Source organism: Mesocricetus auratus, unplaced genomic scaffold (genome assembly GCF_017639785.1).
Source record: "Mesocricetus auratus isolate SY011 unplaced genomic scaffold, BCM_Maur_2.0 Super-Scaffold_100006, whole genome shotgun sequence".
In the NCBI taxonomy this organism is placed as follows: Eukaryota; Metazoa; Chordata; class Mammalia; order Rodentia; family Cricetidae; genus Mesocricetus; species Mesocricetus auratus.
Genome location: NW_024429190.1, coordinates 70,198,659 through 70,270,253, shown reverse-complemented (window position 1 = coordinate 70,270,253; position 71,595 = coordinate 70,198,659). Strand labels below are relative to the sequence as shown.

Here is a 71,595-nt window from a genome sequence, read left to right as displayed (position 1 = left end):
TTAGTTTGTTGAAATGAAAAAATCACCAGGAGTTGGTGACACATGCCTTTAATCCCTGAACTCGGGAGGCAGAGGTAGGCAGATCTATGTGAGTTCGAGGACAGCCTAGTCTACAGAGTGAGTTCCAGGACAGCCTCGAAAACAATACAGAGAAACCCTGTCTCAAAAAACAAAGAAACAAAATAAAAAAAACAACATATGAACAAATTCAAATGTATCCATGTTGTCCTTCTTTCTCTATAAGGGCTTAAAACAGTTTCTGACTGGCTGTATTAATATTGTTTTCTATACATTTGGCGTCAGCCACAGCAACAGCTCTGAAGGCTGTGACCTTCCTAGGTTTTGGCCTTGGCCTTCCTTGTCTTTGCCGTCTGGGCCTGGGCTGGCCTGTTGCCGGTCATCTGTGGCTGCTTTCCTCTCCTGCATGTTGGGCAGGAACTTGGTCCCCTATTTTCTCCTCTGTTAGGACATTGTCTTACCATGTGCTCTTTCTGACCACATCCAAAATAACCTCTAGAAGACTCTGTGCCTCTCTTCTTCCCTATGTCTTGCTTTTTCTGTGGGGATAACATACCCTTAACTGAAGTTCTTGCTGACTCTACATCTGAATAATCTTAATAAACTCATCTGTGTCACTTTCCTTTCTATAAGGTCTTAGTGCAGCCTGACATGCTGCATTAACATTCTCATAAGCTAGTTGTTTCACAATACAAAGGTCAACCTCTGTATCTCCCGTTATTTTGGAAGATGGCTGCGTTAGCCTAGAGACAAAATTCTGAAATAACTCCTCAGGTCCTTGCCTGCCCTTTATAAGCCTTTAGCCTGTGTCCCAGCAGCTGGAAGCTTGTTCCAAGTTCTCTTGGCAGCTGTACCAATCTGCTCATACACTGCTATCTCAAAACTTAACTGCTGATCTATGTCTTTGTATTGCCCTTCCTTGGCAAGCATCTCATAAGAAATGGGAAGGTTTTGAGCTCTATTCTTCCCAGTTGTGTTCTGACACTGCTCTGTCAATTCTGCTTTCCATAACAAATAGTTCCCTTCTGGTAGGCAGGCCTTGGCTCCCAGCTTCCAATCTCCTGGGGGTTAAGGCTCCTACAGTAACTTTCTCTATTAACCTCTGGGTAAAAACTGCTGTTGGTCTATATTGAATACGATCCATCCTAAGTCCCTTGAGCTGATTAAATGGTACCTGTGTAAACACTCTGCCTATGATTCCCTGGGCATCACTATGCTCTATCATAGGAGATGTCTGAAATCCATGTACATCTTCTCCTTTACCCAATGCTTCTCTAACACTAGGTTGCACTGGAGAAACAAGACCCACTGCTGCCATGACTTGAAGGGTGTCTGTATCTTAGGCTGATCTATGTATGCTTGATATTGTCGTAGACGAAGGAACATTTCTCTGATCTGAGGAAACCTGCAAAGTTCTTATCTCCTGTGAGAGATTAGCTTCTGCTGAATTCTACCACTAGGTTCCTGCCTCTCTGTATTTCAAGTTAAAAATGAGGGAGGTGAAGAGTCTCCATCCTGATATTTAGTAACTCTGTCTTCATACTCTATATGCATTTTTACTCTCAAGGTTAACTCACTTCTCTTTATCATCTGGCTAATATTCCTCTATTTCACATCTATAATTTTCTGCATTTTTTACTCCAGAGGCTAATTAACGAATTTATCATTTGACTGACATTTTTCTGTCTCATATCTACACTCTTAGTGTTAACTAACCCACTTCACTTCTTTGTCAACTAATAACTTCCTGTTTCATATCTACAATTGTCTGTTTCCTATTTCTACAATTACAAACAGTTTTACTCCTGACTTAATGCTGTTCACTCACCACACCTGACTTCTTTCCTTTGTCGGCTAGTGCTACTTCTCAGACTGGTACAGCAGCTTAACCTTTGCCTTGGTCTTCACAGGGAATGCCTCCAAGTGTAGGGGGAGGGACAGAAAGAGTAGAGTAGGGTAGAGGGTAAAGAAACGTTTTAAACCAACAGAGGGACCCATCCACCTGTCCCTGCCAGGTCACAGTTTAGCGGATCTGTTCCGTGTGTCCTGCACGGTGTCTGAAAATGATTTCTTCAAGCCTAGAAATAAGATCCATGTGAGATGATCCTCCTGATGACCATGCTATATCAAAGGCAGACCAGTCAGAGGAACAAACAGTAACCCATTTGTCCATCTTTACATTAACACTGTCGTTATGGGTGTCACTTTAACATCTTTCCAATGTGCTAGGTGTAAGTAAAGAGGTAAAGATGGGGTGGCACCCATTTTTGGTGAAGTTGTCAACAGACAAACAAATATGCAAGACACAAACGAGACAAACACAAAAGTCACACAGAGGTGCCCCAAGATGAAAAACAGATTTCCGCAGAAATCTAAGGATCGGTTCTGGCTGTCTGATTGCCCTGGTTCAATTAGGCCAACAATTGTCCGAATGGGACCGATTGCCCATTAGGTGTTCTTCCTGGTCTCCAGACATTACAAAGTACAAATTAGATTCAAAAGAACCGACAGCAGGGCAGCTCCCAGCTGCCTGGTCCACTGAGAAGAGGGACTTCTCCCGAGCTGAGCTCTTCTCCAGGTCTATCTAATAGCAGCTCATCTTCCTAGATGGATCACCTGTAGAAGCCTCAAACCAAATGCTGGCTAAGACAAAGTGACACAACAAACAAAGACAACTGAGAAGACTGAGGATCCCACTCACCCAGCTGGTTGAAAGGAACCTCTGGTAGTCTGGTTCCAGTCCCTGGCTGTCCTAGTATTCACTGTGTACACCAGGCTGGCCTTGAACTAACAGAGATCTCACTACCTCTGCCTTCTCAGTGCTGGAATTCAAGGTGTGAGCCACCACATCCAGCCGAGGTTCCCTCTTGGGCAAAGACTCTAAAAACTACCCAGCCATATGCACGCCCTGTCTTTACTTTTCTCTCTGAAATGACATGTCCCTAAACAGACTGGGCAGGTTGAGCTTGAGTCCCCTTGCTTAGGCATCCATAGTAGCTGGAGTTAGGACTCAGTGCACCAGGTCCAGACCAAACCATCTTCTTATTTCCTTGGCACAAATCTGTAATATTTATGGTTTTTTTAGGACAGTGTCCCACTGTGTGTTCCAGTTTGGCCTGAACTTACTAAGTAGCCCGAGCTGGACTTAAATTGCTAGTAATGATAATCATCAAATATTGATATTCTTGCCTTCAGCACCAAGAGCTGGGATTCTCCATGTGTGCCACTGAAAGGGTTAAAATTCAAAAGTTCAAGCAGGCCTCAGCAGTCTTGGCAAAACCAGACACACCAAAGGCGAACCTGTCCCCCTGTCCTGGAACTTGCTCTGTAGACCAGGGTTAGTCTCGAACTCACAGAGATCCACCTGCCTCTGCCTCCCGAGTGCTGTGATTAAAGGCATGCAACATCAACGCCTGACCCCCTTAACCTCCCAGGCACTGCAAATTCAAGAAAATAAGCCACCTCCGGGAAAGATAGATAGGGTCATAGAAACTCACAATAACCATATATGTCCATGAGAAGCTATGCAATATTCCTTTTCTGAGCCAACAAATGCAAATAGCAAACTATATTGCTGAAAATTCGAGACCCTTAGCCCTGACTAAAAGTCAACCAATCAGAAATGAACCTGAATTTTACCCCACCTGCTGCCTAGGTTTTGTGGTTAATTTGTTTGTTTCTTTAAAAAGCTTAGCTAAATGCTGTGGGACACTTCTGGTAGCTGCTCCATCAGTTTTCCAGTTAAGGTCTCTGTCTTGGCTTGTAATAAAAAGGAACTTTGCTTATTGCAGTTGGAGATAGTCTTTTGTCTGGAAGGCTATGGGGTTCTCATGACCTGGGCATAACATTTGGTGTCTCGTTCATCTGGGAACCTGGAGGGCCTCCTGGACCCAGACCACCGGAGGTTCCTTTCAACCAGCTGGGTGAGTGGGATCCGCAGTCTTCTCAGTTGTCTTTGTTTGTTGTGTCACTTTGTCTTAGCCGGCATTTGGTTTGAGGATTGTACAGGTAATCCATCGAGGCAGATGAACTGCTATTAGATAGACCTGGAGGAAGAGTTCAGCTCGGGAGAAGTCCCTCTTCCTCAGTGGACCAGGCAGCTGGGGGCTGCCCTACTGTCGGTTCTTTTGAATCTAATTTGTACTTTGTAATGTCTGGAGACCAGGAAGAACACCTAATGGGCATCGGTCCCTTTTGGACAATTGTTGGCCTAATTGAACCAGGGCAATCAGACAGCCAGAAATGATCCTTAGAGTTCTGCGGAAATCTGTTTTTCGTCTTGGGGCACCACTGTGTGACTTCTGTGTTTTTCTCATTTGTGTCTTGCATATTTGTTTTTCTGTTGACAACTTCACCAAAAATGGGTGCCACCCCATCTTTACTTCTTTACTTACCTCTAGCACATGGAAATATGTTAAAGTGACACCCAGAACAACAGTGTTAATGTAAACATGGACAAATGGGTTACTGTTTGTTCCTCTGACTGGTCTGCCTTTGATATTGCATGGTCATCAGGAGGATCCTCTCACTTGGATCTTATTTCTAGGCTTGAAGAAATCATTTCCAGACACCATGCAAGACACACAGAACAAATCCCCTAAACTGTCACCTGGCAGGAACAGGTGGATGGGCTCTTCCCTTGGGTTACAACGTTTCTTTACCCTCTACCCTACTCTGCTCCTTCTGCCCCTACCCCCACTCTTGGAGGCATTCCCTGTGAAGACCAAAGAAAAGGTTAAGCCTATTCTCCAAGGTGGGGCAGAGGAGACTGATATCTTCCCCTCCCTACTCTCCTTCCCTTCCACATCCTGAGCCTCCCCAGGGTCCAGTGCCCCCTCCAGCAGACAATCCACTTCCAAGTCTTTGGAACAACCTGACTCCAAGTTGCCTTGTCCCCCTGAGACACAACAAGGCCTGGCTCAAGCCACCAGGGCCATGGCCAGGTGCAACCCTAACCTGCAACCTGAAGCAGCTGCTTTTCACTGCAGCCCCCCCATGAAGCAGGGAATCAGCCCTTTCACTACTGGCCATTCACCACTAGTGACCTTTACAACTAGGGTTCACAGAATGCCCCTTTTCAGAAAAATCCTAGAGACTGTATTAATCTATTAGAAACTGTCATTTTTGGTTGTGGCAGGCTTGCCTGCTGTGCTGTGAGTGCTGTTCTAGGGAGCTGAGTTGGGAGGAGCTGGAAATCCACCCCATGGATAGAGTAACCTGTCAAGATTTGCATATTGGCCTGGGGACTGCCTACTGACTGCCACAGAGCCTCCCATCCCAGTGGGAGCCAAACACCCCAGATCCCAGGTCTTCTCTTCCACCAACGGGACCAAGGTACCAGGTGGAGGACTATGCACTCCAGATTCCTGGGCTTCTTCTCCACCCATGGGACCAGAACTAGGACAAGGAATAAAAGAACTACCAGAGTATTGAACTTGCTTGCACCCACCGAAAGGGAACTCTGGTCCCCTCACCACCAGACCAGTAAGGGGCTCTTTCTGAATCCACTAGAAGAGATGGGAAAGAGACAATACAAAAACACACTCAGCAACAGAAAAACAAATATGACACAGCCAGATTCTAGAGACTCCACACCAGCAAGACTCCAACATTCCAATGCAAATGAAACAGAAGAGAATGACCTTAAAAACAACTTCATAAAACTGATGGAGGCTCTAAAAGAGGATATAGAAAAATCCCTCAAAGAAATGGAAGAAAAAACAAACCAAAAAATGCAAGAAATGGAAGAAAAAACAAACCAAAAATGCAAGAAATGAAAGAAAAAACAAACCAAAAAAGTAGAAGAAAAGACAAACCAAAAAGCCGGGCGTTGGTGGCGCACACCTTTAATCCCAGCACTCGGGAGGCAGAGGCAGGCGGATCACTGTGAGTTCGAGACCAGCCTGGTCTACCGAGTGAGTTCCAGGACAGGCTCCAAAGCACAGGGAAACCCTGTCTCGAAAAACCAAAAAAAAAACAAAACAAAACAAAACAAAAAATGCAAGAAATGGAAGAAAAAAACCCAAAAAATTTAACAAATGGATGAAAAGACAAAGCAAAAATTGCAAGAAACAATTCAAACAGTGCAAGGGTTGAAAACTGAAATAGAGACCAAAAAAAAAAAAAAAACCACAATCTGAAGGAAGGCTGGAAATAGAAAAGCAGGTACTATAGATACAAGCATAACCAACAGAATACAAGAGATGGAAGAGAGAATCTCAGGCATTGAAGATACACTAGGAGAAATTGATTCATCAACCAAAGAAAAATTTAAGTCCAACAAATCCCTAACACAAAACATCCAAGAAATATGGGACACCATGAAAAGATCAAACCTAAGAATAATAGGTATAGAAGAAGGTGAAGAAAACCACCTCAAAGGGTCAGAAAACATATCCAACAAAATCATAGAAGAAAACTTTCCCAACCTAAAGAAAGACATGCCAGTTAAGGTACAAGAAGCTTATAGAGCACCAAATAGAGTGGACCACAAAAAAATTCCCTCGCCACATAATAATCAAGACCCCAAATATACAGAATAAAGAAAGACTATTAAGAGCAGCTAAGGAAAAAGGCCAAGTAACATATAAAGGCAAACCTATCAGAATTACACCTGACTTCTCCATGGAAACTCTGAATGCCTGGATAGATATCCTACCAACACTAAGAGATTATGGATGCCAGCCAAGACTACTATACCCAGCAAAGCTCTCAGTCACAATATGCCACCACTCAACAACAAATGCAATAAGACATCACAGTCTATGCCCAAGTGGCAGCAGTGGCCCAAGGTGCTTGGAAAGCATTACCTTCCAAGGAAGGAGGGGATCACCTGTACAAAGTAATTCAAGGACCCTCTGAACCTTTGAAAGACTTTGTAGACCTCCTCAGTCAAGTATGGAAAGTATATTTGGGGGCATTAGGCCTGCAATGCCAGTCATCAAGTAGATGGCTTTTGAAAATGCAAATAAGTAGTGTAAGGAAGCCCTTCGCCCCATCACAACAAAAGTCTAAATGACTACATCCGGATCTGTAGGGACATTGATGGGAACTTCATCCAGGGCCAAGTGTTAGCTGCTGCTATTTGACCCCAAGTGGGGAAAGTAAGACCTAATCAGGGAGGGAAAAAAACATGTTTCAGCTGCAGCAGTGAGGGACACTTCCGTAGAGAGTGCCCTCAAAACAGTACTACCAGTCTCAAGAGACCTGGTTTCTGTCCCCGTTGTCGAAGGGGATATCATTGGGCCAATGACTGCCACTCTAAAACTGACCTGGAGGGCAATTTCCTTCCTGCTAATAATAATCAGGGAAACTGGAAGAGGGCCCCTCCCCATGGCCCCAAAACTAATGTGTATGGGGCAATGACCCCTGCTGTGGGCAGTGGCAGGATTTGTTTTCTCCCCCAGAGCAACTCCTTCATCTCTCAGACCTCCTTAGAGCCACTTCAGGGAGTGCAGGATTGGACGTCTGCCCAGACAATCCCAATACCTGAAATGGGGATCCAGGCCCTCCCTACTGGGGTGCTTGGACCATTGCCCCCAGGCAAGGTCGGATTACTCTTGAGACAGTCCAGTGCTATCCAGATACACCCTGGTGTTACAGACCAGGATAGCAAGGGAGAGATTAAAATAATGACATCAGTGGTCCTTGGGGTTGTTGCCATTCTAACATGAGAGCAGATTGCTCAGTTGCTCCTCCAACCTACAGCTCCTTGTGAGGCTCAAAAAATTAAAGAGAAAAGGGGCAACCAAGGTTTTGGAAGTACCGGCCCAACAGTATTTGGGTAGCCACCATGGAGCACTTGCAAAATAAAGACACTTCATAGTACAAACAACTAGACATCTTGTCTTTCTTTTCCTGATACCTTGGAGTTGCTTGTGGCATGGGCACCACAGATTACATCAGTAGGTACAGGTGGTTACTGATTGGTTGACATTTGGGGAACAATCAAGAAAATTTTCAAAGTCATGTTTTTGGCGTGTGTAATACCTGTGTACCCATTATTCTCACAGGTCAGGCTGAGAGTGAATATTCTGTGGTTTCTATGGCACTGTCTTATTACTTGCAGGTGGCCTGTTGCACATAGATACCAATAGTTTTCAGAATTATATCCTGGAGATTACAGGGGAGTTTTTGGTTCCCCCATGAAGTTTCTTTTGTGGCCAAACAGTTCTCGGGAACCAAGTATCTAGGAGGCTGGGAGTGGGGGGGGGGGGAGAGGAGTCTGGAGTTTCTTTGTGTTCAGTCTTGGCCTTAGGCTCTGGGAGGTCAGTGGATCTGGAGTTTCCTTGTATCAGAGGCCTATGTGTCTTTTCTGTGGCCTGTCATGGCTGCTAAATCAGGGGCTGAATGAGGGTCTGGCCCCTTTATTTCTAAATTATTAGAGTTTAGTTTTAACCCTTTCAAATCCCACAGGTTAAATACCAAAAAATCCCCAAAAGGAAACAAACAAAAAATATGATGAAAAAAGACAAATCCCTAGAGGTTGTGGTTTATTTTATTTTCTTGATACTGGGGATGGAATTCAGTACCATAGGTAGAAAAGGTAGAGACAAAAGGAAAGAAACAAAAGTATGTTGTTGGAAACATTAATGTTTCTCTGCCATAGGTCCCTGGTGGCATCAGGGCTAATTCTGAGACTTTCATTGATGGAAGTTGGGTGCTGTTAAGTTCATCTATTCCAAAAGTTGTATTCCTTAGTCTCTTATAATGCTAGGTGTGACTGTATCTGTCAGTGACAGGATGTCATTAACACAGAGGTGACCTCTTACCATTGAGATGAAATGATGAATTAAAGCAGTTTTCAAAAATTTTATAGCATTTCATTAGGTTTTTTGTTTGTTTGTTTTGTGTTTTTTGTTTGTTGTTTTGATTTGAGACAGGGTTTCTCTGCATTGTTTTGGAGCCTGTCCTGGCTCAGAGAGATCTATCTACCTCTGCCTCCCGAGTGCTGGGATTAAAGGCGTGTGCTACCAACACTGGTCTCAAACTACAATTGTAGATTAGAAAGTAGGGAGATTCCAGCCAGGTGTTGGTGGCTCACACCTTTAATCCTAGCACTTGGGAGGCACAGGCAAGGGGATCTCTCCAAGTTCAAGGCCATCCTGGTCCATAGAGCAAAAGTCAGCCTGGCTTACAGAGCAAATTCCAGTGCAGCCTCTGAAGCTACAGAGAAACTCTATCTCGAGAAAATAGAGGCACAGCAATTATTGTAAGCTCTGGGTATCTTCTCTGGCTATCTCTGACTTAAGTATTTACCCCATAATTGTTAATCTAAATATTTCTCTTACCAGAAAAAGGGTCTGGACCTTTTACTCCTCTGGAGACTCCCTGTGCTTCTCTTTCCCAGAATCCTCCTCAACTCCTAGTCCCACCTATCTTGCTTCCCTATTGGCCATCAGTACTTTATTTAACAACCAATAAGAGACAGATTTACAGAATGGCATCTCCCATCACTCAAATACCTTGTTCTCCTTTGATAATTTGTGATCTTTTCATACTGAAAGACCCTTCAGTCTTTCTCTCAGGACCCTCATCCCAAAGACCACCAGGGAGCCGAAGTTTGTTGCAACTGGTAGGCTTCACCTATAAGGAAAATTTCCAGGCTGTGCTGGATGGGCTGGATATTCTACTGACACAGAATATTCACCCCACATAAGCAAGACCCATGTTGGGTCACATGGAGGACACTGGGTTACAGAGAGAGATCTGGGGTTGAGAGACTGGGATTAGAGGTAGGTCAGAGGCCTTTGGTAGCATCAGCTTGTTAGACTGCAGAAGTCGTGACTGCTGTTGAGTTCTGATGGAGAAGGACATTTGGGTGTGGGGGAGGAATAGAGAAGATATGGGTACAGTGGAAGGAGCCTGACCCTGTCTCTCCCACAGGTACTAGTTCTATCAGATCAAGATTAACTGAATGGGATTCAATTCTTCAGTATTTTATCCAGTATCCCATATGAAAATCTTGAATGTAATCTATAAACAAGCTGAGAAACAAAAATCACATGATTACCTTTTTTTTTTTTTTTTTTTTTTTTTTGGTTTTTCAAGACAGGGTTTCTCTGTAGCTTTGGAGGCTGTCCTGGAACTCACTTTGTAGACCAGGCTGGCCTGGAACTCACAGAGATCCACCTGCCTCTGCCTCCCGAGTGCTGGGATTAAAGGTGTGTGCCACCAACACCCGGCTAATCACATGATTATCTTACTAGATGCTGAAAAGGCCTTTGATAAAATCCAACACCCCTTCATGATAAAGTTCTTGGAGATCCAAAGCCACAGAGAAACCCTGTCTCGAAAAACCAAAAAAAAAAAAAAAAGTTCTTGGAGAAATCAGGGATAATAAGAACATACCTAAACATAATAAAAGCAATATACAGCAAACCAACAGCCAGCATCAAACTAAATGGAGAAAAACTCAAGGCGATTCCTATAAAATCAGTAACAAGACAAGGCTTTCCCCTTTCCATACCTCTTGAATATTGTACTGGAAGTTCAACCTAGCACAGTAAGACAACAAAAGAGATCAAGGGGATACAAATTGGAAAAGAAGAAATCAAACTTTCACTATTTGCAGATGCTATGATAGTTTACATAAGTGATCCAAAAAACTCTACCAGGGAGCTCCTACAGGTGATGATGAACAGGATACAAGATCAACTAAAAAAATCAGTAGTCCTACTATATATAGATAATAAAAGGGCTGACAAAGAAATCAGAGAAACAATACCCTTTACCATTGCCACGAACAACATAAAATACCTTGGGGTAATGCTAACCAAACCAGTGAAAGAGCTGTATCTCAAGAACTTTGAGTATTTATAGAAAGAAATTAATGATACCAGAAAATGGAAAGATCTCCCATGCTCTTGGATAGGTAGTATCAAAGTAGTAAAAATGGAAGTCTTGCTAAAAGCAATCTACAGATTCAATGCAATCCCCATCAGAATCCCAGAACAATTCTTCACAGACCTTGAAAGAACAATTCTCAACTTCATATGGAAAAACAAAAGACCCAGAATAGCCAAAACAAGCCTGTACAATAAAGGAAAATCTGCAGGCATCACCATCCCTGACTTCAAGTTCTATTATAGAGCTATACAGTTTGGTATTGGCACAAAAATAAACAGGTAGACCAATAGAATCAAATTGAACACCCTGATATAACCCACACACCTACGAACACCTGATTTTTGACAAAGAAGCTAAAATTATACAATTGAACAAAAAAGCATCTTCAATAAATGGTGCTGGCACAAGTGGATGCTGGCATGTAAAAGGCTTCAGATAGATCCATATCTAACACCATGCACAAAACTTAAGTCCAAATGGATCAAAGACCTGAACATAAATCTAGCAATACTGAACCTCTTAGAAGAGAAGGTAGGTGGTACCCTCAAAGGAATTGGTACAGGAGACTGCTTCCTGAGCATAACACAAGTAGCACAGACAGCGAGGCCAACAATTAATAAATGGGACTTCCTGAAACTGAGAAGCTTCTGTAAGGCAAGGGACACAGTCAACAAAACAAAATGGCAGCCCACAGAATGGGAAAAGGCATTCACCAACCTCACATTTGACAGAGATCTGATTTCCAAAATATACAGAGAACTCAAGAAGCTAGTCAACAAAACACCAAACAAGTGGGGTACACAACTAAACAGAGAATTCTCAATAGAGGAATCTAAAATGGCTGAGAGATACATAAGAAAGTGCTCAACATCCTTAACCATCAGAAAATGCAAATCAAAACAACTCTGAGATACCATCTTACTCTTGTCAGAATGGCTATAATCAAAAATACCAATGACAGTTTATGCTGGAGAGGAGGTGGAGAAAGGGGAACACTCCTCCACTGCTGGCGGGAGTGCAAACTCATACAGCTACTTCAGAAATCAGTATGGCGAAAATGGGAATCAGTCTACCACAAGATGGAGCAATCCTACTCTTAGGCTTATACCCAAAAGATGCACATTCATACAACAAGGACATCTGTTCATCCATGCTCATAGCAGACCCATCTTTGTGTCTGTTTTCAGTAAAGAGGAAAATGTCCTTTGCCTCCTGTCATTGGTTATATCCCTCTTGTGTTCAGTGTTCTGTGTGCACAGATATGTTACGCTTCAGTGAGTAATGGATAAACACTTCCCTATGAAGGAGGCTTGTGGGAATTACAAACTATTGAAATTTGGATTCTCAGGCCGGTGTGCACTGTGTGTCCATCAAACTGGGCTGAAGGAAGTCAGCAAAGAGCATAGGGAATGGGTTTAATTAAAGAAATGAGCAAAAGAAAATACAAAAACAAACAAAAAAAGAAAGGAAAACAACAAAACAAACCTTTTGGTCCTCTTTTTCCTGTATGTCCATTGCATCTTCATTCATCTTAGAGGAGTTGGGATATGCTGTGTATCACACCACGTGTCCTTTCTCATGGCCCAGGGTCATAGCACTGCCCACTCAGATTCCCATGGCCCAGGCAGCGGCTTGTCTCTTGGACCCGAACTTGTTCAATTCTTATAAAATTCTTTTCATTCTTTATAATTATGCATGGTTCTGTGCATCCCAGGGCAAATGCCAGAAGCATGGGAGGCTAGAGCCATCAGATCCTCAGAGCTGGAGTGACAGGTAATTGTAAGCTTGCCTGACAATGGGCTAGGAACGCTTATATATGTAACATATTTTTTAAAAAGTCCCAAAATGGGGCTGGAGAGGTGACTCAGCTGTAAAGAGCACTAGCTGTTCTTCCAGAGGCCCTGTGTTCAATTCCCAGCAATCACCTAGTGGCTCCCAACCATCTATAATGGGATCTGATGCCCTCTTCTGTAAGGCAGGCATATGTGCAGATGAGCACTTGTACACAAAAATCAATAAATGAAAATATTTTTTAAAAAGTCCCCAAGTAATTATCTAATGAGTAAGAATAAAAAAAAAGGCTCACATTCTTTCTTTTTGGGGTGGGTACAAGACAGGGTTTCTCTGTGGCTTTGGAGGCTATCCTGGAAGTAGCTCTTGAGGACCAGGCTGGTCTGGAACTTGAAAGACCCCGAATTTATAGAAATAAAATATAAGCTTAAACAGGGAGGGCACCCCACTAGAGAACTTGGGAAGTGAATAAAGGACCCCATCCCAGGAACTGGCCAAACCACAGAATGGAATGTATGTTTTAGCAACCTTAATTGCAGAAGGGCTGTAAACCCACAAAAGGCCAATTCCGGGCTGCTGACCACCTGTGAAGAACTGACCAGGGCGTCAGAGATGGGCAAACAAGATTTGTGGGAACCACCATTTACTTAGGGAGAGATGATTAACTCATACCAAGGTTTGAGGAATTTACAACCTGTAGGTCAGGAAAACATCTACTTCCCCTGGTCAGTAGTCACAAGCCCCTCCCCCCCCCCCCGTCACAAGATAGGGACCCCCCCTCCCAAAAGCTTGTGGTTTTTGTCTTTAAAAGCTGATTGTAACTGAACCTCGGGGCCAATCGGTCTAAAAGCTGACCGAGAGGCCCATCTGCAGATGCCTAATTAAAGCCTCTTGCGTGTTGCATCAATTGGCGCGTGGACTCTTGATTCTTGGGGTGACGAATCCAGCTTGGGGACCCCTCCTCAATTCGGGGAACCCCAACAAACTCACAGACATCTGCCTGACTCAGCCTCCTGAGTAAAGGGATTAAAGGTGTGTGCCACTACCACAAGGCTTCTTTATTTCTTTATTGTTGTGTTTATTAAGGTATAGACTGAAGTGGTAGTTTGAATGCAAGTAGCTCTCTCAGTGTCATAGGGAGTTTCTCTATTAGGAGATGTGACCTTGATGAAGTAGGTCTGGCCTTGTTGGAGCAAGCATGTCACTCGGGGTTGTACCTTCAGGTCTCCTATACTCAAGATACTGCCCAGTGACTCTCACCACTTTCTGTTGCTTGCAGATCAGATGTAGGACTCTCAGATCCATCTGTAGCACCTTGTCTGCCTGTTTGCCAACATGTTGTATCATGAGGATAATGGCCTGAACATCTGAAACTGTATGCAAGTCACCCCAATTAAAAGTTTTCTTTATAAGGGTTGCCATGGTTATGGTGTCTGCTCACGGCACCTAACTAAGACACTGATTATCCAAGCCGGGCGTTGGTGGCGCATGCCTTTAATCCCAGCACTCGGGAGGCAGGTGGATCTCTGTGAGTTCCAGACCAGCCTGGACTACCAAGCAAGTTCCAGAACAGCCTCCAAAGCCACAGAGAAACCCTGTCTCGAAAAACCAAAAAAAAAAAAAAGACACTTATTATCGATGTCTGTCTTAGTTGGGGTTTCTATTGTGATGAAGAGACAGCATGACTGTGGGCAACTCTTATGAGGAAAAACATTTGATTGACATGGCTTAACATTTTCAGAGGTTTAGTCCATTATCATGGTGCATGGTGGTGTGCAAGCAGACGTGTTGCTGGAGAAGGAACTGAGAGTCTTACATCTTGATCATGACCCACAAGTAAAAGGGAGTGAACTGAGATAATGGGCATGACTTGAGCATATGAGAGACCTCAAATCCCACCCCAAAGTGACAGGCTTCATGGAACAATGCCATACTTACTCCAACAAAGCCACACCTACAAAATAGTGCCACTTTATGAACTTATGGTGGTCAATTACATTCATACTAACATAGTTTCCTTATCACAGTTTTTGTCTAACGTGTATAAAACACTGTAAGATCTTCCTGTGGAAGGAATTAGAAACAGGAACAGAAGGGATTGGAAACAATCTTAAAATTAACGCCTTCCAGAAACTGGAGTTTGAGGTTTTTTGATTTTCAGCTATTTTTGAGTCAGGGTCTGATGTGAGCTAAGCAGCTGCAGCCAGCTAAGTAGTTGAGGATAACTTCAATTCTTATGCTGATGCCACCACACCCTGAGGGCTGAAAGTGGAGGTGTGGCCCACCACACCCAGCTTAGAAACAATTTACTGGGGAACTTCATTCTATTGTTCTCTGTTAGGGTAAGTCTGAATACAGAGAATACCTTGGGTCTGGAAGGTACTGGTTGAAAAGGGAGGGATGAATTCAAAGGTTATTCCAGTCCTGAGGGGAGGCTGGACTTCATTCATCCTTCTGTTTCCATCACCTGGAAGCTAGAGGCTGGAGGATCAGAAATACAAGGCCATTCTTACCACATAGGCAGTTGAAGAGCAGACAGGAGCACAAGACAGAGTGTCTCAGCAGCAACAACAAGCCCCAAAGGAGCCAGTGTAGAAGCTGACTCCCCAGGTGTGGTCACTGTCAGGCCTCTTGGAGACAGTGCTGTGCCAAACTGGTTCACATGTGTCCACACAGAGACCAAATGGGGAAGCACCCAGTCCAGACCTTCAGACTATCTCTAAGGCTGGCACATGGCATAAGGTGACACACAGAAATTTTTTGCTTTTCTCCTCATATGAACACACTTAAGACATTGATTTTGAACCATGTCTGGTGTCAGGAGAAGATAAGGCAGGAGGATTGTAAGTTTAATCCAACATCCTCAAACCTAAAGCATGTATGTAGAAGAGGTTATCAGTCAGGGTGGTGTAGCAGCATCTTCCTTGCCAGGGTTTAGCAAAAAAAAATCTCTGTGTAGAGCAGAGGTAACTCTGGCCAATCTAACTTTGTTGCTGCATATGCCATGTAGTCACCCGAGTATACAGTGGGAAGAGGCTAGCAGTTTGATCGGTGGCCATCTCCTCTTGCCCACTGAATCTTGAAGACCTTTTGTTGTTGTTGTTGTTGTTTTGCTTTTTTGACACAGGGTTTCTCGGTATTGTTTTGGAGGCTGTCCTGGAACTCACTTTGTAGACCATACTGGCCTTGAACTCACAGAGACCTGCCTGCCTTTGCCTCCCAACTGCTGGGATTAAAGGCATGCACCACCAATGCCTGGCTTCTTGAAGACATTTTTGTTAAGTTTACTTTGATTTGAAAAATTTCCTCTTGAGTCAGCACAAGGACAGATGGTTCAAAAATATCTCAGAGCCTCATAAAGAGACCTCTGGCTTCTTTATGTGTGTCATAACCTCCAAGGCATAAGGATGACCTTCAAGTAGTTAAGGACATCTCCCTAAAACCAGTAGGGCAGATTTTTCATGACTCTCCTGGGAAGCTGAGTAGCAATAGGCTTGGGAGGCTGGACGGTGGTAGGTGTCACATGCCATTAATCCCAGTACTCGGGAAGCAGAGGCAGGCAGATCTGTGAGTTCGAGACCAACCTGATCTACAAGAGTTAATTCCAGTACTGCCTCTAAAGCCACAGAGAAACCATGTCTCAAAAACAAACAAACAAACAAACAAAAACTAAAAAAACCAAGTCTTTGGAGAAGGCAAAAATGCAAAAATGATCCATAAGAAAATTTCCACAAATGCCACTATCCCAAATTGTACAAACAGGAAAGTCCCCCAAGTATGCAACAGGTGGAGATGAAAACCAAAGGTGGCACGGTGGCCATCATGCGACTCAGCTTTGATGCATCTTTGTCAAGCAGCTGTGCTGGCTTTACGACTTTGCTGTCCCCATCAGATATGGCTGTGCCAGGATTAGGATTGTACAAGTAAATATGTTTGCCCCACAAAACTCTCATCAACAATTTCCAAGTCAGTAAATGAAGTTCAATGCTTCTTAAGATGTGATGCCATGAACCTCACACCATTAAAAATTATTTCCCATGTAAGGAAGCCTTTGTTAACTACTCTGAGCTCCTGTAACCATTCCAACGAAAGGAATTACAGCCTTACACAATTTTGTAAGTATTTCTATTGACAGGATATCTAGCAGTACAATAGAATCCTATCAAATGAAGGAACTATGGTTCAGAGGGCAAAAATCTTATCTGAGGCTAGATTCAAATCATAACTGATACCTGTGGTCAGAAAACGTCCATAATCCCATCAGCTGCAGACTTTCTGGTTCAGTTAGTGAGGAAGAAAGGACTCTCGCTCTGTTAGTATGATTCATACATTGCTTCAGAATAGTGTTTCTAGCCGGGCGTTGGTGGCACACGCCTTTAATCCCAGCACTCGGGAGGCAGAGGCAGGTGGATCTCGTGAGTTCGAGGCCAGCCTGGTCTACAGAGCAAGTTCCAGGACAGCCTCCAAAGCCACAGAGAAACCCTGTCTCGAAAAACCAAAACCAAAACCAAACCAAACCAAAACAAAACAAAACAAAAAACCCAGAATAGTGTTTCTACCAAGGCAGTGAGTGATTGCCGTCGTTTTCATTCTGTCACTCTCTTCATAAATACCGTCCTTAAATGTCAGGTAAATGGATGGAACTAGAAAAGGCCCACTGTTGACTCTAACTCAAAAAGACAGCCTGACTTTCTCTGTGTATCCTTCCTCCTCAGTTTCCTCCTGGGATTCTCAGCTTTCCTGTTGTCCTCTCTCACTGTTACAACTGTCCTAGAGCGTCCTCCTCATTGCTTAGATTCCTCACTAAATCTCCATGGCAAAAGGTCAGAAGGGGATTTCCTAGAACAGGCTCCTCTGCAGAGTATGTTTGACAAGAAATTCAGTCATGTGGAGAGGTCAGTGATTTGGAGGGGTTGGGTTGTCACAGGCCCTGAGCCCAATAGTGATTTCTGTGGAGCTACCTTTAGCCTACTGAATAGACAGACAGTTCTTGCTCCCCTCTGTGTTAGTGACATCCTGTCACTAACAGATACAGTCAGGCCTAACATCAATAGAGAATAAGAAATAAAACCTTTGGAATGCATGAACTTAACAACACCCAAGTTCCACCAATGAAAGTCTCAGAATTAGCCCTGATGCCACAGGAGAGCTAACACAGAGATTTCTCAGCTGAGCTGACATCACATTAATATTTCCAGCAATGTACTTGCCTTTTTTTTTTTTTTCAAGACAGGGTTTCTCAGTGGCCCTGGAGGCTGTCCTGGACCTAGCTCTCGTAAACCAAGCTGGTCTCAAACTCACAGAGATCAGCCTGCCTCTGCCTCCTCAATGCTGGGATTAAAGGCGTGGGTCACCAACTCCCGGCTCAAATATGTCTTAAAAGGAGAGGAAAAGGGTTGGCAGCTATGTGGATTGCGTCGTATACTGTATCCTGTGTGTATGTTCAGTCCTGGGTTCCATTCAGTACCAATAAAATGCTAAACAAAATACTAAAAATGAACCACCAGCTCCAGGGGGTTTGTCTCTTTTAATTGGGGTTTTTCTTTTCTTTTTGGATTTTTGTTTTGTTTTGCTTCAGTTTTTGTTGTTGTTGTTGTTGCTGCTTTGTTTTTGTTTTTTGGTTTTTTTTTTTTTTTTTGGTATTTAACCTATGGGTTCCAACATATTAAGCTAGAGGTCAATAGCCCTTTAATTTTATTGTAATTAATGACTTAATTAAAGATTTTTTGAGTCAGGGTTCCTCAGTGTAGCCCTGACTATCCTGGAAATACCTCTGTATACTAGACTGGCCTCAAAAACACAGAGACACCTGCCTCCACATTTGGAATGCTGAAATCAAAGTCATGTGCCACCACCTGCCTAATTTCTTTTTTATTCTTTAAATAAAAGAACCACTGGCACAAAACTTTCTGAGATGAGACTGGTCTTGAAATAACAGAGCCTCCCGTTTGGTAGGATTAAAGGTACATGTCAATCTGCCCAGGCAATTTACTCGTTCTGAGGTAGGGTCTTCCTCAGTGCTGAGGGAATATTGAGCAGCATGGAAAAAGATAGCGTCATGGGCACCATGACTTGAACAAATTTCATTCCCTCTCTGGGTGACACGGCTCTCACTTATTGGCTTCCAGGCCTGGATGCCTAATCCCCTGCTCTGGATGACAAAGTAACATTTGCTGTGGGTCAGTCTCTGCCTTGAAACCATCTGTAAATACAGTGAGTTTTGAGGCTCACTCAGGAGGAAATGAAGCAGAGGAAATGTTATTAGTTGAGGTCCAGCTTCTGCTACATGGTGAATTCTAGGGCAACCTGGGCCATATAAAGGCCCCATTTGGGAGAAAAAAAAATACAAGAAGGAAAGGAAAAAGGAAGGAAGGAAGGAAGGAAGGAAGGAAGGAAGGAAGGAAGGAAGGAAGGAAGGAAGGAAGGAAGGAAGGAAGGAAGGAAGGGAAGATCTGAGTGTTCGTGCACTTAGTGTCAATTCTTTCCTGCCTGAAGATCTGATCCAGACACATCCCAAATCCCAAAACCAGTTAAGCAGATGGAGCTCAACCATCCAATCAAATTGCAGCTCGTGATGGGGCGGGTTTCAAAGGGGAGGGGTTAGGGAGAAGGCCTGAAAAGCTTCAGAGGAGTCAGAGAAGGTACCGGGGTCGAGGAGCAGACAGCCTCTTCCTGTCCAACTGGAAGAAGAAACGCAATCGCCAGTGTCTGCCTGTGGTAAGTCACCCTCCTCCATCAGACACCACGTCTCACCCAGCCCAGCCACTCTCCACAGTAGACCCAATGGCACAGGGAGTTTGAATCTCTGTCTCCAAATGAGGAGTTCCGGGATGGTTTGGACTCCAAATGCAGCTTTGCCTTTATCTTAAATACTGTGAGGGTCTGAGAGAAGTCCCAAAAAGTCCCAATTCCTAAGGGCTGGGTGGGACAGGCATTGTGTTCTCTTTATTCAGTGCTGGGGATCGAGCCCCCAGAGACTCTTGCCTGTTAGGCCAGCACTCCAAAAGTTATTACAGGAAAATAAGAAATTCTGGAGGGTTAGAGGATTTTAAAGGAGGAATACCTTCTTAAAATTACTTAGGCTTCCTTTGTTGCTATTGACAGAGAAATGCTGTTTAATTGGAATTTACTTTGTGTTTGTTTACTATGAAGTCCTGGGAGGCCTGGAACTTGCTATGTGGAGCAGGCTAGGATTCATAGAAATCCTGCTTCTCTGCCACCAGTCCAGGGGAAATGCATGCTTGCATGGGTGACTGTGTTCCTGTGTGAGTCTATGTAGTATTAGTGTTAGAGAGAGAGTTTGTGTGTGTGTGTGTGTGTGTGTGTGTGTGTGTGTGTGTTTGGCTTCAGGTCTTCTCTCGTACTATAGCTGGTCTGGAAGTGCTTGTCCTCTGACTTCTCACCCACCACACTTGGGATGAGAGGCTGATTGGAGTTGTTTTCTTTCTTTTCTTTTCCTTTCTTTTTTTTCTTTATTTTATGTGCATTGGTGTTTTACCTGCATGTATGTTGGTGTCACATTTTGGAGTTACTATGTGGGTGCTGGGAGTTGAACCTGGATCTTCTGGAACAGCTGACAGTGCTCTTTACCACTAAGTCATCTCTCCAGCCCCAGGGTTTGTTTCCCTGTAACTTATTGAGTTTGAGACTTTTAATTGATATTTTCTAGAGATTGATTTGTGTTTCTATGAATTCACATTTCCTTGGATGTCTTACTTGGAAGTTTCCAGGATCCAACAACATGGATACCCAGACCCCACCCACACTGGAGGAGCTGGCAAGACAGGTGCTGCTGAAAAATGAGGCCTTGACCATCTCTGCTCTGGAGCAACTTCCCAAGATGATCTTCCTAGATCTGTTCCAGGAGGCCTTAAGACAGAGACTCCCTAACATTGTGAGGGCTATGATGGCAGCCTGGCCTTCTCTCTACATCCCTATGGGGGTCTTGAAGATCTCCACCAACTGGGAAGTATCTTCGGCTATGGACAAAGGACTGTGGGACCTGCTGACACAGAAAGATCACCCTGTGTAAGTAAGAACCATGTAGGGTCACATGGAGGATTCTGGGGCACAGGGTAGAGATATTGTATTGAGATAATGGGAGTCAGAGCGGGATCATAGGCCTTGGAAGCATCATCTTGTTGGACTGCAGCAGCCTTGACTGCCATTGATCTCTGATGGAGAAGGACAGTTGGGTGTGGGGTGGAAGAGAGAAGATGTGGGCACAGTGGGAGGAGCCTGACCCTGTCTCTCCCACAGGTAGGCACTAGTTGTACCAGGTCAAGAGTAGCAGAATGGAGAGAAGTGAGACAGAGGGCTACTGATGTAGTGTAGACAGAGCCATTGCCTCGGACCATGAGGTTGTTGGAGACTCAGCTGGGAAAACTACAATCCTTATGGGAGAAAGGGAGAGCTGACATTAGAGATGTGTGGAAAGGCTGTAGTGTCTGTGGAGTCTTCTCTCTTAGTGACCCTTCACCTGTTTTACTCACAGGAGGGGGAATCCTCTAATACTCGATTTTCGGGATGTAAGCCATGAGTTCTGGACTCTAAAGGTTAGAACAGAAGATGGGGCTGGCTCAGCAGAGACTGTGAGTGAGAAGCAGACAGTGAAGGCCCCTCCCAGATATGAGCTGAGACAGCGTGTGAAGTTGATAACTGACCTCTACTCCAGGTTCCAACAGGATCTAGAAGGAACAGACTTCTTGCCGGGGGTTCTGCACACAAAAGAGTCCCTACGGATGTGCTGTGTGAACATGAAGATTGTATACTTGTGTGACGGGTCCACAGAAAGGATATTCCGTGGAGATCATATAAATATTTTCCAAGGAATTAGGACACTGCATTGCATTGAGGTATTAGAACTCACCATAGATACAAGTTTCAGCAATATCTTACGATTTTATCGCTACTTCTCAAGCATGAAAAATCTTCACACACTTTCTCTAGTCTTGATGGACAAGAACACATCTGGGTTTTACATTTTTTCAGAGTTCAAGGGGCTTATCCACAGTCTTATATCTGAGTTCTCCAACTTCCGCAGTCTCCAGCATCTCTGTATGAATGGCATCTGTTTTCTCAGTGACCACTTGAGACACTTGCTCAGGTAAGGATGGAATGGACAGAGAGCTTTTTCTGCTACCAGAGAAAAACTGCATTTTATGTTAAAGAGTAGTAGACCTGGTACCTCCCAGTCCATGGAGAATGAATTTTTAAGGAGTCATTAGAATATCAAAGCATGGTATCTTTTTCTGTGTAAACTGAATCTAGGTCTCCCATGACCACTCATGAAGCAGAGGCATGAAGTTTGCATAATACATCACAAATGCAGTTGGATTGGTCAGATTTAGTGAGAATGCTGTACTTTCTCCCTTAGAATCCTGGCTAATCTAATGGGAAGTGAACAGAGAAAGAATGGTACCCAAGAGTAGAGGGTCAGAATACCTGCATAGCTCCCCAGGTGGTCTGTGCTCACAGTGTGTGAACAGGCACCACAATTTCCCATGTAGGAAAAGCTTTGAACAATGAGGGTCTGAGAGGATGGGAAATGGTGACAGTGGGATTGGCAGTCAGTGTTGGTGGAGACTGGGAATCCCCACACAGGTGGTGACAGGAAGAAGAGAGCAGTGACAACTGTCTGAAATGCTCTGGGGTCTTTCATGGGCTGGTCCTTGTGTGCCCTAGGGTATAACAGGTGCACAGGAATTCTGTGTCAGTGAGGAAAGTATGCCGCAGAGCTGTGCACTGAGCCATCCCACAGTGACAGAGAAAGGCAACTGTGGGTGTGGCTTGAGTGATCAGATTCCAGCAGGCAGCACCGTAGGTATTGACTTCCATCATGTGGTCCAACTATCCCAAGGACACCTGTCCCCTACTGCTGTGTGAAACCACTACATGCCCTCTCCAGCATCATTTGTCTGAACTAACCCCTTGGTCTCTGCCTAGGAGCCTGAAGAATCGCCTGGAAACCTTCTCTGTCACTCACTGCCAGCTGACTCGGGCAAACTTTTATCAGTTGTCACAATGTCAGCTCCTCTATCATCTAAAGCATCTGGACATGAGTGGAGTCCTACTGTCCAATTTCTGTATGATGCCTCTCAGGGTTCTCCTAGAGAGAGTGGCAGACACTCTTGAAACTCTGGAGTTAGAGGGGTGTGGGATAAAGGACTCTCAGCTCAGTTTCTTCCTCCCTGCCCTCAGCCAATGCTCCAAGCTCACCAAGGTCAACTTTTATACCAATGACTTCTCCATGAATGTCTTGAGTGACCTTCTCCACCACACAGCCAACTTGAGCAAGATGACCATGGAGCAGTACCCTGCCCCTCGGGAGTGCTATGAGCTGGGTGTGGTCTCCATAGAGAGATTTGTACAAGTTTGCCCTGTGCTCATGGATACACTCGGGGCGGTAAGGCAGCCCAAGAGCATCTCCTTTGCTACAGATGTGTGCAGTAGATGCTCTAAGCGCTGTGTGTATGAGCAGGAGACCAGGCTTTGCCCTTGCTTGCAGTAAAGAGGGGAGTGTTAGTTTTGACTCTGACCTTCTGGGGGTGGCTACATGGAAGGCTTTGTGTAGAGCTTTTAAACTAAAGTGAGCAGTGCAGACACATCTTCTATGAAGGAGGTGTTGGGGAGGTTTTTAAATCTAGGATGCTCAGTGTAGTGTGCAGATAAAAGATTGCAGTAGGAAAAAGCAATGCAGAGCAAATGGGTTGTGTTTCAACCCGTGCTATAATCTTTGCTTTCTCACTTAAAAAATATTTGACTGTAACTTGCTAGCCTTGAACTCTTATAAAAGTTACTTTTCATTGTTTTAGATATGTTTATGTGATGAGTAAGTACATGCCCACTAGTGCAGGTGCCAGAGGCATAGGATCTCTCAATCAGTTGCCTGACATGGTTGCTAACAGCCAAACATGGGTGCTCTGGAAGGAGAAGCAAGTGTTCTACAGTCCACAGGCATCTCTGTCTCTCTCAAGCAACTGACCTTGAACTCCTCTCTCTCGGCCTCCACCTCACCTCCACCACATTCATAGCTCTTTAAAAGCTAGGTGGTCACTGGTCAAACATTCTTCTACTCTCCTGAAGCCCTTCTTACTCCAGATAACGGTTCAATCGTGATCTCCATCTTTATTTTTTAAACTCACTTATCCCTTAATCATTCTTGTATTTGTGAACGTACACTTAGGGCCAAAAAACAATTTTGGATCATAGTCTTTTATGTTATTTTTGTGTTTATGATAATATAGATCGCCGGGCATTGGTGGTGCACACCTTTAATCCCAGCACTCGGGTGGCAGAGGCACGCGATCTCTGTGAGTTCAAGGCCAGCTTGGTCTATAGAGCGAGTTCCAGGACAGCCTCCAAAACAATACAGAGAAACACTGTCTCGAAAAACCAAAAAATAAAAATAAAAAATAATAATATAGATCGTTTGCTTCAATATACATCACTGTTGTTGGCTGAATTCTGTATAGCAATTAATTTTAAGATTTTGTATCAAGTACACTCTGGAAAGAAAGAAAAACATGAAAAGAAGTGATTGTTGTCGCAGTACTATTTGAGACATAATCTTAAACTTGACCCTTGCTAGGAAACAGGATCTGTCATAATTCACTTCAAAACATACTCATGCTGAATATCATAAGTTGCACATTGACCCCAAAACCGTATCATGTCCAAATGGTTTTATATTTTGCAGTCAGTGCTCACAGACCAAAATATTTATAGGAAGAAGTATACAGACAAGACTTATTCAGTTCATCTGCAGAGAGGGGAGGACACTGTAAGCAGGTTCTGCATGCCAGGCTCTCACATGGGTTCTAAGTCTTCATAGGCACAGAGTTTATGATGATGGAGTGACACAGCAGGGCCACAGAGATGAAGTTTACATAGAGGAGATATCATCCTCCTGCCTCGCTGGTTCATCTCTAGGTACAGTTTCAATATGAGGCCCTGAACACGCAGATTCTGGTCACCAGTTTACAGGGGACAAACACTGATGTTCTTTCAACACATACTATGAAACACAGGTAACCTGGCCAAAGGTCAAGGAACTGAAGAAGAAAAGGTATCATTACATACAAGGCAAATGTTCTACCTCGTAGTCAAGCCCCAGAACGTTAGAAAATGTGAGGGTATATGGTTATTAGTGATGCTGCTTATATTTTAGAGCCATTGTTTCAACTTATAGAACAGATTGGTTTGAAACTCACTTGGAAGATTATTCTGCTCTCAATCTCCCAGCCATCCTCCTGTCTCAGTTAGGAACATAGCTCACCTGGTTGGGTGCTTGCCTATGCATTATGAATTCCCTGGGTTTGATCCCATGTCCCCAGCACCGCATGACAGCAGCTGTGGTTGTCCGTGCCTGTAATCCAACACAAAAGTGGAGGGGGAAGGGGGATGTGAAGTTCAAGGTCTTCCTCGGGTTTATAGTCAGAGGCCACCAGGGTAAGTGAGGCCCCGACTCAGAACAGCTAAGAGCTAAAGACACTGCAGGAACTCCAGTAGACCTTACTAAAGCAAGAACAGCGCTGAAACAGACGCAAAGACTGCAAGAGGACAGCAGCCTGTCCCGAAGTGGTTGCTGCTCTGCAGAGCTGGGCCCAGTCTAAGAGAGCAAAGAGGAAACCTGTATCTGAAAAATGTGAGTTCAAGTGGTCCCAGTTGCACAGGGAAACTTGCTATACTGCAGTCCTGGGGCGGAGCTTGGAGGTCATTATCTGGATGTTTGGTGACATAAGCACCATTGGTCTCGTGACATGGATAGTGGAAAGTGTCAGGTGTCCCTCTTTACAGGATGCAGGAGAGGCTTGCAAACTTCTGTGGTCTTGTGTGTCCAATAATATCTAATAACAACAAGGGCAGACTTTCTGATGCAGTTTTTATACCAGATCTCCATTTCCTTTTGGTTGAATTAGCCAATCTCCTACGTGGTAGTATTTGTGTGAAGTAACTGTCTAGGCTGGAGAGATGGTGTAGCAGGTCAGAGGACTTGCTGCTCTTGCCGAAAATCAGAATTTGGTTTCCAGAACCCATGACTGGCACCTCAAACCACCTGTAATTTCTAGCTCTGGAGGATCCTAAGGCCTCCACTGGCCACTGCCAGCAGCCCCGGCACACATACACTGCATATACTCACATAGACTCACATGTACATATACAGAAATAAAATATCAAAAAATCTAGCCATAAAAGGGAAGGTTTTAATGGGACAAAATTATAGGGAGCCTTAATTACCTCATTTCTATGCTCCCTACAATTCCTCCCTTCCCTTCCACATCAGTTTCAAGTTTGTGATCTTTCTGTAATTACTATTTATTTATATGCAAATAATATATAAATTCAATATTGAATCCATCTACTGTTGGATGTACACTTTCAGGGTTTTTTTCTTGGGTGACCATGAGGGTTCTCAGCTCTAGGGAAGATAAATCATACCTCTCAGCAGTTTTTTAAAATATATTTTATTCATTCATTTAATTGTTTATTTTACTGTCCTTCCCCCATTCCTCTCCCCCCAGTCCTTTCCTCATCTCCTCTGTGCCTGTCCCCACCCCTCCATCTTCTCCATCCCTGTTGAAAGGAAGGCAGGCCTTCCATAGAAATCCACCAGACATGGCATACCAAGTTGAAGGCTCGCTGAGGCAACCCTGTGTGAGGATGAGTGTGCAAAAGCCAGCACGAGTCAGGCAGCCCCTACTCCCGCTGTTGGGAGTCCCACAGGAAGAGCAAGCTACACGACTGTCACGTATATGCAGAGGGCCTTGATTAGCCGCATGCAGGCTCCCTGGTTGTGGGTTCAGTCTCTGGGAGCCCCTGTGGACCCAGGTTAGTTGTTGTGGGTTTTCTTGTGATGTTCTTGACCCCTCTGGCTCCTACAATTCTACCTCTTCCTGTGTTCTTCAGGATTCCCTGAGGTCTGCCTAATTTTTGATTGTGGGTCCCCATAAATGTTTCCATTAGTTACTGGTTGAAGCTTCTGTTAACTGTTGGGCTAGGCATCAATTTATGAATATAACAATATCATTAGGAAGCATTACAATGATAGTATTGCCAGAAGTGTTTGTTTCTTTCCTAGGTCTCTGTCTAGGTCCTGGCCTTCCGGGCAATGTCAGGGATGGGCTCTCTCTTATGGCCAGGGTTTCAAGCTGACCAGTCATTGGTCAGTCATTCCCACCAGTTCTGTGTCTCTTATACTCCAGCACATCTTATGGGCAGGACAAATTGTAAGCTGACTGTGGCTGGGTTGGTATTCTAATCCCTCCTCTGGAAGTCTTATCCAGTTATAGAGATGGTCATTTGACATCCCATATCCCCAATGGCTCTCTTCTGTCAGGATACCAGGGTGGTCTAAGAGCTCAGACATAAGCTCAGCTTCCAGCAGGTTTTAATCACCTATAACCCTCTATTTGGAGGAGGGGTGGAGTCCTTAGTGCTGTTCATCAGCTTTTTGTACACAGTGTAGTAACAGAGCAGGGTACAGACTGATCTCCACAATGTCCAAGTTAAAAGAGCTGTAAGGAAACAGTTATGGTGGCATATACTGAGAATCCCAGCTCTTGGGGCTGTAGGCATGAATATCTAGATTTGATGATTATCATCTACTAGCAAGTTTATGTCCAGCTCGGGCTACTTAGTGAGTTTAGGCCAAACTGGAACGAACAGTGGGACACTGTCCCAAAACAAGTCATAAAAATTAAAGATTGTGCCAAGGAAATAAGAAGATAGTTTGGTTCCAAACTGGTGCACAGGGCCCTCACTCTAGCTACTCTGACTGCCTAAACATGGAAATTAAAGGTCAATCTGCCCAGTCCGTTTAGTGACAAGTGAAAAGTAAACACAGGGCATGCACATTTCTTGTTACTTTTTAGAGTCTTTGCCCAAGAAGGAAACTCGGCTGGGTGTGGTGGCTCACACCTTAAATTCCAGCACTGAGAAAGCAGAGGTAGTTGGATCTCTGTCACACCTTAAATTCCAGCACTCAGGAGACTGGAGTAGGTAGATCACTGTCACACCTTAAATTCCAGTAGTCAGGAGGCAGAAGTTGGCAAATCTCTGTTAGTTCAAGCCAGCCTGGCCTACACAATGAATTCTAGGACAGCCAGGATTCACCGGAAAATCTTGTCTTAAAAATTAAAAAAACAAAAACAATAAAAATGAGAATAATTAGGAAGTGGGGAGAGATATAGGAAGACCCTCCTGTAGGCAAGTCTTTGGGGGCACTTTCTTGATTAGTGATTGATGTGGAAGGCCTCAGACTATTGTTGGTTGGGCAGTGGCCCACTTAGATGCTCCTGGGTTAGAGAAGAAAGCAAGACCTAAATGATTAGTTGTCTATCCATGAGTGGTGCCTCAGTTTCTGCTTTGGGCTCCTCATCTGACTTCCCTTCATGACAGACTGTAAGGTGTAAGGTGAATTAGACCTTTCTCTCCTCATGTAGGGTTTAGTCCAATTTTTATCATAGTAACAGAAAAATATACACAAAACAGTCTTTGGCATTCCCTGGGTCCAATTTTCAATACCACCAGAAACACATTGATTTGTGGAAGAAAGATTAAGGCTCTGCAATTGGGTTGTATTTGCACCCTTGTTTGTAACTTTTTGTGGATGAAATCAACAGACTTGTGCACTGTGGACAAATTTAACTTTTTTGCTGCATATGCCACGTAGTCAACTGAGTATACAGTGGAAAGAGGCTTGCAGTCTGTTCTGTGGCCAACTCCTCTTACCCACTGAATCTGGAAGACTTTTTTGAAGTTTACTTCATTTTGAAAATCTTATTTCTGAGTAAGCACAGGAACAGTAGTTTCCAGAATATCTTTGAGCCTCATAAAGAGACCTCTGGCTTTTTTTAAGTGGCTCACAACTGCCAAGGCATGAGTAAGAGCTTCACGTATCTAAGGATATCTCCCTAAAAGCAGGATGGGTAGTGTGTTCAGGACAGTCCTGGGGAAGCTTAGAAGCAATAGTCTTGGGAGACGGCATGAATGATTCATAAGAAAATTTCCACCAATCCCGTATCCCCAAATTGTACAAACAGGAAAGTCCCCCAAGTATGCAACAGGTGGAGATGAAAACCAAAGGTGGCACGGTGGCCATCATGTGACTCAGCTTTGCTGCATCTTTGTCAAGCAGCTGTGCTGGCTTTACGACTTTGCTGTCCCCATCAGATATGGCTGTGCCAGGATTAGGATTGTACAACTTCAATACGTTTTCCCCACAAAACTCTCATCAACAATTTCCAAGTCAGTAAATGAAGTTCAATGCTTCTTAAGATGTGATGCCATGAACGTCACACCATTAAAAATTATTTTCCATGTAATGAATTCTTTGGTACACACTCTTAGCTCTTGTAACCATCCCAATGAAAGGAGTTATAGCCCTACACAAATTTGTAACTACTATTGTTGAAAGGATGTCCAGCACTGCAACAGAATCCTATCAAATCAAGGAACTCTGGTCCAGAGAGCAAAAATCTTTTTTTTTTTTTTTTTGGCTTTAGGTTTTTGAAACAGGGTTTCTCTGTATTGCTTTGGAGCCAGTCCTGGCCCTGGCTCTGTAGACCAGGCTGGCCTTGAACTCACAGACATTTGCCTGCCTCTACCTTCTGAGTGCTGGGATTAAAGGCGTGTGCCATCAATGCCTGGTTAAGGGAAAAAACCTTATCCAAGGCCAGATTCAAATCATAGTTGATAACAGTGGTCATGAAATGTCTATCCCTGTCAGCTGCTGTGCTCTTGATTCAGTTAGTGAGGAAGAACGGACTCTCCCTCTGGTAGTATGGTTGATACATTTTCCAGAATATTGTTTCTACCAAGGCAGTAATTACCATCATTTTTTGTTCTATCACTCTCTCTATCTTTTTTTGTTTTGTTTTGTTTTTTTCGAGACAGGGTTTCTCTATATTGTTTTTGAAGGCTGTCCTGGAACTCACTCTGTAGACCAGGCTGGCCTCAAATTCAGAGATCCGCCTGCCTCTGCCTCTCGAGTGCTGGTATTAAAGACATGCACCACCAACACCCAGCTGTCACTCTCTTCATAAATACTGTCCTTAAGTGTCAGGTAAATGGATGGAACTAGAAAAGGCCCATTGTTGACTCTAATCAAAAAGACAGCCTGACTTTCTCTGTGTATCCTTCCTCCTCAGTTTCCTCCTGGGATTCTCAGCTTTCCTGTTGTCCTCTCTCACTGTTACAACTGTCCTAGAGTGTCCTCCTCATTGCTTAGATTCCTCACTGCATCTCCATGGTGAAAGGTCCCCTCTGTGTTGGTGACATCCTGCCACGGACAGATGCAGGCAGACCTGTATCTTTTCTTTTTGTATTTTTTGGGGGGGGATGGTGTTTAACTTATTAGTTCCATCATATTAAGTCAGAAGTCAATAGCCCTATAATTTTATTGTAATTAATTAATTTATGGGTTTTTGAGACAGGATTTCTCAGTGTAGGCCTGGCTGTCCTGGAACTACCACTGTATACCATACTCCCCTCAAACACACAGAGAGGCTTGCCTCCACCTCCCGAGTGCTAGGATTAAAGTCATGTGCCACCACACCCTGCCTAATTTCTTTATTATTATTATTATTTTAAATAAAAGAGCCACTGGCACAAAACTTTCTGAGATGAGACTGGTCTTAAAACAACAGATCTAAATACCTCTGCCTCCTGTTTGCTAGGATTAAATATACCTGTCAATCTGTCCGAGCAATTTACTCCTCCTGAGGTAGGGTCTTCCTCAGTGCTGAGAGAATATTGAGCAACATGGAAAAGGATAGCAACACAGGCACCATGACATGGACAAATTCCATTACCACTCTGGGTGACAGGGCTCTCACTTACACAGGCCTGGATGCCTAATCACCTGCTGTGGATGCCAAAGTAACCTTCCCTTTGGGTTCGACTCTGCCTGGAAAACATCTGTAAATAAAGTGCGTTTTTCCATTCCAGGGCAGCTCTGGAGTAGAGCCAGGCTTTGTCCTGTTTTCCGTCATCCCCTGTGGGGGGCGGAAGGGGTGTTGGTCCGGGAGTGTGTGCCTCCTCCAGAGTCAGGGTCCCAGGTGATTGAGTGTCCGTTGTTTGTGAACTCTGGCCCGTTCTTACTGAGTTATTAGCGGCCTTCATGATATGTGCCTGACCCTCTCTAATACCACTTTATTTCTGATTAATTTGTGATTTTTTTAACTTGTGACACAAGGTTTTACCATGTGTCCCAGATTGTCCAGAACTGTCTGAGTAGCTCAGGCTAGGTAGACACCCAGCCTCAGCTTCCAGTGGCTGACGTTGCAACTGTTACTCAAACATCTGCCGATGTTCTGTTGTTATTCATTTCATTTCCCTTTCTGGTTAGTTTGCTTCTTTCGTTGGGTTTAGTTGTTTGTTTGTTTGTTTTTCTTTTTGGTTTTCAAGACAGGGTTTCTTTATGTAATGTCCTTAGTTGTCCTAGAACTAACTTTGTAGACCAGGCTGGCCTTGAACTCAAAGAAGTCTTCCTGCCTCTGCCGCCCAAATGCCTGGATTAAAACATGGACCACCGTGTCTCTATGGAACACTTCATTAAAACGTAACACTAAATGCCTTGCTCAGTGGCACATGCCTTTAGTCGCAGTTCTTGGGCGACAGAGGCAATCAGATTTCCCTTAAGCTCAAGGCCCCAGCCTGGTCTATGTAGTGACTTCTAGGACAGCCAGGGATAGAAAGGGAGATTGTGTCAAACAACAACAATAATGGGAAAAATATTTACTTTTATAGCCAAGGCTAGCCTAGGAACTCCATCAGTATCTTTGATGACCTCCAACAGTGACCCCTCTGTGCCCACTTCCTAAGGGCGGGGTAGGACAGGCATTGTGTTCTCTTTATCCAGTGCTGGGGATCGAGCCCCCAGAGCCTGGTGCATGCTAGGCCAGCACTCCAAAAGTTAATAAAGAGAAATGAGAAATTCTGGAGGGTTAGAGGATTGTAAAGGAGGAATACCTTCTTAAAATTACTTAGGCTTCCTTTGTTGCTATTGACAGAGAAATGCTGTTTAATTGGAATTTACTTTGTGTTTGTTTACTATGAAGTCCTGGGAGGCCTGGAACTTGCTATGTGGAGCAGGCTAGGATTCCTCCTGTCTCTGCCAACAGGCCAGGAAATGTATGTTTGCATGGGTGAGTAGTGCCTTAGTGCATTCCTCTGTGTGTGTGTGTGTGTGTGTGTGTGTGTGTGTGTGTGTGTGTGTGTTTTCAGGTCTTCTCCAGTACCACAGCTGCTCCGGAAGTGCTTTTCCTCTGGCTTTTCCCCCACCACACACTGGAATGAGAGGTCAGAAGCAGCATGTCTGATTGGATTTGTTCTCTTTTCTTTTTTTTTTATTTTGGGGATTGGTGGTTTACCTGCATGTATGTCCCTGTCAGATGTTGGTGTCACAGCCAGTTGTGGGCACTGCGAGTTGAACCTGGGTCCTCTGAAAGATCAGCCAGTGCTCTTTACTACTGAACCATCAATCTAGCCCCAGGATTCATTTTCTTGTAACTTAGTTTGTGACTTTTAACTGATACTTCCTAGATATTGATTTGTGTTTAAATTACTTTGGATGTCATTCTTAGACATTTCCAGGATCCAACAAGATGGGCGCACGGACCCCACCCACACTGGAGGAGCTGGCAAGACAGGCGTTGCTGAAAAATGAGGCCTTGACCATCTCTGCTCTGGAGCAACTGCCCAAGATGCTCTTCATAGCACTGTCCCAGAAGGCCTTAAGTTGGAGTCTCCCTTACATTGTGAGGGCTATGGTGGCAGCCTGGTCTTCACCCTACTACCCTATGGGGGGTGTTCTTAACCTCCCTGGAGTTTAATCAGGTTGTGGTTGAAAGACTGAGTGACACAGCACCATCGCCCTGTGTAAGTAAAAACCATGTTGGGTCACATGGAGGACTCTGGGGTACAGGGTAGATTTATTTGGAGTTGATATAATGTGGTCAGAGGGAAATCATAGGCCTTGGAAGCATCATCTTGTTGGACTGTAGCAGCCTTGACTGCCATTGATCTCTGATGGAGAAGGACAGTTGGGTGTGGGGCAGAAGAGAGAAGATGTGGGCACAGTGGGAGGAGCCTGACCCTGTCTCTCCCACAGGCACTAGTTGTGCCAGGTCAAGAGTAGCAGAATGGAGGGAAGTGAGGCAGAGGGCTACTGATGTAGTGTAGACAGAGCCATTGCCTGGGACCATGAGGTTGTTGGAGACTCAGAGCTGGGAAAACTCCAGTCCTCATGGGAGAAAGGGAGAGCTGACATTAGAGATGTGTGGAAAGGCGCTGGTGTCTGTGGAGTCTTCTCTCTTAGTGACCCTTCACCTGTTTTACTCACAGGAGGGGGAATCTTCGAATAATTATTTTTTGGGGGATGCCCTGTGAGACCTTGGCCATAGAGGCTAGAAGAAAAGATGGGGTTGGCTCAGCAGGGTCTGTGAGTAAGAAGCAGACAGTGCAGCCCCCTCCCAGATATGAGCAGAGGCAGCATGTGAAGGTGATAACTGACTTCTACTCCAGGTTCCAACAGGATGAAGAAGCAACAGACTTCTTGCCGAGGACTCAGCATAGAAAAGTCTCCCTATAGGTGTCCTGTGTGAACATGAACACTGTGTTATTGTCTGAAGATTGTTTCATTATGATCCAGAAAATTATCAGTCTATCAGACATTGAAGTTTTAGAATTCACCCTAAACTGGAGTTCTCTGTTCAATCCCTACTTCGTACAAATGATAAATCTGCTCGCACTTTCTCTAGTCTGATGGAAAAGAACTCATATGAGCATGCCTATACATCACAGTTCAAGTGGTTTGTCTGCACTTTTATATCTGAGCTCTCCAGAATCAGCAATCTCCAACATCTCTATATGAATGGCAGGTTTTCTCAGTGACAACATGTAACACTTGCTCAGGTAAGCATGGAGAGATAGCTGTTTCTACTACTGGAGGAAAACTTTGCATTTTATGTTAAAAAGTAGTGGACCTGGTATCTGCCAGTCCTTGGAGAAAGAATTCTGAAGGAGTCGTAAGAATATGTAAGCATGAACTCCTTTCTATGTAAACTGAATCTAGGTCCCCATGACCACTCATGAAGCATTGGTCTGATTTGGGGTAGGAAATGTGTGCATAGTATGTGAGAAATGTATTTGGATTGGTCAGATTTAGTGAGAATGCTGCACTTTCTCCCTTAGAATCCTGGCTAATCTAATGGGAAGTGAACAGAGAAAGAATGGTACCCAAGAGTAGAGGGTCAGAATACCTGCGTAGCTCCCCAGGTGGTCTGTGCTCACAGTGTGTGAACACACACCACGATTTCCCTTGTAGGAAAAGCTTTGAACAGTGAGGGTCTGAGAGGATGGGAAATGGTGGCAGTGGGGATAAGGTCAGTGTAGGGTGAACTGGGAATCCCAAAGTGATAGTGACAGGTAGCAGAGAGCAGGGACAACTGTCTGAAATGCTCTGGGGTCTTTCATGGGTTGGTCCTTTGTGCCCTAGGGTATAACAGGTGCACAGGAATTCTGTGTCAGTGAGGAAAGGATGCTTCAGAGCTGTGCACTGAGCCATCCCACAGTGACAGAGAAAGGAAGCTGTGGGTGTGGCTTGAGTGATCAGATTCCAGCAGGCAGCACCATAGGTATTGACTTCCATCATGTGGTCCAACTGTCCCGGGAACACCTGTCCCCTTCTACTGCTGTGTGAAACCACTACACACCCTCTCCAGCATCATTTGTCTGAACTAACCCCTTGGTCTCTGCCTAGGAACCTAAAGAACCCCTTGGAAACAATCTATCACTCACTGCAAGCTATATCAAACAAACTTGTATCATTTATCACAATGCCACCACCTATGTCAGCTAAAACATCTGGACATGAGTGGAGTCCTACTGTCAAATTTCTTTTTGATGCCTCTCAGGGTTCTCCTAGAGAAAGTGGTAGACACTCTTGAGTCTCTGGAGTTAGAGGGGTGTGGGATAAAGGACTCTCAGCTCAGTTTCTTCCTCCCTGTCCTCAGACAATGTTCCAAGCTTACCAAGGTCAATTTCTATACCAATGACTTCTCCATGAATGTTTTGAGTGACCTTCTCCACCACACAGCCAACTTGAGCAAGATGACCATGGAGCAGTACCCTGCCCCTCAAGAGTGCTATGAGCTGGGTGTGGTCTCCATAGAGAGATTTGTACAAGTTTGCCCTGTGCTCATGGATACACTCAGAGCCATAAGGCAGCCCAAGAGCATCTCCTTTGCTACAGATGTGTGCAGTAGATGCTCTAAGCGCTGTGTGTATGAGCAGGAGACCAGGCTTTGTTCTTGCTTGCAGTAAAGAGGGGAGTGTTATTTTGGTTCTTGCCTTCTCAGGTTGGGTACATAGAAGGCTTTGGGCAGAGATTTTATACTAAAATGAGCAATGCAGACATACCTTCTATGAAGTAGGTTTGGGTGTTGGAGAGGTTTTTTAATCTGAGATACTTAGTGTAGTAGGCAATACTGTGTGTACATCAAAGATGACACTGGGAAAAAGCAATGCCGAGCAAACGGACTGTTTTTACCCATGCTGTGATCTTTACTTTTTTCTCTGTCACTTAAAAAAATAAAGTCTGAGCCAGGCGGTGGTAGCCCACGGCTCTAATCCCAGCACTCGGAGGCAGAGGCTAGCTGATCTCTATGAGTTCAAGACTAGCCTGGTCTACAGAGCAAGTTTCAGGACAGCCTCCAATGCAATACAGAGAAACCTTGTCTCTAAAAACCAAAAAATAAAATAAAATAAAAAGTCTGTAACTTGCTAGCCTTGAACTCTTATAAAACTTACTTTACATTGTTTTAGTTATGTTTATGTGATGACGAGGTACATGCCCCCCTAGTGCAAGTGCCAGAGGCATCGGATTCCTTAGTCAGTTTCCTGACATGGTTGCTGGAAGCCAAAGTTGTCTGCTCTGGAAGAGAAGCAAGTGCTCTACAGTCCTGAGGCATCTCTCTCTCCAGATTCTGGCCTTGAACTCTTAATCCTCTTGTTCTGACTCCACCTCCTACTTCCTGAGATTAGTTTTATCACCACCATATCCAGCCTGTACCCTACAAGCTAGGTGGTCACTACCATATAAGTCTCTTGGTCAAAATTCCTCTACTGTCCCAAAGCCTTCCTACACCAGATATAAGTCTTTATATTGTGGTTTCCATCTTTTAATTCAGTTAGGCGGTATTATTCTCATATTTGTGGGTCTAATCTGATAGCCACAGAATAATTTTGGATCAAACGCTTTTATGTCATTTTTGTGTTTATTGCTTCCATATTGGTCACTATTGTTGACTGACTTCCATACAGCAATTAATTGGAAGGTTTTGTATCAAGTACAGTCTGGAAAGAAAGAAAAACATGAAATGGTATGATTGCTACAACAGTACCTTTTGAGGAATAATCTTAAAATTAGCCCTTGCTAGGAAGCAGGTCTGTTATAATGCACTGGACATCACACTCATGCTGAATATCATAAGAAGTTGCAGTGACCACAAGACCTTATCATGTGCAAATCATTTTATATTTTACCTACAGTCAGTGCTCACAGACCAACACATTCTTAGGAGAATACACTCTCCCTGTTAAATGACTGCCTTGTGATTTTCTGAACCAATGCACATGCAAAGGGGGAGGACACTGTAAGCAGGTTCTTCATGTCAGTCTCTCACCTGGGCTCTAAGTCTTCATATGCAGCAGGGTTTATTATTATAGAATGACACAGCAGGGCCACAGAGATGAAGTTCTACATAGAAGCGATTGCATCCTCCTGCCTCTCTGGTTCATCTCCTCTAGGTACAGTTTCAATATGAGGTCCTGAACATGCAGATTCTGGTCACCGGTTTACAGGGGACAAACACTGATCTCCTACAACACATACTATAAAACACACACAGGGAACATGGCTAAAGGTCAAGGAACTGAAGAAGAAAAGGTATCATTACATACAAGGCACATGCTCCACCTCGTAGTCAAGCCCCAGAATGTTAGAAAATATGAGGGTATTTGGTTGTCAGTGATGCTGCTTATATTTTAGAGTTATGGTTTCAATTTATAGAACAGATTGGTTTGAAACACACTTGGAAGATTATTCTGCTCTCAATCTCCCAGCCATCGTCCTGTCTCAATTGGGGATGTAGCTCAGCTGGTTGAGTGCTTGCCTATGCATTATGAATTCCCTGGGTTTGATCCCATGTCCCCAGCACCGCATGACAGCAGCTGTGGTTGTCCGTGCCTGTAATCCAACACAAAAGTGGAGGGGGAAGGAGGATGTGAAGTTCAAGGTCTTCCTCGGGTTTATAGTCAGAGGCCACCAGGGTAAGTGAGGTCCCGACTCAGAACAGCTAAGAGCTAAAGACACTGCAGGAACTCCAGTAGACCTTACTAAAGCAAGAACAGCGCTGAAACAGACGCAAAGACTGCAAGAGGACAGCAGCCTGTCCCGAAGTGGTTGCTGCTCTGCAGAGCTGAGTCAAGTCTGTTGAAGTAAGCACCAATGGTCTGGTGACATACCCCCATAGGCCTGGTGGGTAATGTCTGGTTGTCTTCCTTCAGGATCTAGGTTGAAAACTTGAGTGATCTCGTGGTGAATAGCATTACAGGTGCTGCCCGTCTGATTCATGATTTATGCCACCTCTCTATTTCCTTCTGGTTGAATTAGCCAATCTCCTAAATGGTGAATCCTAAGGTGTTGGCACTCTCAGTTCTAGAAGGGATGTCTCCATCAAATCCCTCCCCTCAGGGCTCAGGTACCTTGTGTAAATGAGAAAGAAAGAATGTTAGAGCCCTAGGGGAGGGTGGACATTAGGAAACCTTAAACACCTCAGGACTGATGGATTTACTGTGCCATCATGAACAGGGCCCACATGGCTCTGCAACACAAGGGGCTCTGGGTTGAGAGGACTGACACAAGCTCCAACCAGTAAGCAAGAAGCTTACTAGGATGACATTTATAAACCATCTTGCCCTGTTGGTTAGTAAACTGTGATAATCCCAACCCAGCATTAGCACAGGACTGCAAATTACTTCTACACGGGAGGCAGAAAAGGAGGGTCTCAAGTTCATGCCAGCCTGAGGAACTCACTGTTGTCTTATTTAAAACAAACAGTCCTTCTGGTTGTGGCAGTGCACACCTGTAATCCCAACACTGTGGAGGCAGGGGCTAGTGGATCTCTGAGTTCTAGGCAATCCTGGTCAACAAAGGCATGACCACATCGGGAAATCCCTGTCTCAGAAACAAGTAAACAAAAATAGTATTAATAAGGATAAGGATTGGGGACTGAGGGCAGAAGTCAGTACTGGAATCCTGGCACACCACGTTTAAAAAAATAAAAACATCCAAAAACACAGAAAGAAAAACACAGCTGAGATGGACTTCAGTGGAAGTGTTCATGGAGACCTGGGTTGGATTAGGTGACAGAGAGAGAGAGAGAGAGAGAGAGAGAGAGAGAGAGAGAGAGAGAGAGAGAGAGAGAGAGAGAGGAAAAAGTGTGAAGTGTGTGAAGTGTGTGCATTGCTTGGTATATTGTTTGGTGTGCATAGGTGTGTTCCTGGTCTCCATCCCCAATTTTAAAAAGCAAGTAAATAAATCACTGAAGTAGAGAAATCTGCTCCTTGACATTTGTTCATTTTCTTGTGTAATCCTTGGGAGTTAACCTACAACCTTCTACATTTTTCCTTCCTTCCTTCCTTGCTTCCTCTTCCTTCCTTCCTTCCTTCCTTCCTTGCTTCCTTCCTTCCTTCCTTCCTTCCTTCCTTCCTTCCTTCCTTTCTTTCTTTCTGCTCTACTTTCTTGATTCTCATGTCTGGCTATCTGGGAGCTGCCTACCTTTAAGGTTATATGAGAATCTGACTCCTGCCAGTCACTGGGAATGAAAGTTACAGATCCATTAGAATGTGGAAGCTTCATCTTGTTTCCACCTATGCTAGATGGAGGGCTCAATGACCACTCATGAAGCAAAGGACTGAAGTGGGCTGAAAACAGGACAGATTCTAGTAAGGATGGCTTGTAATTCTTTATGGAATCATGTTAAATTATTCCAATGAAAAGGGAACAGAAACAAGAGTTTCATTACGTGTCGGGGGACTCACACCTGCATAGTCTAGAGGTGAGCTCTGTGCTCAGATCTGTGAGAACAACCTCCATTCTAACTCTAATTTCCCATGTGTCAGATTGTGGAGGCCAGGTAGGGACTGAGTGCGTGGGACATGGGACAGAGTGGTGGGAATGGCTATGACTGGAAGTGAATGTGAAGAGGCTGGGATAGAAACCAGGGTTCAGGGAATCCACGGGAAATGTCCTAGATCCTGAGAGAACTTTCATGTGTGGAACCTTGTTATGAGTGTCTTCTGGGATTATGGGCTGAGATGGTTTTCTGCTTGACAGACAGACCAGGATATGAACCTAGGGTTTGTCTTGACTGAGTAGATCCTAAGAGGGATCATCTTAGATATTGTCTTTGATCATTTGGTCAAACTGACCTTGGGATACTTACTTCCTCTTACCTCATGGTAAACCCCACCCCATTCTCTCCAATGTCATTTACCAGAGCTAACACCTTGGTTTCTCCCTAAGTTCCTGTCAAGACCCTTGGGGAACTTCTCCACCACTCACTAGCAAATATCACAACTTGAATTATTTCCCCTGTTGTCACAGCTTCTGTCAGCTCAATCATCTGGACATGAGAGGTGTGGTATTATTGGCTTTAGACCCCATGCCTCTCTGACTTCTACTAGAGACTGTGGCACACTCTCTGCAGTCCCTGGACATGCAAGGTGGTGGGATGGAGGACTCACAGCTCACTGTCCTTAGACCTGTCCTGAGCTGGTGCCTCTGCCTCACGAAGATCAACCTGTATGACAATGACTTCTCTGTGCCCATTCTTAAGGACCTTTTGATGCACACAGCCAACTGGAGCAAGATGAATGGGGAGTAGTTCTCCGCCCCTGTGGAATGCTATGATGACTTAGGTTATATCCTTGTCCTGGGCTCATGAATGCACTAAGGGCCAAGAGTTTCCCTGAGAGGATCTTCATTGCTATGATGTCTGTCAGAAATGCAGTGTTGTGCACAGGCTGGCAGATCTCTGTGAGTTCAAGACCAGCCTGGTCTACAAGAGCTAGTTTCAGGACAGCCTCTGAAGCCACAGAGAAACCCTGTCTTGAAACTGAAAGGAGTAAACTAAATTCAAGGGTTTTACTTCTAATAATTTAGAAATAAAGGCACCAGACCTTCACTCAGCCCCCTTCTTTCATACCCATGACAGGCTACGAAAAAGACATGTAGACCTCTGAAATAAGGAATCTCCAGATCCTCTGGCCTCCTGGAGCCTAGGACCAAAAGTGAACACAAAGAAACTCCAGACCACCCGCCTCCCCAACCTACTAGATGCTGGGTTCATAGGAACTGTTTGGCCACAAAGGAAACTCCAGGGGAGACCAAAACTCCCCTGTTGTCTCCATGATACACTTCTGAAAACTATTGGTATCTACATGCAACAGGCCACCTGCAAGTAACAAGATAATGCCATAGAAACCATAGAATGTTCCCTCTCAACACTGACCATTGAAAATAATTGATACACAGGTATTTCATGCCAAAATATGACTTTGAGAAATTCTCCTGATTTTCCCAAATGTCAACCAATCAGAAACCAACCTGTACTATAAAACTAACAGTAGACTGGGAACTTTACTCCCTCTGGGGGCTGCTGTGTCAGCTTTCAACTTGGGGTCTCTGTCATGGGTGGAAGAACAATCATTAAACATTGCTTTCCAGTTTAGTGGCTCTGTCTTCCTGGTGGTCTCTGGGGACTTTACAAATTTGGTAAAACCGAACCCACCCCTACCCCGAAAAATTATTAACTTACTGTGATCAGAATTGGCATAACCTATGAAGGATATTTCAAGGAACCACAGAGGATTAACATCCTGTGTACTCAGGTCACTGGGCATTGTGGACCCCTCAGAGATGGCTGAAGGAAAGACTATAAAGGGCAAAGTGAACAGGGTTTATGACATTTCTTCTACATTTAAAGGTTTCTTTTCTTTTTATTTGATAGCCTCATGTGCTCTACACTGGCCGTGAACCATTGACTTTTTTTTTTGCCTCACTGAGATTGCCATCATAATCTACCATGTGTAGCATGCATGCCACACATCTGTAGGCTGGTATTCTTGTGGACTCTTGAACTATGTGAAGTAGCCATAGTGCACATCAAGGTGTTCAGTAAATGCATAAGTGTCTTTACTGGTAAGAAATATTTACTTCAAAAAAAGAATTGTGTATTATTGATTTTAAGTCTTTATTTGTGACCTCTTTGTTGATTTACTTGGAAAAAAAATCTTCCCGGCATAGCCATTATATCCTCCATTTTCTGGATAGTAAAACAGTAGCAAAACAACTCATTATTACACAAGTTTATTCTTCATTAGAATGTTTGCTGAGTACATAGAGCAGGGGTTATAACTGTTATCTGAATTCCATAAAGCACCTAAATTTAAGGGCTCCTCAACAAATGCTTTCTGTACAGAATTAAAAACAAATATATTGATGCCAATAAGGCCAATATTTCAGAGTCTGGGATAAGTGAATGAAGTTATCTTCAGGGTGGCCCAAATAGGGACATTAAGGGTAGCCTAGAGTACAGAGTAAGACAACTTTGTCTTTAGAAAACAACAACCCATAGATTGAGAGAGATGACTTATAGGTTTAGAGCACATAGAGCTTTTTTTAAAAGATATTTTTTAATTTAAATTAGAAACAAGCTTGCTTCACATGTCAATCACAGCTCTCTCTCCCTCCCCTTCTCCCCCGTCCCCCTACCTCCCGAGCTCCCCCCCAAAAAAGTCCTCACTCTGATCCCCAGGGAGGGTAAGGCAGTCCATAGTGGATCTCCAGAGTCTGCCATTTCATTCAGGGCAGGGCCTAGGTCCTCCTCCAAGAGTCCAGGTTTAGAGAGCATCCCTCATTGTGGGATGGGCACCCAAAGTCCATTTTTATACCAGGGAAAAGTACTGATGCACTACCCAAGGCCCCATAGATTGCCTAGGCCTCCTTATTGACAATCATATTGAGGGTGTCTGAAATAGTCCCATGTTGGCCTCCCAGCCATCAGTCTGGGGTCCTGGAGCTCCCCCTTGCGTAGATCAGCTGTTTCTGTGGGTTAAACCAGCCCAGTCTTGACTTCTTTGCTTACCAGCATCCTAGTCTCCTCCACACATAAGACCAAGACTAGGACCAGGAAGAGGAGAACTACCAGAGTATGGGACTTGCTTGCACCCACCAAAAGGGAACCCTGGACTGCTACCGACCAGGCAAGGAAGAGGCTCTTTCTGCACCCACCAAAGAAGAGATGTGAAGGAGACAATACAAAAACACATTCATCAAGAGAAAAAACAATATGACACCACCAGAGTCTAGAGACTCTACACCAGTGTAGGGAGTGATTTTACCTATCCGTAAGCGCTGACCACCCCTGTGTGGATATGTTCACGGGTCCATAGACTGTACCGGATAAATAGAGTGAGGGGGTGGAGACTCTCTCTCTTAGGGTTGCGGTTTTGACCTGGAGAGCCCCATAGGGACCACTGGTTCTCTGCTTTCTTAGCTTTTCAAGTAAGTGATTTCTATTTCAATAAATAATAATAGGACATCCCTAAATTTGTGTAGTTTAGTATTTCTGCTTTACACCAGCAAGGCTCGAACATTCCAAGGCAAATGAAGCAGAAGAGAATGACCTTAAAAACGACTTCATGAAAATTGTAGAGGCCCTCAAAGAGGATACGGGAAAATCCCGAAAAGACATAGAAGAAAAAACAAACCAAAAAATGCAAGAAATGGAAAGAAAACAAACCAAATAATCAAAAAAAGCAAGAAATGGAGGGAAAGACAAAGCAAAAAAATTGCAAGAAATGGTTCAAACAGTGCAAGGGATGAATGCTGAAATAGAGACAATAAAAGAAAAACACAGTCTGAAGAAATCCTAGAAATAGAAAAGCTCGGCAAATGGTAGGTTCTACAGATGCAAACATAACCTACAAAATACAAGAGATGGAAGAGGGAATCTCAGGTGTTGAAGTTCACTAGGTTATAACCCATGGCCAGATTAGAGGACAGGGATCTCCCCAGGTCAGAGGTCACACTCAGATCCTACTCTATGCCAAATTCAGAGTAACTTTCCCTTCATGACCTGAACAAACTCCTCATTCCTCTGCCTCTTCACTGTGACATCAGTAACAGCTGCGGTGATGAAATACCCCAGGAGAAGCAACTGAGCTACGGAACGGTCTTCTTTGTCTCACAACTCAAGGGCATACTGTCCATTATGGCAGGAATGACATGGCAGCAAGAGTGAGAGAGTCTACTGGTCAGGCTGTGTGCATAAGCAGGGAGCAGGGAGAAAGCAAGGGTGGTGCTGAGTTTGCAGCACCTTTCTTGCTCAGTTCATGACTGCAGCACCTGGAGTGATGACCTCAGCCTATGAGACCCCACCTCCACATTGACAGTGCAGCTACTGCCTGACTGCTCTTGTCAGAACACCTGCAGGTATGGTTCCTTGATGAGTCTAAAGAACCAAGGTGACAAGGCTGACCATTACATAAATGGTTCTTTTTTGTTATTGTTTTTCCAGACAGGGTATCTGTGTGTAACCCTGGATATCCTGGAACTCTGCAGATCAGGGTAGCCTAGAACTCTCTAAGCTCCTCTTGTCTCTGCCTTATGAGCACTAGTATTAAAGGTGTGCTCCACCAAAGCCAAATTCCTAAATTGTTCTCAACAGTGAGAGAGCAGAGTGTGTTTCCACCAGAGTTGAAATAAGATGCAAGGCTGTGGCCAAAAGGATTTAATACCTCCAAGTATTTGATCTTTTGGATCCTTGCAACACAGGTGGTGAAATCCTCACAGGTGAGAGCTACTTGCAATTTCTAGTATCCAAGGACTCAAACTGCCACACCATCCTACCATAATGCAACCCAGAAACTCACTCTCCTGAATTTCTTTTTAAACATTTATTTATTTTTTATGTATACAATCTTCTGCCAGCATGTATGCTTGCATGACAGAAGAGGGCACCAAATTTCATTACAGTGGGTTGTGAGCCACCATGTGGTTGCTGGGAATTGAACTCAGGTCCTCTCGAAGAGCAGTCAGTGCTCTTAACCTCTGAGCCACCTCTCCAGCTCAAAACAAAAAATTCTTAGCCCTCAACAGTAAAGAAAAAAGAGACCTTATTAGTGAGTAGACTAACCACCTTAACAGAATAGCACATGCATTCCAAACATAGAAATATGGAAGAGATTCTCATCATATGTCTCCCAAAAATGCAATTTAATGCAGTAATGGAGAAGTGCCCCAAGACCTCACCCTTGGTGGAGGAGGTACTGGCAGTGGATGGCTGCTGAGAGACAGTCACTGTCCTTTCAGGTCTTGGATGCTGATTGATTGTCTATGCCCCAGGGGATGGACACACACCTAGACCTATATAGTTATCACTAACTGAACTCAAGAGGTTGTTAAAGAAAACCATGAAAGGTAACACATGAAATTGGCAGAGAGATGGGGTGAGGTCCACTGTGAGAGATGGAGACAGTGATGGATGGGTGGGCATTATCAAGATGCATCGCATAAACTGTGGAATGTGCAAAGAATTGAAGGAAAGGTGGGATTCCATTATACATGGGTAGAATGCCCAGAGTCAGGCACACTAGACTTGCAGACTGCTAAGGAGGACACTTAGTACCAGGAACCAGGGAGAATACAAACAGGCACAGCAATTTTGAAAGCAAATCTGCCCATTTCTTTCTTTTATTTGGGGAGGGTGTTTCCAGACAGGGTTTCTTTGTGGCTTTGGAGGCTGTCCTAGAACTAGCTCTTGTAGACCAGGCTGGTCCTGAACTCACAGAAATCTGCTTGTCTCTGCCTCCCGAGGGCTAGGATTAAAGGTGGTGGCCACCACTGCCCGGGACCTATATCTTTTTTATTTATCATTGTTAATTTATTTTTTACATCCCAATCCCAGTTCCCCCTCCCTCCTTTCCTCCCAGTCTGCTCTCCCCACATCCCCTCCATCTCCCCTCTGCTCCTCAGAGAGGTTAAAGCTCCCTTTCCAGAAATAGATGGAAGCAGATACAGAAATCAACAACTAACCAATGGGTGAAGCTCCTGGAGTACAATCAAAGTGAGGGAGGAGCGAAAATATGAACAAGGGAGTCAAGACCGTGGTTGGGAAACCCACAGGAACAGCTAACCCCAGCTAGTGAGAGACCACTGACTCAGGTCTGAAAAATGTGGAGACTGCATAAGACCAAACCTGCAGCAATTTTTGCCAACAACGTCTAACTGAACAAGAAGGTGAACCACATACGATGGAGTGGTACCATCTGATGGACCGTAGGCCAGGAAGGAGTTAAAGAGAAAATCAAACAGCACCACATCATCTCTCTGCTTCCTGTTTGCATTCACTATGAGTAGACCCTGCCTATTCTGTCCCTATCATTCCTTTCCCACAATTCCGTGCTGCAGGGCATTTTAGGAACAGTTGGCCAAATAAACCTCTTTCCCTGTTAAGTTGCTTCTGGTGAAGGTTCTGGTTTAATGTCAAGAAAATGCACTGGTTACTTATCTTTTGTGGTAGCAACCATGCCTGGGGCCACTAGGGAAGAGTATGAGCAAAACCCCATTCCAGCCCCAAACCCCTCTAGTGAGCAGCTGTTACAATAGAATCTGGAGGTTTCCTGTTTAAATGGCATCTATTGCCCAAGGTTCTTTAGCCCAACAGTCAACCTGTGGGTCTTTCCCCCTTAGGGTTGTAGAATATCTGATCATATCAGTTGCCAATCAAAAACCACAGGATTGTTGTTGTTGTTGTATCTTCTGGGCAATGACAAACAGTTTGCTAGAGAGCTCCTTTGGGAGGTATGCTGCAATATGGAAACCTCACTAATCATGAGGATATTTTCTTGTTTGTTTCCTTCTGTCTCCAGATAGAGTTTCTGTGTAGTTTCAGAGGCTGTCCTGGAACTCACTCTGTAGAACAGAATGGCCTTGAACTCACAGACATGCCCCGTACCTCTGCCTCTTGAGTGCTGCGATTAAAAGCATGTGCCACCACCACCCAGCTTCATTAGGATATCTTTAATTCCCTTTGTTGTTCATGGACGTCTTGCTTAAATCTACTCATCACTCGTGACCTCAGGCCTATGGTAAAGACAACCTTCTGGTTTTAGGCAACCAGCAAACAGAGAAGAGCAAAGTGTGATGTCTGTAGTTCTCTAGATAACAAGTCTTAAGGGTTAGTAATTAAAGCTAATGTTTTGCCTGGAATTCTGAGGAAAGGGGCCTCAAGAGCCAATGTCTCTGAACTCAGAAGACCTACTGCTCTAAATTGGGGTGGAGTATTCCTGAAGACACTGTTGTTATTTAAAACTACCTTGGACCTTATTTGGGAGACGGGATTGTCCCCTTTTCCTCCGTCCTAGCTCCTGTTCATGTTGGTGACTGTCATTAGCATTTGAGAGCATCCCAATTCAATGTCCACACACCCCTAACTACACTGACTAGTGCAGGAATGGACATGGAATCTACCTCTTCACAGCGCTAAACCCAAGGCAATACTGCTAGAAGGGAAGGAACTTGTGTCCAGAGGGGCTTGGATGAGAAGTGCTCACATCATTAGATGTACATTCTTGACATCATGAGAAGTGAGAGCTTGAAATTCCTATCAGAGGCCTGGGAGCCTCATATGGATGTGGGGGTTTGTGTGACTATTATGACACGGGGAGCAGGGGATAGAGAACAGCCAAGGAAAGAAGTGGAGTACTTGGTAAAACTGGTCTGAAAAGTCTCACTTGAGGCCGTTAACTAGTGATTCCCAGTTAACTAGTCAATTTGTAATGTCTCTATTTCCATACATTGTTGAGGATTTTCTCATTTTCAGTCTCACTGACCATCTGTTTAATTATCCTACTGTTTGTTTAATAGTTTGTGTTTAAACTGAGTTTGGCTCTGAACTTTGAGTCTTTTTATTTTTTGAGACAGGGTTTCTCTATGTGGCTTTGGAACTTCTTCTGCCAGTCACTTTGTAGATCAGAAAAACTCAGAGAGATCTACCTGGGTCTGCCTCCCAAATGCTGGGATTAAAGGTGTGTGCCACCAACACCTGGCTGGAATCTTTCTACTTTCTAAAATACATATGTATTTCTGGCCCGGTGTTGGTGCCACACGGCTTTAATCCCAGCACTTGGGAGGCAGAGGTAGATAGATCTCTCTGAGCTCTAGACTAGCCAGTCTATAGAGTGAATGCCAGGACAACCTCCAAAGCAATACAGAAAAACCTTGTCTCGAAAATAAAAAACAAACAAACAAACACACAAAACAAACAAGAAACACAAAACAAAACCTAATATAGTGCTATAAATTTTTTGAGAACTGATTTAATTTGTTGCTTCATCTCAATAGTAAAAGGTCACCTCTGTGTTAGTGACATCCTGTCAGTGTCAGAAGCAGTCAGATCTAATATCATAAGAGACTAAGAAATACAACTTTTGGAAAAGATGAACTTAACAACACCCAAGTTCCATCAATGAAAGTCTCAGAATGAGCCCTGATGCCACAAGAGACCTATGGTAGAGATTTGTCAGCTGAGCTAACCTCACATTAATGTTTCCAACAATGTACTTTTGTTTCTTTTATTTTGTCTCTATCTTTTCTACCTATGGTACTGGATTCTATCCCCAGTATCAAGAAAATAAAATAAACCACAGCCTCTAGGGGTCTTGTCTTTTTTCATCATATTTTTTTGTCTCTTTCCTTTTTGGTTTTTGGTATTTAACCTATGGGATTCAACACGTAAGTTAGAAGTCAACAGCCATTTAATTTTATTGTAATTAATTAATTAATTATTAACTAGTTGTTTTGAGAAACGTTCCTATGTGTAGGCCTCACTGACCTGTATGTAACCTTGTATACCCAACTGGCTTCGAACTCACAGAAAGCTACCTGCCCCCACCTTCTGAGTGCTGCGTTTAAAGTCATGTGCCTCAAGTGCCCACCCAAACATCTTCCTCTCTCTTCCCCCCACTCTTCCTTCCTTAACAAAGGAGCCAGCCTAAAACTTTCAGAGATGAGACTGGTCTTGAAATAACAGAGATCTACCTGCCTCTGTTCCCTGTTTGCTAGGATAAATACAGGAGTCAATCTGCCCAGGCAATTGACTCCTCTCAAGGTACGGTCTTCCTCAGTGCTGAGCGAATATCCAGCAACATGGAAAATGATGGAGTCATGGGCACCAGGACTTGGACAGATTCCATTACCGCTATGGTGACATGGTTCTCACTTAGTGGCTACCAAATCTGGATGCCTAAAGCCAGACTCTGGATGTCAAAGTAACCTTCCCTTTGGGTTCAACACTGCCTGGAAAAACATCTGTAAATAAAGTGGGTTTGAGGCTCACTCCTGTAATTCAGCACTCAGGAAGAAATGAAGCCACATAAAGGCCCTATCTAAAAGCAAATTCTACCTAAAGGGAAGAAAAAAAAAAGAATTGACAGAAGAAAGAAGAAAGATCTTAGTGTTTGGCAGCTAGTCTCAATTCCTTCCCTTTCTTGCCTGAAGATCTGATGCAGACACACCCTAAATCCAAAACCTCTTCTGATGGAGTTCAACCATCCAATCAAATTACAGCTTGTGGGTGGGGCAGGCTTCTAAATGGAGGAGTTAGAAGGAAAGAATGAAAATCTTCAGAAGGACCAGAAAAGATGCCCAGGGTCGAGGAGCAGACAGCCTCTGCCTGTCCTGCTGGAAGAAGAAACAGGATCGCCAGTGTCTGCCTGTGGTAAGTCCCCCTCCTCCATCAGACATCACATCTCACCCAGACCAGCCACTCTCCTCCTTAGAGCTAAGGTGGCTCAAGGAGTTCTTCCGTTTGTTTCCAGATGAGGCTACTGGAGAATGATTTTGACTCCAAATGGAGCTTTGTCTTGCTCTTAAATACCACTTTTTTTTCCTTTTTAACTTGTGATTGTTTTAAATCTTTGTGTCAAGGTTGTACCATGTTGCCCACATTGTCCCACAACTGTATGAGTAGCCCAGGCCAGGTAGACACCCAGCCTTATCTCTGATTGACTGACATTACATGTTGTTACTAAAACAGTTACTAATGTTTGGTTGTTCATCTCATTTAAGTAGGTGGCGAGTTTGCTTCTTTCGCTGGTTTTACGTTGTTTTATGTTTTTGTTTCCTTTTTTTATTTTTGGTTTTTCAAGAAAGGGTTTCTCTTTGAAATAGTCCCATATGTCCTGGAAATCAATTTGTATGTATAAAACAAGGCTGGACTTGACCTCATAGAAATCTGCCTGTCTCTGCCTCCCAGGAACTAGAATTAAAGGCGTGTGCCACCATGCCCAGGAGTGGTTTTACTCTTCCTTCCTCTGTTTCTTCCTTTCTTTCTTTCTTTCTTTCTTTCTTTCTTTCTTTCTTTCTTTCTTTCTTTCTTTCTTTCTTTCTTCCTTCCTTTCTGTGTTTTTTTTCCAGACAGGTATGCTTTGTAGGTTTGGAAGTTATTCTGGAAGTGGCTTAGTAAACTAGGCTGGCCTTGAACTTCCTGAGATCCTCCTGCCTCTGCCTCCTGAGTGCTGGTAATAAATGTGTGTGCCACTAATGCCTAGCTAACATTTTAAATTAAAATTTTTCTCATTTTAATTTCCAAACCCATTTTCCCCTCACTCCCCTTCTCTTACTCCTCAATTCCACTCATCCTGCACCCAATCCACTCCCCAGAGGGCATAAGGCCTCCCTTCGGTTGACTGGACCAAACCCGTCACCGCTGAATGAAGGTAGGCAAGGTACCTGACCCACATAATGAGTCCCTAAGGCCAGTTCATGAACCTTGGATAAGTCCTAGTCCCTCAAGGACCCCACCACTTTAAACAGATTGAGGTTAAGGTATTTTAAGGTGTTTCTGCCTTTAAAACCTTCTCACTCTCCAGAATTTCTGATTTCCCTTTACTATAGTCTCATGTTCACTGCATACTAATAAAAGGAAGAAAACCTTAAATCTGGATGCAGCTGATGCAGGTCAGCTTATGGAGTGCTGGCCTAGCATGCACGAGGCTCTGGGGGCTCCATCCCCAGCACTGGATAAAGAGAACACAATGCCTAGGCCACCCAGACCTTAAAGTGCAGACAGAGGTCATCTAAGATATGTATGGAGTTTCTAAGCTAGCCTTGGTTATAGTCCATATTTCTATTATTATTGCTCAGAGAAATCTGCTTGCCTCTGCCAGCCTGATCTAGGCAAGTTCCAGAACAGACTCCAAAATAATACAGAGAAACCCTGTCTCAAAAACAAAAAAACCAAAACAAAAAAAAAACCAACAAAGTAATAATAATAATAATTTAAAAAGTTACTCAGTTTTACTTTGGTGCGGTTGACAGAAAGGCTATTGATCGTTGTTTGTTTGATTACTATGAAGTTCTGGGTAGCCTGGAACTTCAGGCTAAAATCCACAGAAATCTTCCTGTCTCTCCCTCCTCAACAGGTGTGTGTATGGGGGAGGGGGGTCCTAGAACTACTTGTCCTCTGTCTCTTCACCGCAGTCTGGGATGAGAGGCCAGAGGCACCTTATATGAAGATAGTATTTCTTTTCTTGTAACTGATTTAGTTTGCTACCATTAACTGATACTTCCTGGAGATTGATTGAGTTTATATGAATTGACATATCCTTGGAAGTTTCTAGGACCCAAAAAGATGAGCACCCTGACCCCACCCACACTGGAGAAGCTGTCAAGGCAGACGCTGCTGAGAAATGAGGCCTTGACAATCTCTGCTCTGGAAGGCCTGCCCAAGATGATCTTCCTAGATCTGTTCCAGGAGGCCTTCAGTCGTAGACTCCCAAAGATTGTGAGGGTAATGGTGGCCTCCTGGCCTTTACCCTACATCGCTGGAGGGGCCTTGATGTCGTCCTGCAACCTGGAAATAGTTTTTTGCTGTGGTGGGAGGACTAAGGGACCTGCTGGCACAGCATCATCACCGTGTGTAAGTAAGAACCATGTAGGGTCACATGGAGGATTCTGGGGCACAAGGGAAAGATATTTGTATTGAGATAATGGGAGTCAGAGGGGGATCATAGGCCTTGGAAGCATCATCTTGTTGGACTGCAGCAGCCTTGACTGCCATTGATGTCTGATGGAGAAGGACAGTTGGGTGTGGGGTGGAAGAGAGAAGATGTGGGCACAGTGGGAGGAGCCTGACCCTGTCTCTCCCACAGGTAGGCACTAGTTGTACCAGGTCAAGAGTAGCAGAATGGAGGGAAGCGATAGAGAGAGGGCTACCTGCGCAGTTCAGAAAGAGCCAATGCCGGAGACCATGAGGTTGTTAGAGACTCAGAGCTGGGAAAAAAACTACAAAGAAACATTGCTGAAATCCGCATGAGAGACACTTAGAGCTGACATGTCTGTTGGGTCTTCTCTCTCAGTAACCCTTCACCCTTTTTTTCACAGGTCGGGGAATCTACTAATACTAGATTTTCAGAGGGTGCCCCATGTGTTGTGGACCATAAAGGCTAGAACAGAAGATGGGGACAGCTCAGCAGTGACTGTGAGTGAGAAGCAGGCGGTGAAGCCCCCTCCCAGATATGAGCAGAGGCAGCGTGTGAAGGTGATAACTGACCTCTACTCCAGGATCCAAAAGAATAAAGAAGGAACAGACTTCTTGCAGGGGACTCAGCATAGAAAAGACTCCCTACAGCTGTCCTGTGTGAACATGAAGATTGTATTACTGTCTGAAGTGAACATGAAGATTGTGTTATTATCTGAAGATGTTGTCAGTATGTTCCATAAAATTAATGGGCTGGAGAGCATTCAGGTGTTAGAACTCACCACAGATTGGAATTTGTCGACTCTCTTACAATATTATCCCTACTTTCCACATATGATAAATCTTCACACACTTAATATGGTCTGGATCAGCAAGAACACACATGAGCATGACCATACATCAGAATATAATTGGTTTTTTTTCCCTTTCCTACCTGAGTTCTACAGAATCAGCAGTCTGCAACATCTCTATGTGAGCGGCATCTGTAGTCTCAGTGATAACTTGACAAACTTGCTCAGGTAAAGATGACTAGAGAGCTGTTTCCCATACCATGGAAAAACTTTACATTTTATGTTAAAGAGTAGTGTAATCTCCCAGTCCTTAGAGAATGAATTGTAAAGGAGTCATAAGCATATCTAAGCATGGCCTCCTTTCTATGTAAGCTGAAACTAGGTCTCCCATGACCACTCATGAAGCATTGGTCTGATTTGAGGTAGTACATGTGTGCATAGTATGTGAGAAATGCAGTTGGATTGGTCAGATTTAGTGAGAATGCTGCACTTTCTCCCTTAGAATGCTGGCTAATCTAATGTGAAGTGAACAGAGAAAGAATGGTACCCAAGAGTAGAGGGTCAGAATACCTGCATAGCTCCCCAGGTGGTCTGTGCTCACAGTGTGTGAACAGACACCAGGATTTCCCACATAGGATAAGCTTTGAACAATGAGGGGCTGAGAGGATGGGAAATGGTTGACAGTCAGTGTTGGTGGAGACTGGGAATCCCCACATAGGTGGTGACAGGAAGCAGAGAGCAGTGACAACTGTCTGAAATGCTCTGGGGTCTTTCATGGGTTGGTCCTTGTGTGCCCTAGGGTATAACGGTGCACAGGAATTCTGTGTCAGTGAGGAAAGGATGCTGCAGAGCTGTGCACTGAGCCATCCCACAGTGACAGAGAAAGGCAACTGTGGGTGTGGCTTGAGTGATCAGATTCCAACAGACAGCACCATAGGTATTGACTTCCGTCATGTGGTCCAACTGTCCCGGGGACACCTATCCCCTTCTAGTGCTGTGTGAAACCACTACACACTCTCTCCAGCATCATTTGCCTGAACTAACCCCTTGGTCTCTGCCTAGGAACCTGAAGAATCACCTGGAAACCTCTGTCACTCACTGCCAGCTGTTTCAGTCAGACTTGAATCATTTGTCCCAGTGTCAGCACCTCTATCAACTAAAACATCTGGATATTTGTGGAGTCATACTGTCATTTGTAGGACTGTAGGCATGATGCCTCTCAGGGTTCTCCTAGAGAGAGTGGCAGACACTCTCGAAACTCTGGAGTTAGAGGGGTGTGGGATAAAGGACTCTCAGCTCAGAGTCCTCCTCCCTGCCCTCAGCCAGTGCTCCAAGCTCACCAAGGTCAATTTCATACCAACGACTTCTCCATGAATGTCTTGAGTGACCTTCTCTACCACACACCCAACTTGAGCAAGATGACCATGGAGCAGTACCCTGCCCCTCGAGAGTGCTCTGAGCTCGGTGTGGTCTCCATAGAGAGATTTGTACAAGTTTGCCCTGTGCTCATGGATACACTCAGGGCCATAAGGCAGCCCAAAAGCGTCTCCTTTGCTACAAATGTGTGCAGTAGATGCTCTAAGCGCTGTGTGTATGAGCAGGAGACCAGGCTTTGTTCTTGCCTACGGTAAAGAGAGGAGTGTTATTTTTGCTTCTCACCTTATCATAGAAGGCTTGTGTAGAGGTTTTAAACTAAAGAGAGCAGTGAAGAGACACCTTCTATGAAGGAGGTTTGGGTTTTGGAGAGGTTTTTTAACCCAAGATGCTCATTGTAGTAGGCAGCACTGTGTGAACGTCAAAGATAACACTAGGAAAAAACAATGCAAACCAAATGGAATGTGTTTTATCACATGATATGATCTTTATTTTTCTCTTTCACATAAAAAAATATTGACAAAGGCACAGCTTGAACAAGTCTGTTGGATGTTTGAACAGCTCCCAGGATTCCCCCTGGTAGTCTCTCTTGGCTCCAAGGTTTCATGTTGGTGCCTGCAGGTGAAGACCCAGTTGCCTGGCCAGAACCTATGGGGTTTGGGAGGGGCAATAGATTCATAAATGGCCTTGAGTCAAGGCCAGATTTGTTGTTGAGTCTGCTGTAGCCTCTGGAGGGCATTAACAAAGTCTTGATAATCTAGGGCAGAAAGAAGATCACTCTGTAGGCTAGGAATCATGGGAGGAGGAGATCCATACATGATTCCAAAAGGGGTAAGACCCGTCTGGTATGCGGAATTCCTCACCTGGAAAAGAGCAAAGGGAAGGAGATTCACCCGTCTTCGCCAGCCTCAAAAGCCAATTTAGTTAAGGTCTCTTTTAGAGTTCTATTAATATAGTCAACTGTCCTGAACTCTGGGGTCTGTATACACAATGAAGTTTCCAATTTGCCCCCAGTGTAGTGGCTAGTACCTACCTTACCTGAGAGATAAATTCTGGCCCATTGTCTGAGCCTAGCATCGTTGGAAAAGTGTACCTGGGTAGAATTTCTTCAATTAACTTCTTGGCCACAGTGTTAGCTGTCACATGTTTGGTGAGGAAGGCTTCTGTCCATCCTTAAAAGGTATCTATAAACACTAGTAGATTTTTGTAGCCAAAATTACTAGGTTTAATTTCTGTAAAGTCCATTTCCCAATACCTTCCTGGTCGGGTTCCCCTCACCCTGGTACCAGGGTTGGAGTGGGAAGGCACTGCATTGGTTAGTTGGCAAGATTGACAGTGTGAAATGATTTCTTCAATGGCCTGATCCCCATTTTGAATTTTAATGTTAGCTCCTCAGAGCAAGTCTCGAATCCTTCATATCCCCAGGTGTGAGGTGCAGTGGATTTTTCTAAGTATGTCTAACCTCAATCTTCTTGGCAAGATGGAACATCCATCGTCAGTCCACCACCAGTCTCCTTCATATGGTCTCTGCACCAATGGCTGTCTAGTATCCAAGCCAGATCCTCAGGAGTGTAGTTGGGGATTTTAGGCAAGCTACTTGCTCCTGGGTCGACTAGGGTTGTCATGGCCTTTGAGGTCAAAGCCACCCCTTTGGCTATTTTGCAACATTATTTTCCATCCGTGTAAGTCCTGACTCTTTCTGGTGCCCTGAGCAATAGATTATGGCCAATTTGGAGGGCTCCAAAGTGTTTTTAGGGGATGTAATATCTGCTGTTTGTCCTTGATTGTTTTTCCTTCTCCTGGGAGGCCTCTTTGTATATTGCCCCATGTACATATGATGTAGCAAATATGTATCTACTGTTGCTATAGATGTTGGGTCTTTTGTTCTGTCCCAGTTTTAGGACTTGATTCAAGAGTATTAGTTCTGCTTTCTGAGCAGATGTCTCTGTGGGTAAGGCTCAGCCCATATGGTTTCCAAGGTGGGAGCAACTGCTGGGCCCGGAAAACCTCAGTCCAACTCAGATGAACTTGCCCCATCCGTGAACCAGGTCTCTTCTGCACCCAGCAGTGGTGTGTCCCGTAGATCAGGTCTGATACAATGTGCATGTGCCAGGATCCCGGAACAGTCATGGAGTGGAGCATCTATGTCAGGGGTCCTGCAGTAATGTGGCTGGATTGAGGACCACTAGAACTTGGAAAGTTATTCTGGCAGGATTAAGGAAGAAAACCTGATAATGGGTCATCTGAGCATTGCTTAACCACCAGTCTGGAGGCTGCTTTAGCGCGCCTTCTAATGCATGTGGGAAGGCAATGAGAAGATTTTGTCCTAAAGTTAATTTCTCAACATCTTTGACCAACAAGGCTACCGTTGCTATAATGAGTAGGCAGGGGGTCCATCCTGACACCATGGGGTCCATTTTTTTGGATAAATATGCTAGTGGCTTCTTCGAAGGCCCCACAGTCTGAGTCAGCACACCCTTTGCTAACCCATTATGTTCATTCACAAGCAGGTAAAATGGCTTGTTTATGTCTGGCAAGCCCAAAGCAGATGCCTCAAGTAACTTTTCTTTTAGGATGTCAAATGCCTGTTGTTGCTTGTCTGTCCAGACAAAACCCAGTTTCTCCATGGTTGTCTCATATAATGTCTTAGCTATTCTGCAAAGCCTGGGATTCAGAGACAGCAGAATCCAGCAGACCCCAAGAACCCTTGTTTGGTAGAAGTGGGCACTGGAATTTTTAACATTTCTTTGCGGGCACCTGTTCCTGGCAAAGCTGGGCTTTCTTTGCTGACAGCCTATACCCTAGGTCTCCTAGGGCCTGCAAAGGGTTTTCCGTACCCTTTAGGCATCTCCCTTGGTCAGCTGCCACAATCAGCAAGTCATCTTCATACTGTAAAAGACTGATATCCAGGTTTCATATTCTATACTCACTCAGATCCTCATGAAGTGCCTCTTCAAAGAGGGTAGGTGAGTTCCTTAAGGAAGCCGGGTCCAGGACAACTGGCCATTGAGTCCAATCTCAGGGTCATGCCATTCAAAGGCAAAATATGCTTGTCTTTTAGGGACTAATGGGAGGCTAAAAAAGGTATCTTTTAAGCGGGGTGTTAGTGGTGCATGCATTTGATCCCAGGACACGGAAGGCAGAGGCACTTGGATCTCTGTGAGTTCCAGACCAGCCTGGTCACAGTGAAACCCTGTCAAAAAAAAAAACAAAACAAAAACAAAAACAGAAAACATCATCTTATAAATCCAGGGCACGTACCACTGTCGGTTTGGAGGCAGGGTGCTGAGTAAGGTATAGGGCTTAGGAACTGCTGGATGAATGTCCATTACTCTTTTGTTTACCTCCCTTACATCCTGTACTGCTCAGTAATCACTGGTATATGACTTCTTTACTGGTAGTAGAGGGGTATTCCAGGCAGACTGTACAGGCTTCAGGACCCCAAGCTTTAATAGTTGCCTTATGTGGGGTGCAATCCCCTTGTTTGTTTTGTGGGACATGGGATACTGTTGAATCTTAACTGGGTCGGCTCCTGACTTAATTTCAGCATAACTGGATGTCAGTGTCATGCTAACACCATTCCCCCTGTTTCTGACCAAGCATTGGAAATTTTTGAAGTCAGTCTTTTCTATCTGCTTAAGGCTTTGTAGGTTCTTGGTGTATTCTATATTCCTCAGTTAAGTTGCTTTTAACTAAGACTTGAGCGACATCTCATCCTGATGGAGAAGAATGGGCCCTTTATCAGAAAAGTGACTCTGAGCTTTCATTTTCATAAGCAAATCTTGGCCCAAGAAGGTATAGGGACATTCTGGTATTCTTAAAAACGAATGGATTACCCATCCCATTCCTAAGTCCACTGTTCTTCGGATAGATCATGAGTAACATTTTGTCCCTGTGGCCTCTCGGACCCAGGGGATTTTGGTAGACATGGGATATTCTGGTTTTAGAGCACTGAGTTTTCTGCCCTGTGTCCACCATGAAGACAATAGCTTTCCCCTATATTTTTAGGGTTACCCTGGGCTCAGGGATGGGGTCCAAGCCCCATCCCATTCAGTCACTATCTTCTTCCCCAGTGTATGCCTGCAGGACCTGGGTACCTTTGGTGAGTTTGGGGTTCTGGGGTCATTCCCTGGCCCTGTGTCCTTCCTCCTTGCATAATGCACATTTGTTTTTTTCTACCTTTTTTCTTAGGCTTTCCTTCTTCCCATTCACCTGGCCTTGGGGGTCTGGGGGTCTGGGAAGGTTGAGTGTCCAATAGAATCTTTTCTAACCTGTTTTGCTGGTGTTCTAGAATGTTGGCCTCCTTCCTGTCTCTCTTCCTTCTTCTGTTCCTTGTGGTCAGTTGATTCTCTCTTATTGTACACCTTTTCCCCCACTGCCACTAGATCCCCAGACTTTTCTCTCGTAGCCTTTCTAATGACTGTAACTCTATCTTAATGTCTGGGTTGCAGATTGAGGCAGGCAAACACGATGGCCTGTGCAGTTCCCTTGGCTTCAGGATCATATGGCAGATATCTGCGGAAGGCTTCCTGGAGTCTCTCTAAGTATGCTGCTGAACACTGCTCAGGTCCCTGTCTCATATCGTATACCTTAGACATATTACCTGGCTTCCTAGCCGGCCATCCTGCTGCTGGTAGAGCCTGGCCCTAGACAAGAAGTCTCCCCTTACTTTCTGCCATGTGTTATAGTTCCAGTAGAGGGAAATTGGTACTGACTATTGCAGGATCAGTGGAGATTCCCTGGTTGGCCCTGATACCAGTTTCCAGGAGGCTTCCAGGATTCTGTTCCATTCCTCTGTAGTGAATAAGACCTTAAGAAGCTGCTGCCAATCACCCAAGTGGGCTAGTGAGTAAAACGACAGTCTCTTGTAATTAATACAGATCCAGGATTTTCTGTAAAGGGGCATTGTGTGAACGCCAGTTGTAAAGGTCAGTAGTGGCAAATGGCCTGCAGTGAAAGGGCTGATTCCCTGCTTCATTGGGGGGTCTGCAGTGCAAAGCAGCTGCTTCAGTTTTCAGGTTAGGGTTCAGCCTATCCCTACCCCTGGTGGCTTGAGCCAGACCTTGTTGTGTCTCAGGGGGACCAGGCACTTTGGAGTCAGGTTGTGCCAAAGACCTGCCTGGAAGTGGATGGTTGGGCACTGGACCCTGGGGAGGCTCAGGATGTGGAAGGGAAGGAGAGTAGGGAGGGGAAGATATCAGTCTCCTGTGCCCCACCTTAGAGACTAGGCTTAACCTTTCCCTTGGTCTTCACAGGGAATGCCTCCAAGTGTAGGGTGGAGGGGCAGAAGGAGCAGAGTAGGGTAGAGGGTAAAGAAACATTTTAATCCAAGGGAGGAGCCCGTCCACCTGTTCCTGCCTGGCGACAGTTTAGGGGAACTGTTCGGTGTGTCCTGCACGGTGTCTGAAAATGATTTCTTCAACCCTAGAAATAAGATCCAAGTGAGAGGATCCTCCTGATGACCATGCTATATCAAAGGCAGACCACTCAGAGAAACAAACAGTAACCCTTTTGTCCATCTTTACATTAACACTGTCGTTATGGGTGTCACTTTAACATATTTCCATGTGCTAGAGGTAAGTCAAGGGGTAAAGATTGGGTGACACCAATTTTTGGTGAAGTTGTCAACAGAAAAACAAATATGCAAGACACAAACGAGACAAACACAAAAGTAACACAGAGGTTCCCCAAGACGAGAAACAGATTTCCGCAAAACTCAGAGGGTCGGTTCTGGATGTCTGATTGCCCAGACTCGATTAGAGCAAAAATTGAACAAATGGGACCGTTGCCCATTAGGTGCTCTTCCTGGTCTCCAGACATTACAAAGTGCAAATTAGATTCAAAAGAACCGACAGCAGAAGATTGTTTGGTCTGGGCCTGGTGCACTGAGTCCTAACTCCAGCCACTATGGATGCCTAAGCATAGGGACTCAAGCTCAACCTGCCCAGTCCGTTTAGGGACATGTCATTTCAGAGAGAAAAGTAAAGACAGGGCGTGCATATGGCTGGGTAGTTTTTAGAGTGTTTGCCCAAGAGGAAACCTCAGCTAGGTGTGGTGGCTCACACCTTGAATTTCAGCACTGAGAAGGCAGAGGTAATGAGATCTCTGTTAGTTCAAGGCCAGCCTGGTCTACACAGTGAATACCAGGACAGCCAGTGTTCACAGAAAAACCCTGTTTTGAAAAAATTTTTAAAAATATCTTACCCCCAAAAAACCCAAAATTAAGAAACAAACACACGAGAGAGAGACAGAAAGACAGAGAGAGAGGGAGAGAGAGAGACAGAGACAGAGACAGAGAGGAAAACCCTCCAATAGCAAGTCTATGGGGAATTTTCTTAATTAGTGAGTTTTGTGGAAGGCCTGAAACTATTGTTGGTTGGGCAGTGTTGTGTCCAAGTTGCAAAGATCCCCAGAAGACAGACCCACCAGCCTGTAAAAGCAAGGTTTTAATTGTATTGGTTGTTCCTCCAACCATGACAGGGACCCAGTCTAGCAAGCTGATGCAGCCTCCAGAGGGAGTGAAGTTCCCTGTCTACTGCTAAATTTTAAAGACAAAAGTTACAAGATTACATCATAGGTACAGGTTGGTTTCTGATTGGTTGACATTTGGGAACAATTAGGAGATTTTCTCAAAGTCATGTTTTGGCATGAAATACCTGTGTAGCAATTATTTTCATTGGTCAGTGCCAAGAGGGAACATTCTGTGATTCCTATGGCATTCTTTGTCTTGTTATTTGGCCTGTTGTTCATAGATACCAGTGGTTTTCAGTACTATATCCTGGAGACTACAGGGGAGGTTTTTGGTCTCCCCTGGAGTTTCTTTTGCAGCCAAACAGTTCCCAGAAACCAAGTATCTAGGAGGCTGGGTGTCTGGGGGATCTAGAGTTTCTTTTTATTCAGTTTTGGACCTACGGGCCAGGAGGCCATACGATCTGGAGTTTCCTTGTGTCAAGGCCTAAGTGTCTTTTCTGTAGCCTGTCATGGATACTAAAGCAGGGGGCTGAGTGAGGGTCTGGTCCCTTCATTTCTAAATTATTAGAAGTGAAGCCTTTGAGTTTAGTTTACCCCTTTCAGGCTGTGGCCCACATAGGCAGATGCTCCTGGGTTAGAGAAGAAAGCAAGACTGAAATGATCAGTCCCCTATCCATCAGTGCTGCCTCAGTTTCTGCTTTGAGCTCTTCAGCTGACTTACCTTCATGATGGACTGTAAGGTGTAAGGTGAATTAGACCCTTCTCTCCCTCTGTAGGGTTTGGTCCATTTTTTATCACAGTAACAGAGAAGCATACACAAAACAGCCTTTGGCATCCCCTGGGATCAATTTTCAATACTACCAGAAACACATGCATGCCTGGAAGAAAGGTTGAGGCTCTCTAGTTGGGTGTGTGTTTGTACTCTTGTTTGTAATTTTCTATAATCGTGTGCATTGTAGACAAATGTTCTACCAATGAACTCTCTCCTGAGCCAAGAGGGTGTGTCCTTAGCTGGACTTAAGACCAAATCAGGACAACATAAAATATTTGGGATTTGATAAGGAAGGTTTGAATTATTTGCATTTGGACACTTATAAATTAAGGATGTCAAACCAGGTGTGCTCAAACAGGACTTTAATCCCAGCACTTGAGAGGCAAGGTGGGGAGGATCTTGGTGTTCATGGTCAGCTTGACCTTCATGGAGTTCCAGGATAGTCAGAGCCATGTAAGGTCATGCCCTCACCCCAGAGGCTTAGGAAGAAGGATTGAGACTGTGAAGTTAGTTTGGAGTGTATACTGAAACCTTATCAGGAATATTATGACCATTCTTTTTTCTTTTCTTTTTTTGAAATAGGGTTTCTCTGGAAATTGGCTGTCTTAGAACTCACTCTGTAGGCCAGGGTGGTCTCCAACTCAGAGATCTGCCCACCACTGCCTCTCAAGTGCTGGGATTAAAGTTGTGTGCCATCACATCTGGGTTATAATGGATATTCTTGGTTTCCATCTCCTGACCTCATCTAGAATGAACTAAAACCTAAAGAGTTGGGGACTTCTGGGAGGGATTTTTATTAATTAACTCATTTGAAGTGGAAAAAAGAGGAAAGACACACAATCATATCTCTTTACATTGTCCATAATTTCCAAATGAAAACAATAAGCAGGTCATAATTTTGTATAATATGATATATCTATATTATGTAAAAAAGCATTTATATATTTAACCAGGTCATACTTATATCTAAACTGATATAACTTTCCCTCATAGAGGTACAAAAATATTTAAATTAATGTCAACCATAAAGGAATTATAAATAAAAGAGTAATGTGACCAATCCAGTAGCTGTGGCAATGAAGAGAAGCTAGTATGCCACCCAGTGGCAGAATCCAGAAAAAACAAAACAACAGACTCCTACAGAGCAAAAGGAACAAATACTAGAGTGCAGAGGGTGCCACCTTGAGGCAGAATGGGATTCATAGTCAGCTGACCTTTTGAGGGGACAAGATAAAACAAATCACCAGTGACAAAATGAAGAAATCAAAGGAGCAACTACAACTCCCTGGGCCAAACTGTCTGTCACACATTTGGCCATCATACAGTTGGCCAGCCATTCATTCGAGTAAAATCCAAACCTGATCCCTATGAGAGGCATGACCAGAATGCATGGGCCCATGGAACTGGCAGCCCAACTTAGTGCAGAAGACAGGAAGAGTTTCTTGGGAGAAATTTTCATCTCACACCAGGAGGAGGGCTTCCAAAAGGACCGTATCTCTCACCACAGAGTAAGGGCTGAACTCCTCAACCTGAAGAGGACCCACCGTGGCCTATGGATGTTATCCTGAAAGCTGTCTGGCTTGTCCTTCTCAGCCAGAATCAGAACTCGATTCAATGTACAGGCTCACATCTTAGTGTCATCAGGACTTTGTTTTCATGTTTGGAAACACAGCTGTCATCTCTGACCTCCCTGGAGTCAATGAGAGGAGCAGGGTCCTGGCAGGTTTGTCTGGAGGTTCCTCCCTTGCCACTACTTCCTGACCTCTAGGCTGGCAGCAAGGCTGAGTCACATCCAGCAGGGGTGATCTCTTGGGACCTCCAATGTCATGATGCACTGGAAATAGTTACTGACAACCAGACTAATTAAACCAATGCAAACTTTGAGGCCCTTTTTATTGATGGCCTTACCAAGAATGTCTTAAGTCTTTGAATAGCCTGTTGGTACCTTAGTTGAAGGACACAGCACTTGTAAAGGCAAAACCACAACTGCTTGGTGGTGGTGCATGCTTTTAACCCAGCATTCAGGAGGCAGAAGCAAGCAGATCTCTTGAGTTCCAGGACAGCCTGATCTACAGAGTGAGTTCCAGGACAGCCTCCAAAACAACACAGAGAAACCCAGTCTCAAAAAACCAAGAAAATAAAAATAAAAAAATAAATGTCTCACACTGGCAGTGTGGTATAGCTGGTTCTACAACACAGATTTGTAAGTATACTTCCCCTGGGAATTGAACATGGTGAGCTGGGATCAGCATCTCAGGGCAGGGAGGGATAGCAATGAATTAAATATGCTCCTAGTGACAGTTCTCCAAGACCAGGTTCTTCGGGGAGGTCTAACTTTGACAGACAGAAGTGGGAGGGACTAGGTACTTAAGTGGGTCAGTCTCACCCCTCTCATATCCCTAAGTTGTAGCTGACTGTGCATGGGAACCCATGTAGATGTGTCCTGACAGGGCTCTTAAGGGGGTCTTCAGGTACCTACCAAGTAAGCAAGCATAAAGTTCTTTGAAGAGAGATATGCATGATAGCCGAGAGAAGGGTTATGGGAAGAGATCTCCTAATTGGATTGGGGGGGGCGCATGGCTGAAGGAGATGGGAGAAAGAGATGGGGGAAAAATGAGTGGAGATGAGGACATGGGAGAGCAGGAAGGTTGAGCCAGGTTAAGAATAGAGAGAAGGATGAGAGATACCATAATAGAGGGAGCCATTATAGGTTGGAGGATAGAACTGGCACTAGTGAGATCCTCACAGAACTACAAGAATGACACCAAGTGGCATTAAGGCTATTTTAAATGTCCTCCCATGATAATGAGATTGATGACCACCTTATATGCCATCCTAGAACCCTCATCCAGTGGCTGATTGAAGCAGAGGCAAACTCCCACAGCTAAAAACCAAATTGAACTTCTGGAACCCAGTTGCAAAGAGGAGTGATGACCAAAGGAATCAAGATCAGGCTGGAGAAACCCACAGAGGCAGCTGAACTAAACAAGGGGGAACACATGAACCCCAGACTGATGCCTGAGAGGCCAGCATCGGACTGAACCAGACAACGCCCATCCCGAACCTGGGTGTCAGAGAACAGGCCTCGGCAATCTGTGGGACCTTGGAGAGTAGAGCAACATTTATTCCTGGCATACAAATGGACTCCGGGAGCCCATTCCACATGGAGGGATGCTCTCTCTGCCTGGACACATCAGGGAGGACCTAGGCCCTGCCGGGATGATGTGACAGACTCTGAAAAATCCTCCATGGAAGCCCTTATACTCCCTGGGGAGCAGAGGAGCCATGGAGTTGGGTGGGGGGTTGCCAGAATTGGGGGGCCAGGGGAGGATGAGAGGGATAGGGAACTAAGAGCAACATGTGTAAAAAATTAAATAAAAAAGGGGAAAAATCCCTCATCTTTACAGTTCAAGCAATTTCAAAGTTATGTTTTAAAATTTTATTTTATTTATTTTTTTTACAGCTTTTAGCCCATCACTGAGGAGGAATGAGGTGAAATCGAGAATCCAGACTGAAAGCGCTGAGGGACTCTGGTTCTGCATCAGAGAACGCTTCTTGCTTTTTCAAAGCAGGTTTCCAGACTATGGAACTAGGATGACTTTGCATTCTCCTCTATTGTCTCTACCTCCAGAGGGGTAGAATTACTTGCATGTATGTATTATACCCTGATTAATGGGGTACACAGACCTAACCAATAGGTAGATAAGCACTGTCTCAAGTAATGTATACCCAGACATTTTGGGGGAGTGAGGTCAGGGCATTGGTGTTGCTTTGTAAAATCTACTTAGCCACACACTAGCTGAACAAAAGCAGAAAACACACACACACACAGACACACACACACACACAGACACACACACACACAGACACACACACACACAGACACAGACACACACACACACAGAGACACAGACACACACACACACACACAGACACAGACACACACACACAGACACACACACACACACAGACACACACACACAGACACAGACACACACACACAGACACACACACACACAGACACACACACACACAGACACAGACACACACACAGACACACACACACAGACACACACACACACAGACACACACACACAGACACACACAGACACACACACACACAGACACACACACACACCACACACACACAGACACACACACAGACACACACACAGACACACAGACACACACACACACAGACACACACACACAGACACAGACACACACACACACAGACACACACACACAGACACACACACACACAGACACACACACACACAGACACACACACAGACACACACACACACAGACACACACACACCACACTCACAGACACACACACACACAGACACACACACAGACACACACACACAGACACACACACACAGACACACACACACACAGACACACACACACAGACACACACACACAGACACACACACACACACAGAGACAGTGAGAGAGAGAACACCTCTGAAAACTAAAGATTTACTGATGATACAGAATGGGTATCTGTTTATGCAAAATAGACACCTGATTCCTTATGACTATGTATCCACAAGTGCTTTTTAAAAAAAAAAGTTTATTTATTTCTGAGTTTTTTCACATGATCCATCTTGATCTCATTCATTCATTCCATACGTTCCTTACCATTTGCCCTAAGCCCTTGCCATCACCCCACACCCCTGAAGAACATGAAATTCATTCAGGCTGTGTTAGTGCAGGCCTTGGATCCCAGCACTCAGGAGGCAGAGGCAGGGGTATCTCTGTGAGTTGGAGACCAGCTTGTTCTACACAAGCTAGTTCCTGGACAGCCTCCATAGCCACAGAGAAACCCTGTCTCTAAAAACCAATAAAAAAAAGTAAATGAAACTGAAGAGAAAAAAGGAAGAAAACAAAATGAGAGGGGTGGGTGGGGGCAAAGGGGACCTAGGTAATCTATGGGACCTTGGGTATTTATCCCTGGCATACAAATAGACTTTGAGTGCCCATGCCACAATATGGGGGGCTCTCTCATCCGGGACTCTTGTGGGAGGGCCTAGGCCCTGCCATGAATGAAATGACAGTCACTGGATATCCACCATGCAGGACCTTACCCTCCCTGGGGATAGGAGTGGAGATTGGTGGGGGTTTGGAGGACCTGGTGGGGAGGGCAGGGGAGAAGGGGAGGGAGAGGGAGCTGGGATTGACATGTGAAACAACATTGTTTCTAACTGAAATTTAAAAAAAATAAAAGGAAGAGCCGAGTATTGGTGGCGCACACCTTTAATCCCAGCACTCAGGAGGCAGAGGCAGGCAGATCTCTGTGAGTTCAAGGCCAGCCTGGTCTACAAAGTGAGTTCCAGGACAGCCTCCAAAGCCACAGAGAAACCCTGTCTCAAACAAACCAAAATAAATAAATAAATAAATAAGAAGATTACAGTGGAAAGTGGGACATATTAGGGATGATAGTAGAGAAATTGGAGAAGGAAATGTAGTTGGATATATTTAAATTTCATTTTATATGCATAACATTTTGAAGAATAAAAATATACCTGAAAAGATTACATTTACAACTATTTAAAAATAATTCAAGTTGATGTAATTTTAGAAAGCGGTGCAAGAGAGAAAAATGCCATGTGACAGAGCTTGGGTGGAGGGGTATTTTATTGGGGGCAAGTGAATGGGAGCAGAGAGGAAGGGAGAGGGGAGACTGGCCTCTAGGGACATGAACAGCATAAGAGAAGAGAGGCAGAGAGAAACAGAGAGAGAGAGACAGAGAGAAACAGAGACAGACAGACAGAGAGAGAGAGAGAGAGAGAGAGAGAGCAACACAGTGACAGAGAGAAGAGCAGAAAAGCAGAGAGAAAGACAAAAATGAGAGGTTGGCAGGGCCCTTTAAAAAGGCAACATGGTGGTCTTAGTGACTGAGCTATGGGCATATCCTGTTAGAACCCCAAGGACAGGGCAGTACAGGTGCCTGAATATTGTAAGTCTCTGAAGGATATATATGTCCAAAGGAATTGGTCACATATTTTCTCCATCTCATGAATAGACTCTGGCAGGACTATTGGGGTATACAATTAAAGAATTGTTTTATGAGGACAGTATCTAAATAATTACTCATGTAGCACTTAAGTGTATACATTATATGACTTTTCTCAAAAATGTTTTAATTTGTAAATTTTTAAAATAGAAAGGTTTAAAAATCTCCTCACGTAATTAGCAATGTAACAAGCCATGTCACATACCCCTTTGTCCATACATCTCTACTTGCAAGAGTTCATTGCAGTCATTGGTCGGGTTAAGGCCTGGTCTGCACTACAAGTTCAATGCTGGATCCCCACTAGGACTCTCCCTGGACATCCCTCCTGTCCTTTGTTGTGGAGATCCTGCAGCTTTTGGTCAGAGCCTCAGGTCCCTTCACTTGCTCTGCAAGATGACATAGGGGGTGGATGTTGGGACAGGCCAAGTCATAACCCTAGGTTTGGGTCTGGGCAGCTGTAGGGTTGGTCCACTAAATGGGAGATGGGGAGAGCTCTCCCATGGTCACAACCTCAAGGCTGGCACACCTACACATGTGCTAAGAGTATTGGATCTACTGTGCTGCTTTCCCAAGTATTGCAGTTGGTGGAGGTCAGGGATAGCTCTCCCACTCTTATCTTCACAGGGTGAGCACTTACAGGTGCCTCAGGTGTCCATCAGTATGGGGGGTAACTCTCCTCTACCTAAGCCACCACAACATACATGGCTAATAGGGACAGCTCCCTGTAGGAGGAAGCCTGTATGCCGCCATTAACCATGTGACTTACTAGAGGCGTATACAGATGAGGTAATAAAAGAGCGGTTTACCACACCGCTAACCACACCCACTTTAAGCATCACTAAAGATGTATATGGACGGATGTAAAGACGTCTATGTACGTAGGTGGTGAACTACGTCACTAGCCAGGCCCACTTTTGGGCATGGCTAGGGGACGTTACGGGGGAAGGATAAAAGACTGCCCAAAGGAAGTCTTGGCTACTTTTCCCGGATTTCAGCTTCCGGTTCGGCAGCAGAACACTACTGGGCTCATCTGGGTTACTTGTTTGGTATCTTTTTTTTTTCTTTTATCATTTTTCATTTTAATTTTAAATAGCTTGTTTTACATTTCAACCCCAGTTCCCTCTCCCTCCCCTCCTCCCGCACTCCCCTCCCCCCCCCAGCGTCCCACCCTATTGCCAATTACTTCCACATAGGGGATATCTAGAGTCTGTCATTTCACTCCGGGTAGGGTCCAGGCACTCCCCTAAGAGTCCAGGCTGAGAGAGCATCCCTCTTTGTACTATGGGCACACGATGACTGTTTGTATTCCAGGGATAGACACTGATCCACTGCTCAGGGCCCCATAGGTTGCCCAGGCCTTCTCACTGACACTCACATTTGGGGGGTCCAGATCAGTCCCATGCTGGCCTCCCTGCTGTCGGTCTGGGATCCAAGAGCTCTCCCCTGTTCAGATCAGCTGTCTCTGCTGGTTTTGCCAGCCCATTCTTTGCCAATTTGCTCATCGCTCCTCTCTCTCTGTCACTGGGTTCCTTGGGTTCAATTCAGTGTGTAATTGTGTGTTTGCCTCTGCTTCCATCAATCACTGGATGAAGGCTCCCGGATGGTTATAGACATAAAGTTCATTATCAGGAATGGGCATTCCAGGTGGTCTCTCCATTATTGCTTAGCTTGCCAATTGGTGTTATCCCTTTAGATCACTAGAGGTCACTCTGGTGCCTGATCTGTCTTCTAACCTATGATTCCCTCTTCCCCCTATTCTACGCCCCACTCAACCTTCCTGTTCCTCCGTGACCTACTCTCTCTTCCTCTTCTTCCCCTCTCTTCTTCCCAGTTACCACTCCCCTCACCCCTCACCATGTTCCCCATCTGTTCAGAGGATCTTGCCTCATTCCTCTTCAGTTGGGTACTATGCATATCTTTTAGGTTCTTTCCTGTTTCCCAGACTATCAGTGGAAGTGCAGACTGGCACTATCCTGATCCATGTCTAAAATCCATATATGAGTGAGTACATACCATGTTTGTCTTTTTGCGACTGGGTTACCTCACTCAGGATGGTTTCTTCCAGTGCTATCCATTTACCTGTGAATTTCAAGATTCCATTGTTTTTTTCTGCTGAGTAATACTCCATTGTGTAAATGTACCACATTTTCTCTATCCACTCTTCAGTTGAGGGGCATCTAGATTGCTTCCAGGTTCTGGCTATTACAAATAATGCTGCTATGAACATAGTGGAACAGATGCCCTTGTATTAATTTGCCTCATTTGGATATATGCCTAAGAGTGGAATTGCTGGGTCTTGGGGTAGACTGATTCCCATTTTCCTGAGGAATCTCCATACTGCTTTCCAAAGTGGCTGAACCAGTTGGCACTCCCACCAGCAGTGGAGTAGTGTTCCCCTCTCTCCACATCCTCTCCAGCATAAATTGTCCTTGGTGTTTTTGATTTTAGCCATTCTGACAGGAGTGAGATGGTATCTCAGAGTTGTTTTGACATGCATTTCCCAGATGGCTAAGGATGTTGAGCACTTTCTCAAGTGCCTCTCAGCCATTTTAGACTCCTCTATTGAAAACTCTCTATTTAGTTCTGCAGCCCACTTTTTAATAGGGTCCTTTGGTGTTTTGGAGACTTGCTTCTTGAGTTCTTTGTAAATTTTGGAGATCAACCCTCTGTCAGATGTGGGATTAGTGAATATTTTTTCCCATTCTGTGGGCTGCCTTTCGTTCAAGGGTACCACCCACTTTCTCTTCTAAGAGGTTCAGTGTGGCTGGATTTATGTTGAGATCTTTGATCCATTTGGACTTAAGTTTTGTGCATGGCGATAAACATGGATCGATCCGCATTCTTCTACATGCCAGTCTCCAATTATGCCAGCACCATTTGTTGAAGATGCTTTCTTTATTCCATTGTATATTTTTAGCTTCTTTGTCAAAGATCAGATGTTCGTACGTGTGTGGGTTAATACCCAGGTTTTCAATTCGATTCCATTGGTCTTCCTGTCTATTTTTGTGCCAATACCAAGCTGTTTTCAGGACTATAGCTCTGTAATAGAGCTTGAGGTCAGGGATGGTGATGCCTCCGGATGTTGCCTTGTTGAACAGGGTTGTTTTGGCTATCCTGGGTCTTTTGTTTTTCCATACAAAATTGATTATTGTTCTTTCAAGGTCTGTGAAGAACTGTGCTGGGATTTTAATGGGGATTGCATTGAATCTGTAGATTGCTTTTGGCAGGATTGCCATTTTTACTACATTGATCCTACCTATCCAAGAGCATGGGAGATCTTTCCATTTTCTGAGGGCTTCTTTAATTTCTTTCTTTAAAGATTCAAAGTTCTTATGATACAGGTCTTTCACTTGTTTGGTTAGCGTTACCCCAAGGTATTATATGTTGTTTGTGGCAATTGTAAATGTGATGTTTCTCTGATTTCTCTTTCAGCTCTTTTATCATCTATATATAGTAGGGCTACTGATTTTCTTGAGTTGATCTTGTAGCATGCCACTTTGCTGAAGGTGTTAATCAGCTGTAAGAGTTCCCTGGTAGAGTTCTTTGGGTCATTGATGTAAACTATCATATCATCTGCAAACAGTGAAAGTTTGACCTCTTCCTTCCCAATTTGTATCCCCTTGATTCCCCTTTGTTGTCATATGGCAATAGCTAGAACTTCAAGTACCAAGTTGAAAAGGTATGGAGAGAGTGGACAGCCTCGTTTTGTTCCTGATTTTAGAGGAATTACGTTGAGTTTCTGTCCATTTAGTTTGATGTTGGCTGTTGGTTTACTGTATATAGCTTTTATTATGTTTAAGTATGTCCCTGTTATCCCAGATCTCTGCAAGACCTTTATCATGAAGGGGTGTTGGATTTTGTCAAAGGCTTTTTCAGCATCTAGTGAGATGATCATGTGAGTTTTGTTTTTCAGCTTGTTTATATGGTGGATTACGTTGATGGATTTTCGTATGTTGAACCATCCCTGCATCCCTGGGATGAAACCTACTTGATCGTGGTGAATGATTGTTTTGATGTGTTCTTGGATCTGATTTGCCAGTATTTTATTGAGTATTTTTGCATCAATGTTCATGAGAGATATTGGTCTGAAGTTCTCCTTCTTAGTTGTATCTTTGTGTGGCTTGGGGATCAAGGTTATTGAAGCTTCATAGAAAGAGTTTGGCAAAGACCCTTCTGCTTCTATTGTGTGGAACACTTTGAGAAGAATTGGTATAAGCTGTTCTTTGAGTTTCTGGTAGAATTCTGCCCTGAGGCCATCTGGACCTGGACTTTTTTTGGTTGGGAGACTTTTGATGACAGCTTCTATTTCCATAGGGGTTATAGGTCTATTTAAATTGCTTATCTGTTCTTGATTTAGTTTTGGCAAATGATAGCTGTCCAGGAAGTCATCCATTTCCTTTAAATTTTCGAATTTTGTGGAGTACAGGTTTTCAAAGTATGACCTAATGATTCTCTGGATTTCCTCAGAGTCTGTTGTTATGTCCCCCTTTTCATTTCTGATTTTGTTAATTTGCGTGTTCACTCTCTGCTGTTTGGTAAGTTTGGACAAAGGTTTGTCTATCTTGTTGATTTTCTCAAAGAACCAACTCTTCGTTGCATTGATTCTTTGTATTGTTTTCCTGGTTTCTACTTTATTGATTTCAGCCCTCAATTTGATTATTTCCTGGCGTCTACTCCTCCTGGGGGAGTTTGCTTCTTTGTGTTCTAGAGCTTTCAGCTGTGATGTTAATTCTCTGGTATAACTGTTCTCCTGTTTCTTCATGTGAGCACTCAGTGCTATGAACTTCCCCTGTAGCACTGCTTTCAAAGTGTCCCATAGGTTTGGGTATGTTGTGTCTTCATTCTCATTGAATTCGAGGAAGTCTTAAATTTCTTTTTTTATTTCCTCTTTGTCCCAGGGATGGTGCAGTTGAGCATTATTCAATTTCCATGAGTTTGTAGGTTTTCTGCAATTTGTGTTGTTGTTGAATTCTAATTTTAAAGCATGGTGGTCTGATAAGATGCATGGAGTTATTCCAATTTTTTTGTAGCTGCTGAGGTTTGATATGTTGCCAAGTATGTGGTCGATTTTTGAGAAGGTTCCATGTGGTGGTGAGAAGAAGGTATATTCTTTTTTATGTGGATGAAATGTTCTATAGATATCTGTTAATCCCAGTTGGCTCATTACTTCTATTAGACCCTTTGCTTCTTTGTTGAGTTTCTGTCTGGTATTCCTGTCTAGTGGTGAGAGTGGTGTGTTGAAATCTCCCACTATAACTGGGTGGGGCTTTAGATGAGATTTAAGTTCTAATAATGTTTCATTAACGAATGTGGATGCCTTTGTATTTGGGGCATAGATGTTCAGGATAGACACTTCATCTTGGTGGGTTTCACCTGTGATGAGTATGTAATGAC

The 71,595-nt window shown here is 44.3% G+C and overlaps 2 protein-coding genes and 1 pseudogene across 2 annotated transcripts; all 3 read left to right on the top strand.

Moving 5' to 3' along the window:
- Window positions 1-20,398: 20,398 nt before the first annotated feature.
- Window positions 20,399-23,167, top strand: LOC101830411 (PRAME family member 12-like). The gene is made up of 3 exons (XM_040747879.1): window positions 20,399-20,685; window positions 21,152-21,763; window positions 22,603-23,167. Exons 1-3 carry the CDS (start codon window positions 20,399-20,401, stop codon window positions 23,165-23,167), a joined length of 1,464 nt encoding a protein of 487 aa, XP_040603813.1.
- Window positions 23,168-32,264: 9,097 nt separating this feature from the next.
- Window positions 32,265-34,986, top strand: LOC121140985 (PRAME family member 8-like). The gene is made up of 3 exons (XM_040747878.1): window positions 32,265-32,397; window positions 33,986-34,043; window positions 34,431-34,986. Exons 1-3 carry the CDS (start codon window positions 32,265-32,267, stop codon window positions 34,981-34,983), a joined length of 744 nt encoding a protein of 247 aa, XP_040603812.1. The 3' UTR covers window positions 34,984-34,986.
- Window positions 34,987-50,420: 15,434 nt separating this feature from the next.
- Window positions 50,421-53,190, top strand: LOC121140984 (annotated as a pseudogene).
- The last annotated feature ends 18,405 nt before the right edge of the window (window positions 53,191-71,595 follow it).

What these genes read in the sequence shown, in the direction of transcription:
- LOC101830411 (XM_040747879.1), top strand. Translation starts at nt 20,399, where the DNA reads ATGGATACCCAGACCCCACCCACACTGGAGGAGCTGGCAAGACAGGTG. An exon ending in ACACAGAAAGATCACCCTGT is followed by an intron (nt 20,686 to 21,151) that starts GTAAGTAAGAAC and finishes TTTTACTCACAG; the next exon opens with GAGGGGGAATCCTCTAATAC. An exon ending in CACTTGAGACACTTGCTCAG is followed by an intron (nt 21,764 to 22,602) that starts GTAAGGATGGAA and finishes GTCTCTGCCTAG; the next exon opens with GAGCCTGAAGAATCGCCTGG.
- LOC121140985 (XM_040747878.1), top strand. Translation starts at nt 32,265, where the DNA reads ATGGGCGCACGGACCCCACCCACACTGGAGGAGCTGGCAAGACAGGCG. An exon ending in ACTGTCCCAGAAGGCCTTAA is followed by an intron (nt 32,398 to 33,985) that starts GTTGGAGTCTCC and finishes TTTCCCTTGTAG; the next exon opens with GAAAAGCTTTGAACAGTGAG. An exon ending in ATGGTGGCAGTGGGGATAAG is followed by an intron (nt 34,044 to 34,430) that starts GTCAGTGTAGGG and finishes AGGAACCTAAAG; the next exon opens with AACCCCTTGGAAACAATCTA.